We start from the raw sequence: 72,089 nt of genomic DNA, 5'->3' as shown, positions 1-72,089 counted from the left end.
GGGAAATTCAAACTCAAGTCCTCATGATTACAAATAGGATAAAAGGCATATATAAGTTACCTAGGAAGCATAGAAAGTCCAGGTAGCACTGAGTATTGAAATTGAGGATCAAGTAAATTTGGCACTTGTGAGATTTGGTTGAGTTGTTGTAGATGATTAGAGGACTGTTGGGGCCTGAGTTAGAAGCATATATCGATCTATCAGTAATTAATATTCTTGTAAAAAGAAAATGAGTACATGGGGATGAGTGATCGAGGGTGTTTGATAAGCAATTACATATAGAGTACGTACCTTAAAAGTGCATAAGCTTGAGGTAGCATGAAGTTGAGACATTGTGGGTCAAATACATTAGTTGTCACGAATTCATTTGGCTGCGAACTGTATACAAAGAGATGACATGTTAGATAAAAACAAGCATGTCAACATGATAGGCATACATGGACATTCAAATACCAACAGTACTTTTAAGAACGTAAATGAAGAAGATGAGATGTCATGTACCCCAATGGAGTCAAGATTCTGTATGCAGCATTCAGCTGGTTGTGGGGGAGTAAAGTTGCCCGGTGTTGGTTGATTGGCAGTTGCCTTTGATTTATTACTCCAACCCCTATCTGCTCATGATGAATAATTATGATTACCAAACTAACATGAACATTATAAATGAAGCCTAATTGAATATAAATTCATGCAGGAGTTAAGAGTACTTACTGTGTTTTGAGGGAATAATGTAGGGCAGAGGGATGGTTGCTGACGGATGCTGTTGAAATTATTGCTTGTAATGCTTTGTAGTATTGTCTGATTGTTTGGGATAAATTCATTGAGTGGACCCAGATTGTAAGGCCTATCATGATAAAGGATATTGAACATGATTCAATCAGAAAAGACGGAAAAAGAAGAGAAGAAAGAGTGATAATATTCCATGGAAAAAGAGAGTTATTGGCATACAGAGGCATATGCTCATTTGGGGGAACATTTTCCAACCGAGTATTCATCATCGGCTGATTGGGATAGATCATATTGGCCTCATATTCAGCTTGAAGTGACTGAATTGCTCCATCATTCCCGTTCAATCCCATCTGATCATGATCATAGTCAGTGGCAATCTTTTGCTTTACAGATAAAACTAACGATCGTGACTTTGAACCAACTAACAAAAAGAAAAAAAAAGGTTATACAGTTGCTTGGGGATATGGTGAATGTAGTAATATCCTTGGGAGGGGAGGATTGATGAAGGATGAACTTTGTTTGGCTCACATTTCAAGAGGTCAAGTGGAGTGTTACAGCATTGAAAACTTAAAGCATGAATTGTTTGAGGTTCTGGTTGGAGTTTGCATTGTTTATAGAAAGAGTTAAATGAACATAAAGTGGCATATCATGATAAAACTAGTTATATTAGTTAGTTAATAAAGACTAAAAGAATATCATACCATTGTTGGAGGATAAGGTTGCAGTGCTCCCATAGATGTAGCATTCAAGGAGGATGGCAAGTTTGGAGTACTAAAAACTTGAGGGATCATCACTTGGTTTTCAGAAGTATTAATATAGGCCTGTTGCTGATAGTTCCAGTTAGAATCCCCAAGATTAAGTTGATCAGGTTGACAATGTCCATCTGGTGATTCACTTTCCTTGTATTCCTGCTGATCAATTAATGAAAAGTTAATGATTTTTGAAGCAACGGGTGATTATAAAGTCATATTGTATCATACACTTTCTCATGAAGCTCAAAAAGTTTTCAATTAATATTCATAATTTATGTATATCAAAATTGAATGACGTCTATGCATATATATATAGAAAGAGTTATATACTTCTATCAATCTACTTTGATTCCCTTGAAGTTTTTTCTTAAAAAAAATAAAAGAGATTAGCTGATTCAAGAGTTATAGATAATGGAACATAAATGCATCAACATACTGTTGTTGGAAGGCAGCAGCTTTGTGGTGTCTCGATTATTAATGGAGGATTGAAAGCTGTAGCTGGGTGTGCTAAATCTTGGGCATTTTCAAGTACTGGTGGGTTCGAAAGGTCGCTAGTACTGGTCAATGTTGATGGTGTGCGCTGGTTCTGCTTCAAGTCTGTTTGGTGAATCAGCGGCTGATGATGATCGTTGCTTCCGGATGATGAACCAAGCTGATCTACATTTTCTTGCTGAGACATCATTGAAAATAAACATTGAATATTACATGTAAAATATCATGCATGCTCATAGAAGATCATGCATGCTGATCTAGTAATTCATGTATTCATGCAATTAAACTCATATTAATAATAGATATTCATAGCTAGAGATCTCTCTTTCGATTCTCTCTGCTCAAATTGGATTGTCCGAATCAGAGTTAAATAAACACAATATTTAATACGCTCCACACAAGATCATCTTATTAAACGGGGAATGTAAAAATTAATATCTTAATTCAAAACTAACAGATCAATGTGTGCTAGTAATCGTATTGATCATCATCATGTAAACTCCTATATATATGAATTAACATATATATCATCTTTATTTCTCTATTCAAAGTACTAGATGATCAGAGTTCAAAGTGAATATCAATAAAGCAAAATATGCAATTCCGACAACATTTGACAATACGAGATCAGTTACCCACACTACAAGAAAAATAGACTTTTGTGGCTATTTAATTGTGACGAAAAGGTTATTTGTGATCAAAACAGATTCATTTTAACTATAAATAGTCGTTTCGCTGAAATTAAATGACCACGTATAAGCAGTTTTCTTATAGTGTTATATCATTAGATTTATATCATGTGGTAGATCACCCTGCATATATAGACATTTAATATAGTACTTTTCACTTTTTGAACTAGATCGTCGAAAATTTAAGAATATCTTATTACGAAACTCATGTAATATGAACCAGATCGAAATTGTATTCATGCGAAAGTCCTACGTACTAATTAATTATAGATAGATTATTCAAACTAGATTTTCCAAATTGAAAAAAAAAATGCATCATGTGAATCATACTACATTTAATAATACTATTCATTTAGGACCCTATAATATAGATATGTGATATTGTATCTTTTGGAATTAGATAATCTAATTTGAAATAAAAAAAAGAGTTAGAATATTTTAATTTCTAGTAGCTAGTTTAACATACAGTAGAGATATTTCCCGCCGTTTCATTCTGCACCTCGTGCGGGTCATGATTTGAAGGCATCTGCGTATTGGGATTCTCCATCAAATTCTCATCATCGAAGTCGAAGTCAAACTCTAAAGAGACTCCTACTTGACCAGCTGAGTCCTCCATCTGGATCTGAATTTCATTAACCTGAATTTCAATATTCAGTAACATGACATCAATTATATATATAATACCTATATGTATATATATATATATATGCTTGATCTTACAGAATACTGCATAGAAAAGATATACATGTGTGTGTGTATATATTAATGTGATGAAGGCTAGCTTAACAAATCATTTGAAGAAAAGGCCTGAAAAGTTGATCAAACATGGCTATAAGCCTGTAATGAGTAAAGAGTTCTTCTACTCAGCAATCCTATACCACACGCTGGTCTATTGAGGGAAAAAATTAAAGTAGGCGTGTGATATTGTAAGACTGCTTAATAGAATTTTTTATGAGTAAAAGGTAATTATTAAAATAGCCAATTCCTATTCCTTCTTATCCACATATATTACCTAAAAAGAGAGCCTTTTAAGCTGTCTCTCAGATTGCCAATTATAAACTTGTATGATGGCAACAATGTGGTGGGAAAATTTATTAATGAATAATATGTATATTAACATGAATTTGTTGATTTTTTTAAAATTATTATATTCACAAGGCGCGCGGCTTATTTACATATCAAACATATTAATTATTGTTATAAAAACCTATCGTATTATGACCGCGAAATAAATGATAAACACATACGTTTATGATTGTAAAAAGAAGTTTTTATCGTTTAATATTCATCATGTATATATAGTTTACGAGTTGAAGGCCGAGTAGTTTATTGTTAATTTATGGTTTAATATATCATGATTTATATCGTTTATCATTTGAAAAGTGAGATGATATGAGAATTTTGTGAATATATAGTAGTAAGATAGTCTGTGAATATATAGTAAATTATATTTAGTATAAGTTAAGTATTTTTTGGGTTTTGGAAAAAGACAGAGAAAAAGTTGAATAAAAAATATTATAAAATTAAAATATTATTAGAATATATTTTTATAATATTATTTTTGTTTGAAGATTTGAAAATGTTGATTTTTTTTTTATTTTTTGTTTGAAAGTTTAGAAAAATTATAATGATTAGCTTGTAAATATTTATATTTAAATTATGTTTGGAAAAGAGATGAGATGAGAATTTTATAATGAGATCTATTTTCAATACACCGTGGCTAATTTTCGAAGGAGGGAATAATTCGACAGGTCCAGCATGGCTTTCCATGGGAGACAACCTATGCGGATATGCCTATAATGTACATGAAAAACGAGAGGTATTAACTACATATTTATGGCATTTTCTAAGAATGAATGGGCGGATGCATGATAGCCATATATCAGGCAGGGAGGACTCCAACGTACTTAAAAGCTTTGACAATAGCTAATCATAGCTAAGGAAAATTGTTGTATAAAGTAGTAGTACTGAACACTCAGTAACGTAAGCAAAATGAGTATAAAAAAGGTAGCTATGGACTGAAAAAGGTCAACCATCTTGCTCATGCATGGCTGACCAGATCAAACCCATCATCCATATGTCTCCTTCATGTGCTGCTTTTGAAATTCTAGTAATATCCGGTCAGGTGGGAGACAAAAAAAAAAGGTGCTTGAAATGGGTGTTTGTGTTTGTCTAACCAAGAATATGCATGGTTACCAAATAAACTTTAGAAAATGGATTTTTGGAGGTACGATCGCGCTTCATATTATGATATTCTTCTCAAGATCAAATACTATCATCATGGCTTATAAGAAAATCACTCGATCTTATTGCAAAATAAGCAATAAGATCTACTCTTTTTTCTTCTTTTTTTTCAATCGATCGATTTTATTCGTTTATTTGCGTAATGTAAGCCAAACTCAAAAACAAATTGACGGCAAAAAAGAGAGAGAGAGAGAGAGAGAGATCCGGCCAAGACTTGCACAACCAAGAACCGCGCAAAACGCTCTTTGTTAAGAGGCGGCCGGCCATGATCATTTACCTGTAAATCCTTCATTCCGGTCGCTTATACACAAGCATGTACGATTGTAGATGATCACCTGTACATCAAAAGCAAAACAAGGATATATTGTATTATCTGAACAGCTAGCTAGCTAATTAATGTACGTGCAGATCGATATGAACAGCTCGCGAGCTCCAAGAGAAAGTGGCTGGATTGATGATCTTGAAATTAAAATAATGAACAATAAAATAATCAAATATTAAAACTTATCCCCGGACATGCAAGAATATTGGCCGTAGCTTTCTAGGTTTGATAATCTGAAAAAGGCTGGATTAACACAAAAGAGATGCAACGATCGAGCAAGATCAAAGTAGAGATCGAGGTTGAGATATGATCATGGGGTGCAAAGAAAGAAGTGAAGAGATCATCAGTACTACTACAAGCTAGTACTGATAATATTAACTGCTACAGAATTAGGGAGATCGAAGCTGTGCTGTGAACATGAAGAAAACTAGCTAGCTGCTCTTAATGCCTCCCTAAAAAAAATGAAGCCCTGGAGAGCTTATTTTATAGGCAAAACCAGGATTATGTGTCATACAGCTATAGGTTTATTCATTGATTGATCAGTTTTTTCATTATCACCATATATAGCCATTAAGACTCTTTTTTTTTTTATATTTTTTTATTAATATTTTTCTCCTCTCAATTGTGTGTGTGTATATATATATATATATTTGGTTGGAAGATACATATTAGGTTATACAGTTGTAAACATGCAAGGAGCTCACTTATTACTAATTAATTAAAAATATGTCCAAACTTGTATATATTTTGAATGTGTTCATGTATCTGTCATAACATTAATATTAATTAATTATTACCAGCGCCCTAATCATATCAGACCTTCTATATAATAATATATATATAACCTTATATACTATATTACTATATATATATATATATATATTCCACTAATATTTCTTAATTTCCGTACGTACGTACGTACGTACCACAATTACAAAACTATTAATAAATTAAATGAAAAGATAAGATTATACAATGATCTTAACTATTAATTAATATAACAAGCTTAATGATATTATTATAACTAAACAAAAGTATACTACTGCAATGAAAAGAGAATATTAATTTAACATGATTTATTATTTTTCTCTTTCCTTTTCTTTTATTGATCTTTTTCTCTCCTCTATATATATATATAGAAAAATGATTTACACAACACTTTACACAACTATGTTTTAAATGAGGGGTATATATATATATATATATATATATATATATATATATATATATATAACGTTAAATTTCTGGTCTATTCATTAATTGTGAAAGATAGTATATGAGTTAAACAAAGCTGTTCTCAAGATCATGCCATTCAAAACAAAGCTAGCTGTTTCAAAACCTTTTTTTTGTTTTTTTCGAATTGTTTGCAAGGCTTGACCCCGCATGAATGTTTGTTAATCTGAAATGTGTTGACTCTTAGACAATAGATCGTTGCATGCATGCATGGCTAGCTATAGACAAAGATGTGAAACAGTTACATTTTGACCTTGGCAAATTGTGTCAGATCAGTGGAAAAAGCTAGTGGATAGACTCAAAGACCTCCTTATTCTGGAAAATAGTCTGCTTTGTAACTGAAAGCAGTCTCCTTTGCTGGCCTACCAATTGGCTCACTATTTTACAGATCATAACCATTACTCCCATCATTGCATGATGCCTGCCCTGGATTTCATGTATTTGTCAGCTAATTATTACCTTAAATATGCCTTTCTGCATGCACAGTTGACTAGCTATATATATATATATATATATATATATATATATATTAGAAGCTGATCCTGGCCGGAGATCAGAGCAAAGAACTGCTTGCTGTGGATATGTTTTGTTCAACAGATCAGATTTTCTAAAATTAATGTTGGAGGGAGAGTACTACACGTGATGCCTGCAATATTTGATTTAATGTTATTTCTGTAAAGTTTTTAAATGATATACACTTCTTAAAAATATTTAATATTGTATCTGTCTCTTTCTCTATTAGACTATAATTTTAGTTAAGCAATTTTGAAAAGTTTCATTAATTGTTGCTTGAGAGCTAAGATTTTAAAAGAACAAAAAATAAACGGCCACGAAGAAAATAAAGTGAACATCTTAAAACGGTGCGAATAGAATAGAGATTCTCATCACACCCTTGTGATAAGAATATGCGGTTAACTGGAGGGACAAATATTTTCTCCTAGCAAATGGGCCAAGCCCCGTATTCTAAAGGTCCATAAAACCTAGATCACAAGCCCACCTAACGAATAGTCAAGATCACAATTAATAGGCGTGCCAACATAAGATTCTGGCCCGGCCATCATTAATAACAAGTTAGTGAGGTAATGGAAAAGATTACTGAGAACCATCCCCAACGACATAACAGCCCGGATTGCTTGTCTAGGATATTAATCCCTTGTGATACGGTAGTAAATTCAAAGTGCTAACAACCTGCAATCCAACCTGGGTAGGAGGAAACCAAGCCATTAAGCAAGCCATATCAATTAAAATATGCTCGCTCTCTCTCTCTCTCTCTCTATATATATATATATATATGGGTGGCAGCACACACTAGAGATAACTTCAAACCCATTTTTCCTAAGAATTGAAACTCCTTACATACTTTACCCTAACTTAGGCATCCCATACCACCCCAAGCCCTTTTCTGATTTTCTTGATACAGGTCAATGAACTTTGTTGACAAGAGTGAGAAACATGTCCGTAATAGTTAGCGCTGTCTATGGGAGCAACTACAGATAATTCAATGTGCTTTTCGTATGTCTACAACAATGCACTCACAAGGGTGAGACTAGGAGGCCGCCTTGGTAAATATGGAAGGGAGGTTCATGGAAATGGAGGAAAGATTAAGGAATATGACTTTGGAGATGGAGGCTCTCCAATGCCAAAACAAAGCCCTAAAATGAAGGAATGTCGATGCTGGAGAAGACACGCTCCAAGCCATAATGAACAAGCCGAAGTGGAGTCGCAGAGCACAAGAAACCCCCTTCCGCGGGACAATAAAGAGAAGAAGAAGATGCACCATGATTTACATTGTCTTATGGACAAATACGAGGAGATGATTAGAAGAATAGGCGCATCCTCATACGTCGACCAGCTGCTCACCAACACAAATCTATCTTATAATGCCCGAACGGGAAACTCTCAATGGTTGGCTTCACTCAACGGGAATTCCTAGCCACTACCTAAAATGAAAAAAAAAACTTCCTAAGCCCCTCCCAGGCATGGGAATACCGACTTTCTAAACACACTATGTAACAATCCAGCTCATTGGCCCAAGCCCAACTACCTCACAAAAAACCTAATTTTTTTTTTCTTCTCTTCCCCCTTCTTTTCATACCTCCTGCGCAGCCCCACCCCCTCCCGCACGTCCCAACTCTCCCTTCCTCTCTGTGATTGCCAAACTGTTGTCGCCAAACTGTGGTGATGGCTGCCACCTCCCTCTCTCAATTGTCATGCCGGTAAGCCCTATGTCTGTCACTCTTGTGTTCTCTCTATCTCTCTTTCTCCCTTGCCCAAGCCTTCTCTCCCTTGTGTTCTCTCTCTCTAACTCTCTCTCTCCCTACATCATCGCCTCGCAGTGGCCACCTCCAGAAGGCCTATACGTTACCCAGTCTTGCCGCACTGAGCCCCTATGTTGAGCACCACTCCCCATCTATGTCTTTGTTTCTTTCTTTCCCCTCACGGACACCAACACTCTCTCTCTCTCTCTCTCTCTCTCTCTCTCTCTCTCTCTCTCTCTCTCTCTCTCTCTCTCTCTCATTTTTGGGTAGCGAATAATAGAGGCCACTGGAGTCAGCGTGTGCCTTTTGTTGCCTATGTATTTTATCTCTTCCGATTAGACCGATTTCAATTTCATCCGCAGTGTATTATTTCACCATTTGAACTCGATTTTGGCATTTTCCTTGTGTCAAAGGGCATCGCAAATGCTCTTACTTGGTGCCCCTCACTTTCGACTCTGAAATACCACTGCGACATGATTTGGGTAAGGTACCCGAATGTGAGTCTCGTAAATCGTACTGTTATTTTTCTTGACTTGTATGCTTAGTCCTATTAGGAGTTAAGTTGTACCTATTGTATGTTAGAACTCGTAAATTATGTGATTTCATGGTTGGTTGATGTTTTGGTAGGTCTCTTGGGAGTTGAGTTGTCTATTGTATTTTAGAACCCACAAATTGTGATTGGTTAATGTTTTAGTGGGTCTCTTATTTGAAAAGTCGTGAACGGAGGAGTGGACAAACGTAAAATGTGGGTTGGACAAACGTAGCGGCATTGGGCCTGGTCATTATGAACCTAAGGCACTATGTTGGGTTGTTTTGGTTGATGGGCTATTTATGGGCTCATATTGAGTTATAGTCGAGCATTAGAATTTTAGTAGTTAGAATGATGTTGTGTTGGTATGAGTTTCTAATATTAGTGGTATTTTGGATTAGGTCGTGACACTAGTACCAATCTATTTCAAAGCTTAGATGGTATACTGCAAAAGTCATGTAAACAGTACTCCTATTTTAGACTTTGCTTAAAATCGACTAAGGTTGATTTATTGAAAAGCCGCATTTTGTTACGAAAACAATCTCAGCTATTTTTGTGCACTAGTCTTTGTTCTGAACTTTGCACTAGATATGAACAATTTTTATTTTATGTTTCTCTACTGCATGAAACATGAATATGAATATGAAGTCTGAAATATTTATTTTATTATATGATATTTATCCGCTCAGTACTTTGTTATGATATGATAATGCATATGAAAATCCTAAGGCATAAGTTTTTGTTTTGCTCTGATATATTTTAGGTGATTTGGTTGTTTTAGCTAGGAATCTAGAATAGAAAGTATGGGCGAGATTAGTTGAGAGTAGTAGAATAAGTGCCAAAAGTTACAAGAGTTTATAAGGTGATTTTTTTCAAGAAACTAGTCATTTTTTAGTGTTATTTTATGATATTGATGTTGTTATTGAGACTTTATGGTGCTCTTAGTTAATTATGTTGGAATAGTTCATTAATGTTCTTGTAGAGGAATATATATTTTGGATTGAGTTTTATGTGTTATAGAGACTTTGGAGTTTATACCTATATTGTGGAATGTGATTTTAAGTGACAAGAACTAACTCTCTAACCCTCTGAATATGAGGCATTACACACTACCCTATAGATGGTCTGAGACCGAAAACTACACAGGTTTCTATCTAGGCATCTGACACCATGCGTATAGAGGAACTCCCGAGCAGTAAGGTCAGGATATTCCTTACTAGCGAGCTTCAAAACCTGGCGCCACGCCATCAGAATCCTCCAAGCATTAGACGAGTTGCGATGGAGCCAAGCCCAACAAATCCAACTCGTCGCAAACAGGGCGATAGAAGGGAAGATGAAGTCCTATAAAAAACATGCTCGTATATAGAGCAACTCGCACAACGAACCCTTTCTTGTCAACAACTCCACGACGGGTTTTAGGTAAGTCAAGAACCATTAAATCTAGAACCCCGTAATGGTTCTATACCAGATCTAGGTTAGCTTGAGAGGTAGTTGCCGACCAACAATGCCTAGGGGTGTAATCGGTTAGGTTCAGTCCGTCATTTTTTGGACCATTAGTTATCGATCTATTTGGTTCGATCCAGTTCATGAATATTTTTTCCTCTTTTTTTTTTTTTGATAGAAGAATTAATATAAAAATTTAATAAAATTAAAATTAAGTGATATATTTAATAATTTATATATGATTAATGAATATTAAATAATTTTATTATATATATGGTCAATAGTGATACATCGGATGAAAATTACATAATTAACATATACAACTACTATATAAAATAATATTATATATACACACCTTCGGTCGGTCTCGATCCAGTCCAGTCTAAATAAACCACACCCCGAGACCGACCAATAATACTATCGGTCTAGTCCGGTCAATTTTTCTGGTCCAAACCAATAGTCTTACAATCTTAAGGATGCCCCTCGAAGTAAGTGGGACAACACGAACCAACACCCCAGACTAGCTGGGAGAATCATGAGGATGAGAGGAATGGGAGCCATGAGCACCGAAGCGAGAAGCATCGCGGGGAGCCATTGTGAGGAAGGAACTAGAAGTTGGGAGAAGAATCAAAGAGCGAAGAGTTAAGGTTTGGAGGCGGGTACAAAAGCAGAATGCAATCAAAGTTCGAGAGGGAATGAAATGGCAAGAATTAAGATGTAAAAAGAGGAGGAGATATAACGGAACAACCGATGGTTGATTGGTTGCCAATAAGGAAATGACAAGTGTCGCATAGGCAGGGAGCGATACAAACAAATCCTGTGATCCGCGCTACACAAGGAGACGTGGAAGGTAAAACAACGGGCCACCCAGACATGGGAATATGTGTTGTCAGGAAATGGCTGCGAAGAAAATAGAGTAAACATCCTAAAACGGTGCAAATAGAATGGAGATTCTCATCACACCCTTGTGATAAGAATCTGCAAGATAACATGACAAGTATTCTCTCCTAGAAAATGGGCCGAGCCCCCATTTTTCCATAGAATTGAAGCTCCCTACATATTTTACCCTAACTAATTAGGCATCCTATACCACCGCAAGCCCTTTTCTGGGACATTTCTTGATACAGGTCATGAACAATGTTGATATGAGTGTGAAACACGTCAATCATGATATGTTCTTTTAGAACCATCAAACGATGTTCGAAACAATTTAAAAATGACAGTACTGAATAATACAAGTTTAGAACATGTAAGTTTAGTGCAGTTCTCTTAAAAAAAATTGATATATGCGACCAACAATATTGACATGTTCTTAAGACATTATTTTACCTGCAATTTGTAAAGTTTTGAGCCCAAGGTCAGACCAGATCGAGTCTTGTAATTTGGACTGGCCGTTATCCTGATCAAAACAAATTAAGCCTATCTAGCTGAATTCTAAAGAGCCCAAAAGTGGACGGAATTGGGCCAGTCAAGCCTAGAATTCCACGTTAACTATTCATACTTTTTAAAAAAAAACCAGAAAGAGAATTGATTAATGGATTTGATTTTGGTCCACGTGAGTTATTCCAGTACTGGTTATAGTTGGCCACAAAAGATCGCCAACACAATAAGGACAATTATCGATAAAATGTGTAAACTTTCTTTGAATCCGGCCATCGTAACATATATATATATATATATATATATATGCAATATTTTGATCATATATAACTTTAGACGTTACGTATATTAGAATCTTGTATAAATCCTTTTTGACATATATGGTCATCACTGATCGATGCATGTCTGGTGAGAGCCGTTTTAACCCCTCAATCAGTGATCCGTTTTCCATCAATAAGTAATTCAAGGTATCAGCTTTATTTATCTTTTAGAAAGTAGTTCTAGTTTTTCCTTTTGGAATATGGTGATCTATGAGTAGTTGGTAGCTTCCCGTACGTATATTGCACCTGGGAATATTATTATCAACACCATGCAATATTAATCTTGAATCTTGATGAAAAAGGTCAATTGCACTAGGACGACATAAATCTATACTCCTATACTATTGATCGAGCTCATGACAAGACATGATGATGAGCAACCCACATGCACCATGTCCCATTCAGAACATATATAGATCAAGCTCATGATGTTCTTCACCACAAAAACCTCGCAAAGAAAATTCACAAATAAAAAAAAAAAAAAAACGAAGAAAACAATACATGATCAATGGCCGCAATATGTATATACGGATTTTCTTTACAGTGACCATCGATGTGGCTTTTTCTTGAAGATTTTTGACAGAGTAACTCTACATGATGGTGCAGGAATTTGGGTTCTCATCGCTGAACATAAGGGTGTAGCTGTCGTTCATCGTAGTCTCTTTAATGGTGGCTGTGTCGGGAATGCCCCTCACCATATTAGGAGGTGCCTTCTTGTCATATGCCTGAGAAACATAAGGATGAGCCACCAGTGTGTATGGAACATAAGGCCATAGCTCCACCTTTTTCTTCGTTGACTGAGCTGCCTTCAACACCTTCTTTGCCTCCACATATCCTGTCACCGTCGCCTTCTGCTGTTTCAAGTCCACGTCCACAGATTTTGCCCCTGCAAACAATTAATTCAAAAACGTCAACACCATGAACAATGAAAATGCATGCCATGTTTTAATTTCTCTGGCTAGCTCACGATCTGCATGAAACTGCATGCAAAAAAAAAATGATGAGAAATATAAATATTTATATATAATACCTTTTACACCAGAGAGAACTTTCTTGACCTTACGCTCACACCCTTCACAGTCCATTCTGATTTTGAGCGCCACAGTTTGTATTTGCTTCTTCTTCTTCTTGCCCTTTTTGACACTGCGTAGCAGATCGGACAAGTATTCCAAAGTACCTTCAACTCCCATCTTCCGTCTCTTCAAAACACTTGATTCAGGGTGTTGCTGTCTTGGATAAGCTTCTGTAAAATAAATAATAGAGCAGATTGAGATGCAAAAGATTAGAGAAAAGCTAGCTGGGTACGTTGAGAGATGATCAAAAGGTCGAAGTATAAGCAACAAAAGGGAAAGGGGAATAGTCTAGCTACTACTCCAAGTGGCCATGAACTAAACGCAGGAGATCAATAGAAATGGAAGAGTAGTGAAAAGAGACGACACGTACTACGACAGTTCACAGCTTCTTAGCGTCGAAAGATCAGAACACACAAGTCCAAGAGAAAATTGTTTCAAACGTTGCTCTTTCACCCTCACCACTTTAGGCTTTTGCTCTTATAATAATGAATAAGCCTTTGCTACGTACTGCCTCCTTATATAGGCATTTCATGACCATTTCCTTAAAATTAAACGTACAGCTTAATTTTAGGTAGACTTGAGAATTGCCTAAAAGACCATATTTTCTAGTCTTAGAAACAAAGTTTCATGCTTTGGGGACACGAAAGGTTAAAGTAATTAAACAACAGTTAAGTTTTGTGGACTATGCCTGAGGAAAGAGATCACTTTGTCAAATTAAACTTTGAAGAAATAAATTAAAACACCCAACTAATAATTATTAAACTTTGATACTTAAATCCATGTTGATGGGGACGACATGGATATGGATGGCATCGATATCATCAGATACCATGTTGCAAGTAATCCACATGACACGTGGATAGGAAAAACATCTCGATCATGAATGGCTGATCAAACCATTATAGGCACGTGGCAACAAATACGTACTTTAACGAAGACGGTGATTGTTTCAACCTAGCTAGCCTGTTAAAAGGGGAGTGGTACTCTTCTATAATCTCTAGCAATGTGTCCACTTGGGAACTTGTGATTGGTGTATATATGATCGATGCTACGTACTTTCAAAGGAAACAGAAAAGGTATAACGGGACGGTGGGACTGTAGAGAAAAAAGAGGAAGATGAAAGTGGCCAAAAATAAAAGAAGAATAGACAAAGCCATAAATGGGGTTGGCTGCTGTGCCAGGTGGCTGATCAAAGCAGCTAGAAGATTCACCACCTTTGAGGGGAAAAACAATTAGGTCTCTTGGGCTTTTAGCGAATGGATTTCTTCGTTTCCATGAAAACGAAGTTTCCCTTCGTTATTATCTTTATCATAGGAAAAAATATATTTATAATTATAAATTATATAATCGTCATGTAATTATTTAAAAAATAAATAAATATAATATAATATCTATATAAAAAGAATTAATTTTTTAATAATAAACTCTATTTTTTTTTAAAATAATTATGCGACATTTACGCATTTTACGATTATATGTAGAATTATTTTTATTATAGGTGAGACTAGTGAACAATATATATATATATATATATACACACATGCATATATACATATATCATCAATAAATTATATTGTGATACGTCCGTCAATTTAAAAGTAAAATAAAATGAAAAATTATGTATCGATTAACATGAGTGTCAAGTTAGTTTGTATCTCTATCTTTATAATAATAATTAATGTAGATAAGAATTTAGAGAAGTTGAAAAAAAAAAAAACATATTTTGCAATATTGGAATTAACTTCGTAGTATCTAAATCATATTACAAACTTGTGTGATCTACAAGCTGCTAGCTAGCTGCTCATCCATGCATATATGATCCTTAATTGGATCATTTAATTAATTTATTTCTCTGCAATTTGACTTTGATTCTATATTATATCATGATATATCATCCACTCCGCCCATATATAATTTTATCCAAATCATCAGTACTTTTAGGTGGATCGGAGCACGCAACCACAAATTAGAGGGATAGATTAATGGTCTCTCTCATATACATGACCATTGTGAAGGAAGAAAATATATTTATAATTATAAATTGTACAACTGTCGTGTAATTATTTTGAAAAAATAAATAAAACATAGGTCGATTCACATAAAAATAAGAAATTAATTTTTTAATAATAAATTTTATTCTTTTTCAAAACAATTACACAATGTTTATATCTGTGCAGCTCTCCTTAATTAATTTGTGGATCTTAATTACTTGAAGATTAAGTCAATGTGATTACTATTCACATGGTCTCATTAACTGCATGCTGCCTAATTTAATTGGATCATCATCGTCTGAATAAGCTGTAATATTTTTTGCGTCCAAAGTCAATGTTGTCCCATGCATTCCGTTTAATTGGGAACTATACATACAAATTATATACATATATATATTCAGACATCATATGTATGAGCATATGCATGCATTTGAAATGTGCTGTACCTTTAATCCTAATTGCTACGAACCATCCCTCCTCGGGAACCCTTAATTTTATAAAAGAATAATAGTATATATTATATTCTCATCTTATTTTTATTTTATTATGTAAAATATGATATATTATTAAATAATAAAAAATTATCTAATAATAAAAGTGATACATCTTATATAATAGAATGATAATATAATGTATATAATTTTTTTTTCTGAAATGCGTGCCACCTTTAAATTAGTTCACAACCAACAAATACTCATGTAATGCTAGGTACAAATATACAAATTTTATAAGAATTTTATAAAAATCATGTTGATCCATAAAGAATAAGTTTTTTATATTTTTTTATGGTAAAATTTATTTTATTTTTTATTTTTTATAAAAAGCTTAGCTCGAGATTTATGCATTTAAATTTGTATATATTATTTTCAAATATATTTTCTGTTGACAACATGCATTAAATGAAATGTCATAACTCGATGTTAGTCACGTGTCATATACCGTCCATCGCCATCGCCAAATCAAAATTCTGGATTTTTCTTAGACCCCATAGATATAACCCGATTTCATGACATGCATCCTTATCTACATATGTACTGAAATACTTTAAAAAATATATATATATACCATATCATATTGTATGCATATTATATTACACTATATCGTACTAGTTGGTCAAAACTGAACAGACTGCAACTCCAGATTCAATGGCTATAATTTAACAAATAATTGACCACGTCTGATCGAATGGTCTTTTCGTTCCTCCTCCTTTTATAAAAAAAATATATACATGTAAAAGTATGGTTTTTAAACCATTTATAGAGGCATGGAGAGGGGTGGTGATCGTAGATTTGTAGGAGAAAAGGAAAGGCCCCCTACTCCCAACCTACAACTGCTCTGCTCCCAGCAGGCGCAGAAAAAGAGGACTCTAGTCTGCAACGCAAGGTGCACGTACGGGGCCATATATAAGTGGAAAATAAATATTCCCGGATTCGACCTTTTAAGAACGGGGCCAGATTTATTATACAACTTTCATCATATTTTACATTTTATATTTTTTTTGAGTTTATTTTTTTAAAATTATTTCAAATTTTTTATTTATTAATATTTAATAAAAAAAATAAAAATAATGTGAAATGTAAAGTGTTAGGAGATTGTGAAAATTTTTTGTATAAAATAAGGGTTCGTTTGTCTTCGTAGATAAAATAAAATGAATTAAAATTAAAATTAAAAAATAAAATAATATATTAATAATATATATTTTTTAATATTATTTTTTTTAGAATTTAAAAAAATTGAATTGTTTATTAATTTAAAAAATTATAATAATTAGATGAGATGAGATGAATGAGAGGTTTAGATTCAAAACCCACCTCAACTCATCTCATCATTACAATTTTTTCAAATTCTCACACAAAATATAATAAACAATTCAATTTAATTTTAAAATAATTTTTTCAAAATCTCACACAAAATATAATAAATAATTCAATTTTTATTCTACTATTCACAAATCATCTCAACTTATCTCTGAATCCAAACCTCTCCGAAATGAGATGAAATGAGTTGATAAATTTCTTGAAAATAAATGAGGTGTAAAACACACTTCACTTTTTATAGTATTTTATATAATAATATTTTTTAAAAAATGGTATTTTGTAAAATATTTTATAAAAATAACATCATGTTATAAAAGAGTAATACTATATTATATACTTTCATCTAATTTTTATCTCACTATGTAAAATATGACATATTTTATTAAATGATAAAGAATAATCTAATAAAAGATCATCTAATAGTGATAACTATATTACATCTTATATAATAGGATGAGAGTGAAATAACAATATGATGTATACAATTTTCTTTTATAAAAATATTCTTATTTTGTAATACATATTATGAAATATATTATAAAATATATTATGTGGATATTATCAGGATGAATGTTGCACCTCTTCCTCTACGTGCCAAAAGTTTCTAGCCTAAACGACATAAATGGTTTTTTATAAGAGGATTACTATTACTAACGAAAAAATTTCATAAGAACTTTATAAACTGATATAACTTCATGCATAATCTTACGTACCACACCAATATATATCAATTTATAAATTTATTTTTATAAAATAATTTTGCAACTAATGCAGACAAATACCCAAGACGGCAAGACCTAGCCTCTTTGAATTTATTTATTTTTTTCACTGAAAATAGGAACGGTCGTATTGTCCAGTTAAAATAGAAATAAATATGTAGGAAGCTTCTTGTACTAAATAAATGAAGTTACCACCACCGCACACTAATATTGTCAGTAGATCGACATGGTCGTTTAAGTTAAGTCCTTCGCCAATCAATGATAATTGATAAGGTCCAATTAAATAACACGTAACCACCGACCAATTCCTTTAAAAAATAAAGGAAAAGAAAAAAAGGTAGTCAGTCTCCGCCATGTCCCCGAGTGGCCGGTAATTCAACAATCCATATCTTGATTCAACATGTTCTTCAATACAATCCTGGAACCATGTCTCTGCCGCCCCTCTTGAATGTTTATCCTTTTTTGAATTTTGTGACATTCAACTTTGTTCATATACCTGTCTTTGTTTTCTCCCAGCATTATAATTACAATAATACACCGACCTCTTCACAGACACAAACTAGGTGGTTGAATCTCCCTTAGATTTGCTAGAATACAAGGTTTCACTAAAATATTTCAATAAACAGACAATAATTTAAGCGTTCAGAGCATAGATGAACCAGATCTGAGGTCATTTAAATAAACAAGACACATATATAGACCAAAAGTAGATACCAAAACTCCCCCCAATCAATGCAATAACCGTGTCCGGGAGAGTCGGATAAGAATATATATAGAATTTACAAGTCAAAGGTAGAGAAAATTAGGTGACCAGCACACAGACATACCAGATGTGCTAATGAACTAATCAAACCAAGCCATAAGGGAATTTGGCAAGGGGTAGCTTCTGAGGAATGTGACGAAGCCTTACCCGCAGGGGCAGGTGGAATCACTTGTGTGTTCGGGATGCTCTGTTGCTCATTAGTTGGCAATGGGTTCGGCGATCCATCATCATTTGGAGGTGTGAGATGCACTTGCTTGCCATTTATATCTTGACCTGTACAGTCAAGGTGGTCTACTAGTAAGAAACTTAGAATTACAAACATTTTTCCCAGATTAGAAAGCTATGCAGCATTATGACAGATCAAAATTCGTTTTACCTACAGTTTAGAGGACCAAATAGTGAAGCAAATAAATGAATTCAAAAATTAACCACAGGACAAATGATAACAAACTACACAAAAGTATAATCAACAACTCACTATTAAAGTTCTAAAATGTAATGTAAATGAGGAGAATATTGAAGTCAGTACTCAACGAAATGCTACAAGATTTGGGGAGTTCATAAAGCTGTGATATCGAGAGATGAAGGAAGGAGAGTTGGGGGGATATTTGGGATGCGGTTTCGGATTTCCCACATGGAGTTTGTTGGAGCTTATGTGGCACATGCAATCCCTACATGTCAACAGAAAATTTGCTAATCACTGAAGTACATGCGGATATTCTTCTAAGTAAGATAGAAAGTCTTTTTTTTTTTTCCCTTCTCTATTGAATGAGTAATCTCCAGTGCTAGAAAACTTTCTTCTTCAAACTTTTTTTTTCAAAATCTTAATGTCAAAAATCGAGTGGGTTAGTTGTGGTAACAAAGGCAATACAATAAAAGGTATTTTTAGTGTGCGAAGAGTAGGGATAGGTCAACAAAATAAAATGAAATCATGAGGTGGCTCAATAGAATACAAGGAAAATGATTCAGAAATTATATAGTCAATAGATTTGCATAGAGTCTGTAATTAAAAGTATTATCAAAAGAACTTCTGCTAGTTCCCTGTTTTAATTTTGAGAGGTCTGTTTATAATTCCACAATATGATATAGCTAAAAAACTCTGACATGTAGTTACAAATTCTGGTTAAATTTGTAGGATGAGCAGAAATGATTAGAAAAATCAATTCTTGAAAGGAACAGAATCAAAGAAATCTTCTGTACTTACAATTGGATTTTGACCAAGCCAACTTCATATGTTCCCTATCAAAAACTATGCGATAACCCATCATATAGTTCTCTGCACCAAATGTGTTAATCAGAGTCATCGATAATTTGCATGTGCAAATTAGTATGTGTGCAAGTGACGCATCAAACACAAAAAAACATGCATTAGTATATCATGAGGACTTTTTGCAATAGATCAAAATTAACAGCAAATAGTATGGGAATGCAACAAGTAGGGAGGTATACTCACGTCCAATTATACCATAGTCATAATCCAACGGCAGTAAAGTTAAGCAGAATGTTGTAAATCCCTGCACCGCAGCTCAGAAAATTGATATTTAACATTACAACCACATTCCATTATACGAGCAGTCCCCACATCAAATCACTGAAGAATATTTTCTAGAAAAATAACAAAAATATATTTTCAGGCTTCCCAGCTTCTAACAACAATAATATTTCAAGGTTCAAGGAAACCTAAACCATAGAGGTGAAGACTTCTAGAATTAATTTATAAATTAGTACTGCCACTTCAAACAGCCACATTACACCACTGATGTGACAGGCAAGTATTGGAAGTTATGCTTTGATTTTTGAATTTCAAATTTTTTTTGTGGCTAGTGCATTCTTGGACACATCAGTGGTGTTACGGTGGAAGTATTGCAAGTAGCATTATTCTCTATAAATACAGACTTCATTGACAGGTAAATTCCAACACGTATTTCCTGATGCAATGTGCAAAAAATTATTTAAAACTGTCAATAGTTCCAAGTCAAGAGATAAAGGTGTCTGAATGTCTCGACTCACAACAACCAATGTCATACTCGTTCCTCAGTGAAGTATCAGAAATTTGCTTGGACTTTCTTGCAAACCAATGGCTTTTGGAATAATATTTGCATGAGCTTATGTTCAAATGGGAACAAGTTAGAATGTAGATTCACTTACCGGATTCTCAGGGTCAGAATATATGGGACTATGGATTAAAAAGCTTTGGTTCATTATGAACACGAGTCTCATGGTAGGAATGTTATGCAACTCCTGTGAACTGATGCACAAAAGAATGGACAACTATGAGTCCCATAGAAATAGGTAAAAGAATTTCAAAAGCTCTTCTCATCTACCATCCAACCTGGCATTATAGCAGTACTTAAAGGTGCTTTTTGGGACGTTGATCCTGGTAGCATTCACTTGTTTATCAAACTGTAATTAAAAGAAATAATATTTCAGGCCATAGAAGAGAAAAGTTTGCACTTCATAGATTAGGAACAGGAATCACCTCAGAAACAATTTTTTCACATATTTTAGTGGGAAAATATGTGAAGGATGAGCCACTGTCCACTAGAGCTTGGAATTGGGTTAGTTTGAGACATAAACTCCCGACACAATAATGCTCAAGTCCAACAAAATAGGCATCACTGAAATAATGAACAAACAAGTTTTACAAAGGCATACCAATAGTACTATAGCATCTCTGGAAGTAAGGCATGCAAAGCAAATTAGCTCGGCTACTAGAATTAACATGTCAAAAAGGTATTTAGATGGCATACTATTTTCCTGCAATAGGTAAGAATGAAGTAGATTGTTGTGTGGCCAACCCTTCATCCCCAAAAAGAATTCTCCCAGAATCCTTCTCATCGAAACAAAGTGAAAATGAATTTCGAACCAATCCTGCTTTTGCAAGTAAACTGGGAACCGAAATGTTTCCAGGTCCCAATCCCATAACACCATCAGGAGCAGCTCCATCCAGATAACCACCACTTTGTTTTCTACCACAGCTGAATTGATAAAATGTATATGAAAAAAGGTAATTCGATGAGTTCAAATATCGGTAAGAAAAGTGCTATACATGTTAGGTCCAAAAGATAACAGGAATCACAACAACAGAAAAAAGACAAACAATATAAACACACCCCAAAATGACTGAAGCTTGCACATGATTTTGTGTTGCATGATTGCTAACCAATGCCAAATGTAGTTTTTCCTCCACCAAAAAGCCAGAACTTGTGGTATTTTCAGAGTCATATTCAGCAATATATGGACAGGGCTCCTTCAAACCTTTACAATTGGCACTCAATTCGCACAAATGATCACTGCAAGGTAGGTGCTTGCTGGTGTTTGAGAAAGATGGGCTATACTCACTCAGATCCCTATCCTGCATAATAGATGCCCCAAAAACGAGGGAGCACCTGCCAATCAATCATTGGAATCAACTGCTAAATCTGTATCAGCTTTTAGCCGAACCAAAGAACAAGTGCAAGGCAATTACATTAAGACCCTTTCTTTATTTTTTGGAAATTGGAATGCAGAATCAAGTTCAGCGAGGAGCAAAAGGAAAGTGAAAGAATTAATTTGAAAAAAATAGCACTAATAAATATCAAGTCGAAGTCTTAACACTTTAAGAGCAAAAGAGTATTTCACATTCTACGTCATTTACAAATTACACATTCATTCATCTTATCGGTGATTAAAAATAGAAGATCACCGAGAATCAAACGCATCCTACTTTCCACTGAAATGTACAAGCAACTAGTCTGAATAGAGGGAACCTGAGAAAAATATATATTATTTGATAAAGCAAAGATCATAAAATACACTTCGGCAGGTGCTTGTATAGCCTTGTTAAGGATATATTTTCAATAATTAAACCTAACTCTTCTTATCAGCTTAAGATTTTGAGACAAGTGGTGGTTTCACAATCACATGCCTTTGCTAAAAACTGAGATTTATCACCAACACTTGCACCCTGCAGTGTTTCATCTTTTTTTTTCCCCCCATACTTTTTTGGATTTCTAGTATTTGAATCAACCAGAGATTTAGTTTTTGACATCTCTATCCATCAAAAAACTGCAATTATTGCAATTTTCATGCTTGGCTTAATGACAGTAACAAGAGTACAAAATTCCAAGTGAAGCAAAAAACGCTAAATAATAGCTAGTAAAGGCAAACCTACCAACATACTGTAGTAACCGGCAGACAACGGAGCACATTGAATGCAATCACATGGGACCCAAAGCAGATCGCTTCCAGCATCCAATGCAACAAGAAATGAAACCTTCGGTGTCCCTATATCAATCCATGTATAGTGCAGCCTGAAAAGATAGACGAGGTAGTTGAGCAGACAATATGTTCTTTACAATGCCCAATTTTTCGATGAGATAACGAATTATACCCTTTTTTCGTGTCTCTATTAATTTTAGAAACCGTGAACATTCAACCCTACTGAGATCTTCATCGCTAATTCAAAAGCTCGAATTAAAACAAACCCAAAATTAACTATATGATACTGTTCCAAGTGGTGTTCCAAAATTTAGAGACATGCCACGAAACCATAGAGCCCAAGACTACAGTCTGAGGTCTCTATGTTCAGCAAGAATCACATTTAGAGAGTGAATTCTCTCTCTTTCACTACGTTTTGTCGGGCACCAAACAAACTGAAGGTGACTCACCAATAAAGGGCATTCCCGAAGAACAAGGTCTCGCTCCCCTCGGAAGGAAACAGAAAGTCGTACTGCGAGCCGAGCTTCAACCTCTGCCTCTTCAAGTCATTTCTCAGCAGCAACTCGAAGTACTCAACGCTTTTCCTCTTCGGCCACGATCTCCCGTGCGCATTACCATCCCTCGAGACCCAAAGCGCCTTGGCCTCGTCGGAGAAACGATGTATGAGCTTCGATGAAAACGTGAGCGCCGCCGAGCAGCCATCCACGGAGAGGTAAGCCAGCAACACCAAAAGAACCGCACGATTCACCATAAGGACTCCAAAACAAACCATAAAGTACAAAATGTAGAGAGAGAGGGAGGGAGATTATGAGTATAGATCGGACGTTAAATGATCTCTGAAGTTGCAGAGTGAGCTGCTCTGCAGTGTGAGGACTCTCAGGAAGCAAGAAGACAATGCTAAACTGCGCGACGGGGGGTGTGGTGCGCACCGATTCCAACAATAATGAGCCCGTGAACGTGGCAGACTAGCAACAGGGATTTTGCTAAAAAGCTATATCATAGGGTAAGAATCTCGAGACATGTGAGCAATGTGCACCAAGCGTCGTGTAGTGGTAGGATGATTCAATTTGTTATGATAGGTGTTTATGATGTGATTAAGGAGAGACGCAGCGAGGGAGCGCCACGCAAAAGGGTTCGATGATTACATGACATCAAATCACCTTTTGAATTTTCGATTTTTTTTTTATTAAAAAGTAAATAAAATATTATATATCAATTATTATTTATTTTTATATTTTTAATTTTTTTTATAACTGTGCAAACTTTAATTTTAATTTAAAAAAATACTTAAATAATTTTAAAAAAATAAATTTATAAATTATCTTAATTTAAGATAATACGTGATATTATAAAATTATTTATATTTTAAAATAAATATTATATTATATAAAGTCAAATTAATTTATAAATTTATTTTTATATAAAAAAAATTTAATTATAATAATACGCCTCTTAATTTGATATATTTAAATTAAAAAAATAATCATTTTATTATAAAACTAGTAAAATAGTTGCATATTAATTATTATTATTATATCACTACTATAATTTGTATGCCATATAAAATTAAACATTTAAATAGTAATTGTAAAATCAATATTTGGTTTTCACATTTTAACTATTACAAAATTAATGATTGAAGTTTAATAAATTCTCAACTAGGATAATGGGAGATCACATATTAGTCTTTGATTGGTCGACATATGATATTAATATGCCTCACCAACTAATTGAAGGCTAACCCATAGCATACTAATATCACGTGACAATTTTTCCGTTAATTTTCTATCGTAAGATTATCGAATGTTTATTAAAATTTATGTAATAAAGAGGAAAACTATTAACAATATTCACTCAATCAATCGAAATCAAGATGCAACGACTAGAGACTCGCATATGGAAAAAAATCATTCAGCAATGGCTACACGCACATTTTCCATATCATTCATGTGGAAACTTCTTCCTAAGCACCGAATTCTCTTGTATTGTATTTATAATTTTGAGAAATGATATTTGCAATCATGAGTGTGCAAGTACCGCACAATCACTTTGAAAGAAGTGAATAAATATAGAATCCATATGAAAAGAAATTAATTTTTTAATAGCAGATTCCACTCTTTTTCAAAATGACTATATGACGTTTACGCATTTCACGACTGTATGTAACATTACTCTATAATTTTATATCCCGTAAATCATTCTCTTTGTAACGTTCACTACTTTATATACATAGACTACATATTGTATATATATTAGACGACTCTCAATAGACTCTCACGTTGAGTGAGATATTTCCACAAACAACTTGTTGATAATCTTCTTTAGAAACAAATGTCATAAAAGCATGTTGGCCATGAAAGTCACCAAGGCTACTTACCCTTAAAACACAGGCACCAAGGCGTATAATATTTGCCATCATGCTTAAGCTAGTGAAGGCATGTGTTGAGCATGAGATTGATGTTATCTTATTTTTCGTGTTGGGTTCGAAATAAATGACTGACATTTTCTTTTTTAAGAAACTAGGTGGGTTACGGGTACAATACCCATCCATTTGCCCACCCACCCGAGTTTTTATCTCACCTAATCAACATGCGAAAAAACACCTCACGTTCTTACTAACGATGCTACAAACAAGTAATAAGCAAACACAACATAAAATTTACATGATTCGACAATGTATCTAAATCTACGAAGATGCAGAAGATGTTATTCAAAAGAAAGTAGAAACATTACAGAGCAATACAATGTCTCTCCCTCTCACCCAAGGGTTATTTCTCTCTTTTCTCCTTATTTCACACAATTCACAAATGCCTCAAGATCACTTTCAAAACATATATAATTACATATATATAGTCATGTGACGGAAATCTTAAAAAAAAAAAAAAAACAGATTTTTGATTATTCATTCGAGTGGAGTGTCGAGCACGTTTCGAGAGAACTCTGTTCAATATTTGCTTGAGCATATTGTTGCACGAACTTTGAGTTAACTCTCTATCTGAATATCGCTCGAGCGACCCATCACACGCCTATCGAATGAACTTTTTGTCTAATATTTTTCCAGATAATAAATCAGGCTCCACAAACCCAACACAACATAGATATAATAAGAAAGAAATTCTAAAATATTTTCATTCAAGCCTTGTTTCCTCTTATTCTCTCATTAATGCGTAGAGACGTCATGAGTCTCTAGAGTACAACTAAAGCACATCCATTTTGATGGTATACTGCCGTTCTCTAATGCTCAAATTATGAGTTCCATTCTGTCTTTAATGTGTTGGTTATGTTTGTTGGTTTGGTTGAACGGATCTTTGAGCGAGTTTACGATGGGTTGGGCATCCCGCTTATGGATATAGATAGAGAAAGAAATGGCGGCATAGAAGGGGGAGAATGTTATGAAATTGCAGGCCGAGGTTGGGCCAGGAAGGCATAAATGAGAGCATTGGGCTTATGTTATAATCCCTTCTTAATAGTTAATAATAGCCTGGTTGGGCTTTGTGATTAGGCTCAAAAGTAAAAAGGATTTGGGCCGAGACACTTTTGTCTTATTATTCTATTAAACCCTAGACCACACTCATTTCTCTTCCTCTCTTCTTCTGTCGGCAAACATCGCCTCCTGTCTTCCCTGCAGACGCTCTACGCCGACCGCACTTGGGCTCTCTGATTCGTACTTGAACACCGAACGCAGGAAAAATGGTTGCGGCGAAGAAGACGGTGCCTCTCTGTTTCTATCGGAAATATACTTTTTACGTTTTGATTTGGCTTTAGGGGTCTTAACCAAATATTATGTGTAACTATGCAGAAGAAGACCCATGAGAGCATCAACAACAGGCTTGCCCTCGTCATGAAGAGCGGCAAGTATACTCTCGGTTACAAGACCGTCCTACGTTCTCTCCGCAGCTCCAAAGGTTCTTTTTTTTTTCTCTCTTATTTATTTTTTTGCTTGTAAAATTTGCCGCTTTGTAAAGTTGATTTTTTATTCTATATTTTGGGATTTCTTGGGTTTGGAAATGCAGGGAAGCTGATTATACTCTCCAACAATTGCCCCCCTCTGCGCAAGTCCGAGATTGAATACTACGCGATGCTTGCCAAGGTTGGCGTCCACCATTACAATGGAAGTAAGTATTAGCCTGTTTCGCGTTGCTTTTTCTAGTTGTGTGCTTTGTGGATCCTTTTTGTGTGCTTGATTTTATAAAGCTTAGAGTCATGGTGCAAGTTTCTTGGGCGTGAAATTATGGCAACATGGTGGATCTGTATTAGATCTCGTCTGAGGTTAAGAATGTTTAGCTTACATTAATAACATGCAGGTGCAGGCAGTGGGCATAAGGATCTTATCTCTTCTACGTTGTTCACTATTTTGCTTATGTTTTCCCTTTGTACGGGGTGTTTGTTAAACCATAGAATTGGTCATTTCTGGTTCAGAACTACTTATCAAAAAAATGGTTGGGTATTGTTCTGAACCAATTCTAAAATGTAACTTAGTTCAACTTTAACCAGGTTTGGCAAATATGCTTTGTCTGTATGGTTTATATTCGCCCAGTTGTATTTTATTGTAACCAAATTGAAAATGATGTCTATATTTTTCAAAATTCGACTAATACGGAGACAAAACATTGCCTTATTATTTATTGGTGATTTGTCAAATAACCTCTAAGAATGCTTGCTAAAATGGGGTTCATAGGCGTATGATAGGAGAATGAAGAAGACTATGGGAATGACATACTGACAAACTATCTTGTCTAAAAGTTTATGCAAGGTGGGTAGGCCACTTTAACTCTAGAGGGCAAGGTTTGCGGGTTAGTTTCAAATGAATGTGGAAGATTGCCATTTAAGCTTTACTTAACAAAAGTAAGAGCTTATTTACAAGCTTAGTAATTTATTTTGTTTAAACTCAAAAACTATTGAAAACTATACAGGTTGTTTATCTGGACCAGAAGAATATCCTGATGTTTTAGTCCATGATGGTTGGTCAAGGACTCTATTGGTTGGGTAGTATTATTCTTGTTATTATTTAGTAGCCTTTTCTTAACAAAAGTAAGAGCTTATTAGAGGCTTCGTAATATACTTTGTTTAACTCAAAAACTAGTGAAAACTTAACAGGTTGTTTATTTGGACCAGAATAATACCCTGATGTTGTTTAAGTCCATAAGGTTTGTTCAAGGACTCGATTGGTCGGGAACAATTCATGTCACTAGTTAGGCGAGGACATGGTGACCACTGACCCGTTGTCTTAGGAAATTAATTGTGTAATCTTTACAGTTTACAATACATGTGAGGCCCCCTTAGCGAGGGGAATTAGGCTCTCAATATATGTTATCCTCGATAAAACGCACTAAACATAGAATATCTTGCCGCTTGTATTTTGCTTTGAGTAGTGTTAGTTTCTTGATATCAACTTATGTCCATTGCCCTGCCCCTGCATGTTATTTTCTTTTGCATGGCAGGAAGTCATGTACTGTTGAATTTCAGTTATTGTAAAATTTGATTAGTTTGTGTATACATAATTTAATATGGTGTATGATACTAAATTGCCCTTTTCCATTGCGACTTTTCTGTGCTTCCAGACAATGTTGATCTGGGGACAGCTTGTGGAAAGTATTTCCGTGTGTCATGCCTCAGTATTGTTGATCCAGGTAAGTCGACTTCTGTACTCAGTTGTGAGAAGGTTTCATGTTCGTGACAGATTTGGTTTACTCATATATCCCTTTTGTTACACGTTCCTCAGGTGATTCAGATATTATCAAGTCACTCGCCGGTGATCAGTGAGAGATCCTTTTGGTTACAACTTTTGCTAGAGTTTATTAAGTCAAACTAGTATTAAGTTTGTCTTCTAAGACCTTTGATAGAGTTTCCAACTTTTGCTGTTACGGAAATGCACATCAGTTTATGTTAACGAGGTTGGGGGAGACCCTAATATTTTGATTTGCGCAAAGATGTTTGTCAATTGTTTTGATGCATGTTTAATGAAATGATTTTCATTTTTTTAACCTCATTCATATCAATCGAGTATTGTTTAAATACTTAATGAAATGATTAATCAATCAAACACTACTTGAAAATGAAAGCGGCCCTTTTGTTCAAAAATGAAATGTTTCAAATGTTTATTGTACCCTTTGGACCATTTGTTTCTATTTGTTTTAGGATCTCGATTCATAATTCTCTCTCTCAGTACGAGGATTGAACCATTTCTTCTGGCTCTTTTTCATACGGCTAGGTGGCTTTCACTATAGAGCTATACTGATACCAAGGCACTCTTGCCCCGGGATTCGGCTTAGTAACCGTCTCCAGATATGTTTTTGGTTCAGGTTTACAGTTTACTCGGTCAACAGGCGAGTTGGATTTGCATATTTGGGCCGTACTAGTTCACAAACCAATATACTGAACAAAACTGCTGCGGGACGGTCAAACTAATAAACATATAAGAGCAAACCTCCAATCACTGCTTGCCACGTAAGAAAATACTCCATAAGAGAAATAGGTTCCACCACACAGAAACACTTCTAACCAAAAGCAGCCTTACTGATTTTGCCTAACCCAACCCAAACGAAGATCTCGATTGAAAAAATAATCCCCGATGGCAACTCGAACGGCTGGCACGGATTGTGATGGAATTCAACAGATAATAAAAACTTCAAAATATTGCTTTCGGTGAAGAGATATGATGTTTGTAAATCTCTACATAAAACTCTATTTCTTTCCCTTTTCGACCGTATTCAAAGAAATTTTCCAATTTTTTGGCATTGTTTTTCAGACAAATAAAAAAAATGGTTTTCTATTGGAAAAAATCTGATCTATATTTTCTTGGGTTTGACTGTAAATCAATTGGGTTTACAAAATTCAATTTGCATAAGTCTTCGGCAGTTTCTGGAGAGAAGAATCATATGACGTTCAAACTCCTACAAAAGCAAGTAAATAAATTTCATATCCAATTTCTAAAAGCACATGAGTAAAGTAAATAGAACAATGGAATTGGATTAGATTAACAAAAGGAAAAAGAAAAAAATGATGATGGTCTCCCGAAAAATTTCTCAATTTCTCTGTTTCTATTTTGATGGATTGAAGTATTAGGGTTTATGTTGGAGGCATGAAATCAAAACTAAATGGTTCAAGTTTAGACAAAATATTTTCTCTCCATACAACCAAAACTCTAATGAAGAAAAGTCTTCTCTTTTCCTTCTGGTGCATGTAGTGGTGAGTTATGTTTGATTTTAGTGAGTTATGGGTACTGCGAAGCAAGTAGTTATTGAATCTAACGTTTTTGAGGTAGTAAGGGATGGTAGGTTTGTATTCTTGATTGAGAAAGGATGGAAGGTGGTGAAAGAGATTAGGCTGGAGCTAGGCACGACAAGGTGGTTCATCAAAGCCTTGGAGGATTGCTTGAAGGCTGCAAGGAAGGAGTTATATTCTACACATAGGGAAGGAGATAGGGGAAAATGAATAAAGATTAAACTCCAGGTTCGGATGGTTTCACTATGGCGAGGGAAGATGTAATGCTAGTTTTTCAGGAATTTCTCACTAATGAAAAATTTGAGAAAAGCTTAAATGCTACTTTTATTGCTCTAGTCCCTAAAAAGGCTGGTGCAATAGAGGTACAAGATTACATGCCGATTAGTTTTGTGGGCAGTGTGTATAAGATGTAGGGGTGAGAATCGGGCAGTCCGGACCGGAAAAATTGACCGGGAGTGGTTTCTGTCCGAAATTCAAAGGACCGAATGAATTCGGTTCGGTGGTTTTCCTGACCAGACCGGACCGAATTAAATATATATATATATAATTTAATAATTTATATATATTAAGTATATAATTTTCATTTGACCAATTAACCTAATCCTATCACTAACTCACCATTAAGTAATTATTAACTAATACTAATATTTATAATTTGATACTAATAGTAATATTTATAATTTTATAGTAATACTAATATTTATACTAATACAAGTATTATATTAATAGTCTAGACTCTACTTCTAGACTCTAATATGGTATTAAAAAAAAATACTAATAGTAATAGTCTAATATAGACTAAGACTATAGTTAATAGTTATAGTTATAGTAATATAGTTATAACTTATACTAAATCACTATAACTAATATTAGTATATTACTAACATATAGCTATACTATATTACTAATAGTCTAATACTAATACTATTAGACAATTATATAGTTATAAGTTATATTAATCATGTTCATAATAACTAATCACTATAAGTCTATAGTATTAATATATTATTATATAATATATAGTATCACTATATCATTATAATATATATATATATATATTATATACACACACTATAAGTCTATATGCAGTAGTAACAGTAACATTATAATAGCATAATATATAGTATTAGTATATAATTCAGTGACTCACTATTAAGTAATTATTAACTAATACTAATATTTATAATTTTATACTAATAGTAATATTTATAATTTTATAGTAATACTAATATTTATACTAATACAAGTATTATATTAATAGTCTATACTCTACTTCTAGACTCTAATATGGTATTAAAAAAAAATATACTAATCACTTATATTAATCATGATTGATAATAACTAATCACTATAAGTCTATAGTATTAAATTTTTAATGTATTATTAAAATTAATATATAAGTCTATAGTATTAAATTAGTGTTATTAATATTAATGTATTAAATTATTAATGAGGGGGAGATACCTCATCTGCCAAGAAGCCAAAATGGTGCCGTTTAGTATAAAATAGGAGCTAAACGGCGCCGTTTAAGTCCAGGAAGGGCAGAATTTTGAAATTGAGTTGCATGAAACGGCGTCGTTTCACGCAACGCAGTTTTTTTTTAATAAACCGTCTGTTGAAACGGCGCCGTTTGGGTCCAATTTCAATCCAAACGGCACCATTTCAATATTAGTTCCCCTCCCCACCCCCTCACTTCCTCAGTTCGACTTGGCTCCCCTCTCCCCCGAAACTCGAAAGGCAATTTTGCAAAACGATAAACCCTAGCCCAATAACCCCTTTCCATCACATCCCCCCCTCCTCCAACCCCTCGGTTGCGTATTTTGGTACTCTCTCTCTCTCTCTCTCTCTCTCTCTGGTATTTAATCTTTTCAATTTTAATGGTGTTGACTCTCGTTGGGTGTTGATTTTGGTTTTTATCGCCGGACGCCGATTGTCAATTTGTCAGTGACTCAATTTGTGGTTACTAACTTAGTTACTTACTGGTTTCTGATGTATTTTGGAATTGGGATGTGGCCCAGTGTAATTCGGTGACCTTGTTGTGACTCTTGTTGTGAACTTGTGTGGCAAAATATAAATTTACAGAAGTAGTTTTTTTTATAAGTAATTTATAGAAGTAGTATTAGAAATTAAGCATAATGGAAGACCAACAACATCCCTGCTAGGGGTGAGTTCGGTCCGGTCCGGTCCGGTCCGGTCCGGTCTTGGGCCATTTTATGGACCGGACCGGACCTATTCGGTCCAAGAATTGTCCACCCTAGACCGGACCGAGTCACATATAGGACCGGTCCGGTCCGGTCCATTTCGGTCCGGTCCGATCTAGGGTCGGTCCAGTCGGTCTGTACATGTCTAAAATGGGCCATTCAGCCCATCTAAATCTGATTTTTTTTTTTGCCCAATTTCAATTTTTTTCGGCCCACTTCAAATTTTGTACATTTTTTTTAGCTAAAATTACTAAAAAAAGCTTGATCTTGAAAAATACAATGATAAAAAAAAAAACTATTCTATATAAAAAACTAAAAAAACCCAAATATTATGCTATTAGCCTAGTAGGTATATATAGTTATAACTTATAACTTTAGTGATATTAATACTATACTATTATACAAATATTATGCTATAATACTATAACTTTTATAATATGCTATTAAATTATTAATACTATTATACTATAACTCTTATATGAGTAAAGTTATTATAACTTATAATAGTTATATAGTTGGTACTTACTACTTAGTATAATATATTATATAATACTTATATTATACTAAATAACTATTGACTATATCAATACTAAATTACTAATAGTAATAGTAATATATATTATAATGATATAGTGATACTAATACTATATATTATATAATACTATATTAATACTATAGACTTATAGTGATTAGTTATTATGAATCATGAATCCATGATTACTTGATTAGTATAAGTTATAACTATATAATATTATTAGTATTAGACTATTAGTAAATAGTAATATACTAATATTAGTTATAGTGATTTAGTAATTAGTACAAGTTATAACTATATTATAATATTTATATTATAATGATATAGTAATACTAATACTAGATATTATATAATAATACATTAATACTATAGGCTTATAGTGATTAGTTATTATGAATCATGAATCCATGATTAGTATAAGTTATAACTATATTATAATATTAGTATAACTATAACTATAGTCATAGACTCTTACTCTATATTAGACTATTAGTATTTTTTTTTATATACCATATTAGAGAATAGAAGACTAGAAGTAAAGTCTAGACTATTAGTATAAATATTAATATTAGTATAAAATTATAAATATTAGTATTAGACTATTAGTTAATAATTATTTAATGGTGAGTTAGTGATATGTTAAATGAGAATTATATAATTAATATATTTTTTTTTCAATTTTAATTCGGTCCGGTCCGGTCCGAAAAACCCATAGACCGTGGACCGGACCGAATTAAGTCGGTCCTATAAAATTCGGACCGAGACCGACCGGTACCATTCTCGGTCCGGTTCGGTCCAGACCGAATTGGTCGGTCCGGTCGGTTTTTTCGGTCCGGACCGACCGAATATCACCCATAATCCCTGCAGAAAACTTACAAGTCAGGGACTTAGGGTCACTTACATTTTTTTTTTTGTTGGTTGAAGCACAATTTTTTTTTTTTGGTCGAAATACAATGGAAGTAGTGGGAGATTTTTGGCACTCTGCCACCCACTCACACAATATATTTTTTACACACACAGAAAATATAACTCATATATATATGTACATACATATATATGCTCATATATTATATATATATATATATATATATAGTTGAGATGCATTAATTTGTAGAAAAATAAAAAAATCCAGATTAATTTGTCTAGTCATTAATTATTATGGTCTTGCTACGAATTTACAAGGCTTTAACACTATATATTAATGCTTGTTTTCTAATTCTTTTGTTCTTTTGTCTTTTTGTCTTGTTTGTCCTGACTCCTTTTTATAGATAAAGTCTTCTACAAATGATGTGTAAGAATCAACACCAAACATGCCTCCACCCCCACCCAATGCAAGTGATCAATCAGTTTGTGGGTCACAAAAAGGTAGAGTTAGGTCTTTTGTTTGGGATCACTTTACAAAAATTTCAAAAAGTGATCCAAGTAAACCTAGGGCTACATGTAATTATTGTGGTGTTCCAAATGCATGTGATACAAAGACCAATGGTACGAAAAACATGAAGTATCACATTGAACACCAATGTAAGAAATGTCCGTTTAAGAAGACGGATAAATCTCAGACGACTCTAGGTTGAAACGTGGAGGGACAAAGTGATAGTAGTAGTGGGGGACTTGTGCCTATTGCATTTAGTGTTGAGGCTTGCCGACAAGCCTTAGCAGAGATGATTATTCTTGATGAGTTGCCCTTTAGGCATACTGAATGGGAGGGTTTCAGTAAGTTTATGCTTGTGGTTTGCCCTAAGTGGGTAGGGATTCCATCCCGTATGACAGTTGCCAATGATTGCTTTAATTTGTTTTTAAAAGAGAAACAAAAGTTGAGAAATGCTCTTCGAGGGCAGCGAGTTTCTCTCACCATGGATACATGGACATCCGAGCAAAATCTAAACTATATGTGTCTCACAGCACACTTTATTGATGATGGTTGGAAGTTACACAAAAGGATTATTTCCTTTTGTTTGATTGAAAATCACAAGGGTGATACCCTTAGTAAGGGAATAGAGATGTGTTTGCATGATTGGGGGCGACCAAAAATACTTGCACTCACACTTGATAATGCAAGTTCTAATAATGAGACTGTTTCTTATTTGAAAAAAAAATAAAGTATAGGAGAGACACGAACTTGGAACATGAATTATTGCATGTTCGATGTTGTGCCCACATTTTAAACTTAATTGTTCGTGAGGGGTTAAAAGAATATGATGAGTCTATTGTGAAGGTGAGGGGTGTTGTGAAGTATGTTAAATCCTCCCCTCAAAGGTGGAGTACATTTCAGAAATGTGTGAGGTTAGAAGATATTCAATCTAAAAGCTAAGTTTGCCTAGATGTACCAACTAGGTGGAACTCCACCTATCTTATGTTGGAGAGGGCTTCAAAATTTAAAAGGGCTTTTGATCGGTTGGAGGAAGAAGATCCGTGCTTCCTTAGTAGTATTAGAGATGATGACGACGACGATGTCGATGATGAAAATGTAGACCATGTGGTGAATACTAGAAAGTCAAAGAAGTTAGGGCCTCCCAATGCATCCGATTGGGCGAAGGTATAGTTGTTTGTGAGGTTCCTTGCATTATTTCATTATGCAACTTTAAAATTCTCGGGGGGTGAATATGTAACTTGTAATGTTTTTTTTTTCAAAATTGGTTATTATTAAAGATGTAATTAATATGAAGTGTGAAGAAAGAAATCCCGTGTTGGGATTAATGGCCACAAATATGAAGATAAAGTTTGACAAGTATTGGGAGAACTTGGAAAATCAGAATATGTTGCTCTATGTTGGTGTTCTTCTTGATCCTCGCTACAAGATGCGATATCTTGATTTTGGGTTAGAAAAAATGTATGCACATGATCATGCAAAAAAACTTGATTTCAGTTGGAAGGTGAAAAATGTATTTATCCGCATATATGATGCATACATGGAAAATGAAGAAAGACATTCTCCTCAGCGCACAAGTTCCCAACATGAAGAAAGGCAAAAATGATGGCTGAATTTAAGCAACAGTTGCAGTCAGAAGATAGTTTGGAAAGTAAGTCAGAGGTTGATATATATCTAGCTGAAAGATGTGAGGATGAAGATGATAGTTTTGACCTTCTAATTTGGTGGAAGGTGAATTCAGTTAGATATCGCGTACTTTCAAAGGTTGCACGTGATGTTCTTGCAATACCGGTATCTACTGTGGTCTCTGAATATACATTTAGCACTGCGGGTCGTGTACTTGACCCTTTGCGAAGTAGTTTAAATCCAATGAGTGTTGATGGTCTCATATGTGCACAAAACTGACTTTGTTCTTCTTCTACTCCAATAAGCCTTAGGGCTTTAATGGATGAAGTGGAGGAATTTGAGAAGCAGCTGGATATGGGTATGTAATAAAATTACCTTTGATATCTTTTGTGATTTATTTTGTTTTATCTTCTATGTTATGTAACTTTATTTAACTTGTTTTGTTTTAAATTTTTATGGATAGAACTTGTTGGGGATCCGAACTTTGCTGATTCTGTTGAGGGGTTAAATTCAATGTCTACTGGCCCTACACCTAATGATGATTAAAGACTAAAGAGGTGAGAAGATTATAATCTCTAAATTCTACCGACGTTATTGATTATGTTAGTTTGGGTTTAGTAGCTAGAATTTTGGTCCCTACTTGATACTTTTTTTTTCTTTTTTTGTCGCAGCCCTACTTGATATACTACAGTGTCTTAATTTCAGACAGAAATATGGGCCAGTCCTGAGTAACTGAGTTGAAGATTAGTAAGTTGGATGTAGCAGCTAGAATTCTGGTCTCGTTATATGTTAAGTATTTAAGCTGTTAAGTTTTGGATTATAATTTGTAATTTGTAATTTGTAATAACTTTTGTATTATTATTATTTTTGGTTTTTTTTTTTATATAGATTAGGTTTTTTTTTATTATTGTATTTTTCAAGATCAAGTTTTTATAGTAGTTTTAGCTAAAAAAATATACAAAATTTGAAATGGACCGAAAATAATTGAAATTGGGCAAAAGAAAAAAATCAGATTTAGATGGGCTGAATGGCCCATCTTAGGCATGTCCAGACTGATTGGACCGACCCTGGACCGGACCAGACCGAAATGGACCAGACCGGACCGGACCTATATGTGACTCGGTCCGGTCCAGGGTGGAGAATTCTTAAACCGAATAGGTTCGGTCCGGTCCACAAAATGGCCCAAGACCAGACCGGACTGGACCGAGGTCACCCCTAATAAGATGCTTTCAAAAGTCCTTGCTAATAGGATGAGCTCGGTCATGATGAATATCATTTCTAAGTCACAAAATACCTTTGTGAGAGGGAGACAAATTTTGAACTCAATCCTCATAGCTAATGAATGCTTGGATAGCTGGATCAAGTCAGGAGTTCCAGGTATTATATGCAAATTAGATATGGAGAAGGCATGGATCATGTTAATTGAGATTTCCTGTTATATATGCTGGGTTGATGTGGTTTTGAGGAAAGATGGAGAAAATGGATGAGCCATTGTGTGTCAACGGCTTGCTTCTCAATTTTGGTAAATGGTGATCCTGTGAGTTTCTTTAATAGTTCGAGGGAACTACGTCAAGGTGATCCATTATTACCCCTCTTGTTTGTTCTAGTAATAGAGGCGCTAAGTAGAATGGTGTCGGCTGTAGTAGATGGAGGTTTTTTCTCTGGCTTCTCAGTGGGAGATATCCACGGCTCTACCATTATTTCTCAGCTTTTGTTTGCAGATGACACCTTGTTGTTTTGTGAGGCAAATGCAGGGTATATTCAATCTTTGAAGGCCATCTTACTTTGTTTCGAAGCGGTATCCGAGTTGAAGATTAATCTTGCTAAGACAGAGATGGTCGCGGTTGGCTGACATCTTGGGTTGTGTGGTTTCTTCATTGCCATTGAAGTACCTTGGACTTCCATTGGGGGCTTCCTTCAAAGCTAAGACAATCTGGGAGGTTGTGCTGAAAAAATTTGAGCGGAGGTTGGTCGGGTGGAAAATGTTGTATTTATCTAAAAGGGACGAATCACTCTTATCAAGAGTACTTTATCCAACCTTCCCACATACTACTTATCCTTATTTCCCCTCCCTGCTAACATTGCAACTAGAATGGAAAAAATTCAACATGATTTTTTATGGAGTGGAATAGGAGATGAATTTGAATTCCACTTAGTGTGGTGGGATAAGGTATGTTCTCCTTTGAGGGATGGTGGCTTGGGGGTTCGGAATGTGATGGATTTTAATAAGACTTTATTAGGTAAATGGTTATGGCGTTATAACAATGAGAGTGGAGTCTATATGGAAATGGGTGATCAACACGAAGTATGGTAGTGAACGAGGGGGTTGGTGTTCTAAAAAAGGTAGGGGGTCTTATGGAGTGGGGCTATGGAAGTATATACGGAAAGGTTGGTACTCATTTGCTAATAATACTCAGCTGTGTTTGGGGGATGGTAGTAGGATCAGCTTTTGGAATGATGTGTGGGTGGGAGACACAGCCTTGAAGGATGTTTATCCCACGATTTTTAGTATTACAAGGGAGAAGGAAGCTATGGTGGCGGACTTGGTGGTAGTCAATCAAGGTTTACAAGAGTGGAATATTAGCCTTACTTGGGATGCACATGATTGGGAAGTGATTGTTTTGATGGAGTTTCTGAACTTGTTGTACAACACTCCTATTGTGGCTACAACTGAAGATTCGCTAGAATGGAGACCCTCTAGGAAAGCAAAGTTCTCGGTACGCTCCTTCTATGTCTCTATTACCATGCAACAAATGCACAACTTCCCTTGAAAGAAGATATGGAGGAGTAAAGCACAACCAAGGCCGCATTCTTTGTTTGGACAACAGCTCTAGGGAAGATTATGACCATAGATAATTTTAGACGACGTGGCCTTATAATCACGGATTGGTGCTGTTTGTGCGGAAATAATGGTGAAATTAACGGCGGACCATATACTTTTGCATTGCGATTTTACTCGAGATATTTGGAATTACTTTTTTAGCAAAATGGGAATAGCTTGGGTAATGCTGGGTAGGGTGGTTGAACTGTTAGCAAGTTGGAGAGGGATCACTGGGACACCACAGATTGCGGTCGTGTGGAAGATAGCTCTCATATGTATTTTTTGGTGTGAAAAAAACGATAGGGTTTTTTAGGATCATGAGCACTCCTTGGAAGAGTTTAGAAGTTTTTTCTAGAGGACTTTGTTTTTGTGGGCCATTGCTTTAGATTTGAATGGCCTCAGCTTCCATGATTTCCTTGTAATTGTTTCTAGTTCTTAAATAGGTGTATGCACATGTATATTTTCAGTGTACCTGGGCTATGTCTATCTTCGTATCAATGAAATAATTTATTACTTATAAAAGAAAATGCTGGAGGTATGAAGGTTGGCTATTTGTATCATGGAAAATGATGATGGAAATGTAGAAGACTTGCTGAGATGGAGAACATAGTGTGCATACAAGGTGTATGCTAAAATGTAGAAGAGAAAATCACAAGTGTATTGTATTGCTACGAGATATGAAAATGCCATTGATTATCTTCCCCTTCCAATATCACAAGTGTAGAAGCAAGATTTGGTTGTTCTCTTCTCCTTCCAATATCAGTCTCATCGATTATCTTTTTCTTTTGTAGATGATGTAAATGCAATTTACAAAGAAGAAAATGAAGCAGAAACAAAACATAGTTAGTGATGGGCACCAAGATGGATATAGTCTTTTAAGAGATTTAATTCTCATGGGTTCATATCAGTTAGCCTCGGTGTCGCTAAAGAAGATGAAGGCGTGTGGGTTTCAACTGTGCGAGAGGGGGTGCGAGTTGCTGTGCTACGGGGTAAAGAGGGGGTGCAAGAGGGTGGGTGCGAAGGGTGTGAAGGGTTTATACTAATCTACAATAATCAGATGTAGTGCAACACATGATAGCTTAGATGGAAAGCCTAGGTGTCAGCTAATTAGTGGTGGGCTGCTCTTCTATGTTTATTAGCCCGACCACTCCCCAGGTTTTCTCTATACTAAATTGAACTATTTTGACTTCGACCTATGCTTCCTCGGAGGTCCTGTGCAATTTAAAAGAGAAATGATATTTGCAATCGTGAAATGCGTAAACATCATCTAATCATTTTGAAAAAAGTATTTATGCACAATCATTCTGGAAAAAAAAAAAGAGTAAATATAAGATTTACATGAAAAAATATTAATTTTTTATAGTAAAATTTATTATTTTTCAAAATAGTTGTGCGGTATTTACGTATTCCACGATCGTAAGTAGTATTACTCAATTTAAAAAGACAGACTTGGCATACCTTGCTTCTTAAAATTAAGAAATTTTATTAAAACAAAAATTGGAGTGCACGAAATTTATATATTATAAAATTATAAGTATTATTTATCTTTAAAAGAAATGTGTAGTACTCACGCAACGACAAATATAGCTCATTTTTCATATTTTCAACTCGTTATTTTTGGACGAGATAGGACACCCTTGTAAATCCAGATCCTAATTTACACGGTAAGAAAGAAAAGTCCTAAATAGCTGCATGGGCTCCATTTCAAAAGACGAGACGCAAGTAAAATGATGCCCGTCGAAATGAGGTGTCAAGTCCTAGGCCTTGACATTTATTTCCGACAAGAAATACAAAATGTGGGAATAGACAATTTTCTTTTGTTTTATTTGGAAGATTGAATTTATAGTACAAGGAAGGTCACAAAAGAGAAGATGAAATCGAATTTTCATGCCCACCACCAATAATAATGTTTTTGTCTTTACTGGTGCATGAATCATGTGTGGAATAAATGTTTGTCCTTTTTTTTTTATCCTTAGATATTGTATAATTTTTTAAGAAATAATAATTATAATTATAAGTGTATAAGTATTATATAATTGTTTTTTAAAAAATAAATATATATAAAATTTATATGAAAAAAATTAATATTTTAATAATAAATTTTATTATTTTTAAGATAATTATACATTCCACGACTATAAATAACATTAATCTAATTTGTTTTATCATTGGACTCAAAAACCATAACAATCGTTTCAGTACTTTAGTTAGAACTATTTCTTGCATGTGCTGATCAGTAATGGAAATCGATCCAACGTGATTCAGCACATAAATAATCTTTTTTTTTTTTTTTTTTTTTTTTCTGCACCGTTCCCATGCACTCGGTTATCCACCGCTTAATCCCTGAAACTCCGCCCCAAATTAATTATTAATAAATACTGCATGCATGCGTTCATGATTACTAAGGACAAAGCAACATGATGAGCTAGATCAGCTAGCTAGGGAAGTTCGGAAACGAGACGACCATATATACATTCATTTTACAGTACTCGATCGTTCGTACATATATATATATACACATTAGCGGTTGGGTAATGTGCGAGGCACATTTGTCCGGTTGAAAAATAACTTATTTTATAAAATATAAATATATTTTGAATTAAAAAAAAAAAACGTAATCATAAATAAAATAAGTAATATATAGAAAATTTTTTATGAACTCAATTTCTGTACCTAACAAGTGAAAAGAGATGTGGAGAATTTTTATGATAGTGATAGTATTTCACTGCATAAATTGAAGCAATCCAACCGAAGAAAAAAAAAATGAGAAGTGGTAAAATGAAGAGTTGGATTTAAATCTTAAAAATTTTAATGTACCAGCAGCAGCCTCGTCCTTCAAAAAACAACACACATAGACATCATATCTTTTGATATGATTTGGATCGATGTATTAATAGTAGTGATATGGTTTGTGAATAGTAATATATAAAATTATTTGGATTAAGATATTTTATTTGATTTTAGAAAATGAGAGAAAAAAAGTTAAAATAAAAATATTTTAAAAGTTAAAATATTATTGGAATATAATTTTTTAATGTAGTTTTTGTTTTAAAATTTAAAAAATTTATATTTAAGAAAATTGTAATGATTAGATTAACAAATTAAAAAATATTTTATATTTAAATAATATTTTAAAAAATATATAAAAGTTTCTGAAAACTTAAGAATCTATTAATCTCTTCCTCGAACTCAATAATTTTTTTTGGGAAGAAATAGATTGTCAATTCCCTCCTGACCCAATGATGTTGTAAATTTTTTATTTTTTTAAAAATGTTTATGATGATTAAAAAAATACATGAAAAAAAGAAAAGAAAAATAAAAAAATGAAATACACATTCATGACATATTTTCAGGTTACTTTTTTATCAGTTGAAGCAGTTCTCTTTAGTTAATTAAGAATATTATCATATTTAAATTATGTTAAAACTCCAATTATTTATATAGTTATAATTTTTTAAAAATATTTAACAAAATTTCATTATTTATTTAATGATGAAATATTAGTATTTTATAAATGACTTGGTTATTTTGAAATTAGTGGTACTTGTGTAAAATCTTGTATGGCGTAAGATTTTCTAATTAATAAAAAAAAGCACGTTTGCCACATTTGTCAAATTGAAGAAAAAAATAAAGTATAATTTCAAATATTAAAATAGTCTAATGTATAAGAATAAAATTATTATTTATTTATGTTCATCATTTATTATGAAATTTAAATTATATTAAAAATTCAAATTAATTAGATAGTTTTTTTCCTCTTAAAAATATACAGTAAAACTTCATTATTTATTTAATGATAAAAAATTAGTATTTTATAAATTAAAGTTGATTTTAAGTGTATGATATAATAAACAGTAATAGGATATGCGAAAAAAACATGCGAAGAAAAAAAAAATAGCTTCTCTATTGATCATTTAAAACTCAAAAATTAATATTTTTTTCACTTTTTCTTTCTTCCTCTCTCTCATTTCCTACGCACGATTGCGGTATTACGTCGCATATTGGCATTCACACGAATAAAAAAAAAATTAAAAAAAAACTGTTGATTACTGTTCATCATATTGTCGATGAACAGTAATAAGATATTGAAAAAAAAAACGGCTGATTTAGATTTACTGTTCACGATGAACAGTAATGAACAATAACAGTTATAGGCTCTTTTAAGTATAGGCAGTGATATATAAACTAGTAAAGGGCAAACACGTGCATCGCACGTGTGCCCAGTTGCAAACATGTAAAAAATATTTTTAAAAATAAAAATTTCCTATAAAAATATGTAATAATAAAAAATATATTAATATACAATTATGAAATGTAATAGTTTTGTCTATATTTTAAGATTTTTTCATTTATAATAAAAAAATATCATATATATTATCTGCAAAATATCCATGATTATAATATAGGAATTTCCACAAACACATTTATAACTACACAATTTTTTATTACAGATCCAAAAGCAACTATTGGAGTCGATGCGTTATCATTATACGTTTCTAAATAAACTTAATATTTAAAAATAGTATATAAATGATTATTTATTATTTTTTTCATATTCAGTTATTTTATTGCAATTTTTACGACATGTAATAAAATGGTTGATGTAATAAAATTTAAGTATATGCACAGTCTAAAATCTAAAATACAAACATAGGATTTATCAAAATATTATTCAAAAGTAAGTATGACAAATGTCTTAAGTTTTGAGCTTCATTCTTTTCTCTAGATTCCAATTTTTATCTCAATTGTGACGACATTTGAAATCCTCTATATCGTCAAGTAATTCTGTGATAGCTAGGTCAATTGTCTCAAGGCGTTCCAAGATAAAGGGCTTGGGCGAGCTTATAACCATTTTAAGCACAATCCTTTCCGGAGGATTTATTGTCATTTTGTAATTTTTCATCGAGATTTTCTAATCTTGTTACAACTTTTACCATTCCGGATGAGAAATGGTAGTGAAAACTACCACAGTAAGATTTCGAAAAATCTTAATAAGTAAACAAATAATATACCACAGATATCATAGGGGCATATATAAGTAAACACAAATAAATGTATGGACATGTATGCATGACATAAAACTTTGAATGTATGCATCATGGACTTTTCTTATAAAAGTAATATTTCTCATCTTATTTTTAAACTACTTTTTTTTTTCTTTTTGCAACTATAATTATTGGCTTTTATTTTGATTTAATTATTATTATTGTTGGCATTTATTTTTAAGTGGATGGTTGTTTTATCTTATTTTAAGTAATTATATTCTAATTTTTTTCATCTCTATTCTTTTCATTTTTGAGTTTGGACTTTTTGTAATGGTTTTATAGTGATTAATTTTAGTTGGGCTTTGTGTGTGTGTGTGTGACACTAAGGGCCCAACCTGTATGAGATAAAAAAGGGACGCCCAGCCCCTGTGAAAACGGTGTCATTTTGGCGCTGCTGAAAAGGAACCCTAACACTTTCATCTCTTTCTCTTCGCCTCTCTGATGCGTCGTATGAGCTTTCTCCTCATTTCTCTGTAATTTTCCCATTTCTTGTTCTTTCTTATTCTTGTTCTTCTTCTTGCTGAACCTTGTGTCACCATACCCATCTCATCGAAGAATCACAGTGGAAACACCCCTGTTTTTGACCCCCGAAACAGAGGAAAAAATCTTTCCCCACCGCGAGCCACCCATCTGCCATCCCACGCCGCCATCCTCCTCCGCGCCACTACCACTTGCACAACGAGCAATCGCCGGGTGCTGCACTCCATTCAAGTCTATCACCTCTTGGTAAGCCACCCCGAACTCACCCACCCTCGTTTCCGTGTCTCTCTGTTTATCCCACCACGTCTTTTGTCTGCTTTTCTTCTTACTTCTACAACAACAAAACTTGATTTTCTGATGAGATTCTTTAGTCAATTTTGTGCATTAGCAAGTTAGTAATTTTTACGTTGTAGTTAGCCTACTGAATAATTTTTAACTACATTAACTTCCAAGTGAAATTTTGTTGTGCTCACATTTTTCTGCAACTTTGCATCGGAGTGGATGAAAGTGTTGTTGGCACATGTGCCGAACTAATATTTGCTCCCATTGACGCATCTTTTTTGATGATGCACCTGTTAAACCCTGTGGTTTCTACGTTATTCCTTTTGAGTCTAGAATTGTAGGTGTTTATTGATGATATAACCTCTTCGTTTTTCCTAGCTTTATTTGTTTTCGTGGCTTTATTTGTTGTTCATTATTCACATATCATTAGCCGATTTCAATCCATAATTTATGAAACCCAACCCAGACCCAACCCAAGGTAGCCAGTAAATTTTTCGTGTTTTTTTCATAAACGACACATATGTGAAGACCAACAGAGACCCAAAACGACACCGTCTTCATAAAAAAACCCCTAACTCTACAACCAATCGTATAAATACATCCTTACGAATTCGCCTTTCTCATTCACCTCCTTCCAGAGTCTTCTTCCTTCTCTCTCTCTCCCCCTCTTTCTTTTTGTCACCTTTCTTCCTCTCCTTCTCTCTTCTCTTCCCTTTCCGTCTGCACTATCTCCCTTCTCCAATCTTGTTCTCAACAAAGAAGCAAGATTCATCAAGTGTTATATGCTTAATCTCTGTCTTTGTTTTATTTCCTCGCACATTTTATTTTGAAACCCTACGAATTCGAGGTTTTATTTTTTAGATATGAAGGAAAAAATTTTACTTTCTTCCGTCTGATATGTAATGGTTTGGTATTTTTCATTTGTTTCATCTATTTCTGTTGCTATTGATTTATTTGTTGCACTTTACTTCTTAGCATTTTTTCCCGACTCCTCCTTCCCATTTTATGTCTTGCATTTGTAGCTAAATGAATACACGTTATTCATTTCCTACACGCCTGAGTTGATTTACATTTCTTTCTTCTATTGTTTTTATTTCCCTAAAGATCCGAACATATCTTCACACTTGAAGAGACCATGTTCAGATATGTGTTCTCAGTTTTTCTTTTTTTCGATTTATGTTTATTTCTTGTTTTTGTGGAATCGTCTAAAAGGAGTGCTCATAGAATGGTGGAAAACACTAAAAACAAAAATCACAATCTGATAAAAGTCAAACAGATGAAATTAGAGAAAACATAATAATTCTTATACAAAGTGGTGGAAGCGGTGGGAAGAGGGGAGGAAAAAAGTCCAAAATCTTATAGAAGCTTAGCACAAACACCCGCGCACGGAAAAAAAAAATAAAGCAATTATAAAAATGGAAACGAAAGATATAGACGGCCAAAAAGGAAAAAGAAGGATAAAACTGTAAAAATGAGGACATAAGGAAACAGAAATCAAAGATAGAATGGAAAAATAAATATAAAAGCAGGGGTAATTCTAGGAAAAAAGGTATTGCACGACAAAAAGAGTATAGCAACGGAAAATAAACAGAAAAGGAGGGGCAAAATGGAAAAAATTAATGGACGACAGCTGCCTGCTTATTGACACTTATTATATATATATACTAGCGGTTGGGCAATGTGCGAGGCACATTTGCAAAGAGGGACGAAGGGGAAATGGTGATTTTGCTGTGAGGTAGAGAGAGACGTGATTTGTGTGGTTATTTTGTGGTGAATTTGCAGAGAGGGACGAAGGGGAAATGGTGATTTCTGTGAGGTAGAGAGGGACGCGAGGGGAGGAAGAAATCATAAATTAAGTTACTGTTCATTACTTTTGATCTCACTGTTCACGGGACGATAGACTCTTTTAAGTATAAGGAGATATATGTATGCCATATAACTCACAAGGAATTATAGAGATTAAAAATCTCAATTCCTCTCTCTCTTCACGATCGAGTTGTCTTTATCTTAATTAGTATATATATCCACCCTCTGATCTAGTTATAGTAACTGCGCCCGTCGGAGACAAAGAGGACGCCCTGGCCAACCAAGAAGAGATTATCCCCATGCACCCAGCTGGTAAGTTTATCAATCTGCCGATATATATATATATATTCTTTTTTCTTTCTTTGTAGAGATAAACACACCCGCATACTTACAATATTGTTCGTTCTCATAATAATTGATTGATTAAATGTACCGTTGTCTGATCATTTATTTCGTAAACTATACCTGGTTTGATCATTTGCTCTGATTAATGTTTTAGCTGGTGTAATATTTTCCTCTCTCTCTCGCTCTCTCTCTCTCTCTCAGATTATTTTCGTACGTGATTAAAATGAAAAATAAAAATAAAACTTTGTTTTTTTTTAATCTAATATCAAAACATTTTTTTTACACGAAAGATTAAAAGCAAAATTTTCATAATTATTTATTGTCTTGTACGTATATATATATATGATAACTTGTTAAAAAAAAAAAACTTATCGTTCATAAAAAAGATCAAATATAAAAGATGTATATATGAATATTCAGATCCATTCCTGGCTTCTAGTTTGCATGCTAGATCTTTTTTTTTTTTTTAAAAAAAAAAGAGGATGATACTCCAATTTATTGATTACCCTTATTTGTAGAGGAGGAAAATCGTGGTTACAAATACGACACCTGAGGGGTGCATATAAGTTATGAAATTCAGAACCCAGGTATCAAAACCAATATATTCATATACTCCAACTACACGGCCAAAAGAAAAACACTTAACCTAAATTAGAACAAACCAAAAATATGGTAACCTACAAGAAAACAAGCACACATGAAAAAACAAGCAAACCAAGCGAAACTTACTAAGCAGTACAAACCTTACGAGACTCTCAGGTAGGGCATACCCAGTTTATCTATATGAAGAAGATCCTTCAACGGACTAGACAAATTATGATGTTCATACCAGTCAGAGTTCAAACCCTTAGCCCCACACTTAGCTAGAAAATCAACCACTGTATTTCCTTCACAAAAAATATGATTCATAGTGTACTCTAGTCTATTAAGATATTCATGTAAATCATCTCAAAAATCTTCTAAATATCAGATAGGATAATTATCTTTAATAATCCAATTAACCATCAGTTGAGAATCAATCTCTATTTGAACGTTATAAAAGCCGAGAGCGTGACACCTTCGAACGCCTATTTGCATGCTAGATCTGTTCTACTCTCTGCTGCCAATGGTTTTGGACGTAGCTATATACACGTTTCGTTAATTTATTAGTTAGTTTGTATCTTCTGCTTATTTAATAGTTTATATAATTAATTACGTGTTATTCTTTCCATTCAAGTATTATAAACAAAATTTATTCACAGGTTCGTATAATTTGTTATTCTTTTCTTTCTATTATAAACAAGAAATCATAATTAGAATGAAATTAAATATTTAAAAAATAAATCAATTAATTTCTTTTCTCAAGTATAATCGATGCATAGTATTCGTATTTAAAATTTTATATATAATCACTTATATATATATTTTATATATTTTATTAATATAATTGACTGTATTATTTTTTTTAATATAAAATAATTATTTTAATGCAGTACATCAATAAAATATAAAATAAATACGTAAAATAACTGCAGAACTTCCGATGGTGATTATGATCCGAATCGGTACAGATGGTGATTAGTCTATCATCGTTTCGAGGGTGACGAGCAATCATTTAGATTTTAGGGCCTGCGCCGCCAGATGAGCAACGTACAGCTAGCTTGGATCAACTACTCTTTGAGGTTACCAACACGTTGTGTCATCGTATGTCAGCGCACGTGTACCGCGTATGGTTTCATTAAGCAAAAAACTTTAAATTTTGAACGTGTAAACTTAACACTAAATATATATACCTTATACCTTGTATATTGGATCAACTTTTAAAAAAATTAAAAATATATTATAAGTTATTATTATTTAACTATCAAAAAATAATATTTATAATCTTATAACGTGTAAATCTACTAGAATTCACATAAAAAAAAAAATTTAATAAATTCTATTTTAAAAAAAAAAAAGTATTCGCAACTTATACATGCATGCTCTAAAATTGTATTTCTTTTTGTTTTTGAAGGCGGAATCACCGCATTAATTTACAGCCAGCAGGCTGCAGCCCAATACAGGTTTGCATCCATGCAGCACTTCTTCTTCTAGATATCCACAATTGATACCCATACCTTTCCTTTATAATTATGCAGTCACTCGAACTCTCTACCGAAGAAGAAGACCGACATCGTTATAATAGTTCTACAAGCTAGCTGCTTTAACATGTTGTCCTCCATAGAGGCGGCGGAGTCCTATGTTATTGGGGACTACATCGGTGTGGAGAGCTGCCTTGATCTCAAAGATCATGACAACAAGGAGGTGGTAAGCAGCGCATTAATGGAGATCAGTACCATTGCGCGGGGGGATGAGTTGGACCATAATATTGACGAGTCTCGTGATGATTATGATGACGAGGGTAATTACTACAGCAAGTACTGTCGTGGGAAGCGAGAACAGAGGCTGGTGGCATGGAAGAAGAAAGAGTTTCCACCGCCGATACCGTCGCTGGCACGCACGGGGAATCTGCCTTCTCATATGCCGTGGGTGCTGAAGCGGCAATACACCAGCGATGGAAGGTTGGTTCTCACAGAGGAGAAGGTGAGGCACCACGAGTACTTCCGCGCCCACAGGGCTAATGGGCGTCTCACGTTACAGCTTGTGCCTCTCGACAATTACGACGCTTGGCTTTCTCGATCTCCCTCTGATGATGACGAGCACGACGATTATGGCGCGAATGAAGAGCCATTGATGATGAGCGATTTTAGATCAAGATCATCAGGAAAATGATCAACACGTCCATGATAACGAGGATGAAGATATTGTTGATGGTGATCATGATCACCTCGTGAGTGGGGACGGTGACGATCAGGTAATTGAGAAGGAAATCTTCGAAAAGGATTGGAGATCATCAGTGGTTGAAGATTCAGCGTCGATGAATGGGAGTTCTGGAATACTGGGTGTTAATGGGGGCCAGGAAAGTGCTTAAACTACAACAATATGAGTACTTCTCGATCATCTTCCTGCATTTTTGGGGTGCCAGTGATCGGTGCAATCAGCACAGTTCGTAGCTAGTAGCATCAATCTAAATTTCTATTTTTTTTTTTTTAATTTTAGTGATCAAATGCTATTTAATTTTTCCTTGGAAATCTTGTTATGTTTAGTCGATACATTTTGAGATGTATTATTTAATAATTTACGATAACGACAAATTTAAATTGTTCTTCCTAACTTTTCTATCTTTAATTATATATATATATATATATATATATCACTACAACAATTAATAGTACTACTGCTTTTTCCTGTGAGTGATCTTGTTGCAATTAATATGTATTTGTGTCGAATTGACTTTTTTCCGCCACATATTGCCGTAGTTGACTCCCCAGAAACACGTCGCAACATATAGTACTTAAAGCCGGCTGCGAGCATACTTCTCGCCAGAATTACTATTATTTCTGGCAGTAAGTGATCGTGAGAAATATATATGTTCTCCGTAGGAAAAAGATTACCCCAAGGCACCATTATTGGCTCACAGAAAAAGTTTTTTCTAATTACAGTATTCGCCATCAATAGTTATTTCTGACGAGAATAGTTGGTAGGTAATTCTCTTTTCTAAGGTACTGCAAACTTTTTCTTGCCAACTATTTCAGTGGGTACAAGTTTTTTCTCGGATATTGTATATTCACAGGAATTCATTACTTGCTATATATATATATATTCCGCCAGAAATATGCAATTGCAACTAACATAGTTGTTGGAAAAAGGTCTTTTGTTACATTTAGGAGTGGTTTGGATTCAGAGATGAGTTGAGATGGGTTGAGATTGTTTGTAAATAGTAAAATAAAAGTTGAATTATTTATTATATTTTGTGTAGAAATTTAAGAAAGTTGTTTTGAAATTTGAAAAAATTGAATTGTTTATTATATTTTATGTGAGAATTTGAGAAAGTTGTAATGATGAGATGAGATGAGTTGATGTGGGTTGAGATGTGTTACGAATACAAACGAGGCCTTATTATGGCGGGAAGTATTTTTTTGTCATGTACATACATGGTTAGTAAAAGTATTTTTTTCCTACATACTAACGCTGCCAAAAAAAAGTATTTCTGGGAACACCCAATGCTGCCGAGAAATATAGTTGTTAGCTGTGTATAAATATTACAGGAAAAAAAGTATTTCTTGTGAATTTTTATATCACTAATATTAATTTTTTACTACTCAATCAATCATATTTTCTTCTGGCTTTGTTGCAGATTAGTGGGTAAAATGCATACATATTTGCTTCTGCTTTATTGCAGTTTAGTGGGTAAAATGCTTGGCTGAGCATGAACCAATTTGACCCACTAATTATAAGGTCTTCATGCTTTGCCACAAACTAATTTTCAAGTATTACTTTGGTCAAATGTACAAATAATCATAATCATTATTTTTCTTATGAGACCTATATGCCAATTTCTAATTATGCCATATAATTCAACAACTTCTATATAAAAGTACTTCTCAACTCTTACAGCTGCAATCATCTAATATCCCCAAAGTCCAAACCAAGTCTACTTCAACCAACATACATATATATTGATATTAATGATGTCAATATAGTCACCAACATGTATATACTTACATAAAGTTCATATTCCAAGTTGTAGAGCATTTACATGGACAACAAGAGTTCCCTTGATTAATTAAAACAACTTGTAAGCAAATTCAACTAGTTTAGTAATTCTAAAGCACCTTCCTGGATGAAGCATTCTTTTTATAAAAGCTACATGCATGCATGGAGACTTGATAACCATGTTTGTAGTTGTGTAGTTAGATCCTATCTTCACCAATTGTAACTTTTGATCAAAACTATTCTAATTAACTCAGCTGCAAATTAAGGAATACACAAATGGCAAAGATTAGCATATGGTCAATCTCTATCAACCTAATCAAGAAATTCCAAACTTGAAATCCATCATCTACTGCTATTGGCCTTGTTCTAAATATAATAAAGAATGTGATACATGTCTAAAATGATCCATGTATTTTCTGCATTTTTGCCTATGTATATTACACCTACATAGCGGAATACCTGTAGGTTTGGCCGAGTTTTCTTTGAGTTTGATTAGTACTGCAGTTGGCCCTAGTTTTGTTTTCTACAAGAAAATAACAATTGAGCATCAATTACAATAGATTATTTATAAACTACTACACCCATCTCAAAGATTTCTAACAGAACTATCATTGAATAAATGGGATACCTTTATGTTACTCATAATCCACCCATAACTTTGCATAGACAACAAATAGTGTTATATTGACATTAAGGAACAACAGTAAGCTCCCAATTGATATACTAGCATTTTTTTTGCAATTTCTTGCATAGACACAAATATAATATTTTTGTTTGCAAAAAAAAAATATATCCAAGCCTTGTAAGTCTATGATTTCCTATAAGAAGGATATACCATCACTTAAGTCACACAGGGAAAATATACCATAAGTTGAGAGGGAAGAAAAAAAAAAGAGTAAAGTATACCTATACATAAAGCAGCTTATCTTTCTCCCACCTGCATTTTACGTTATCAAAAGTTTTGCCTCAACCTATACAACTGTATAAACACCATGCTAGCCTTAACTAGTAAACTTTGATGGTTATTTTCTTTTATAGACCAAGTCCCCACATCACCAAATTAACAAATATTTTGATCAACAAAAGGACACATACAACTTGTTGGAAGGATTTTACCTTTTACATATAAAAAAGTAGTCTAAAAATTTCAAAAAACTGGTACCCCCATATATAGTGATGCCTATGCATCTCCCAGATCAGTCTCACTACGAGACTGACTCTGGGACTCCAATTCTATCATATGGGAAACTAGCTTCTTCTCAACATCTAAAAAATGGGACCTCATAGCATCCATGTCTCCCTTGAAAGCATCAAGTTCGCTCTTTAAGCACTCCACTTCATTTTTGTTCTTCTCATTCTCCTCGCTAATATGTTACTCCATATTCTTCAACAATGATGGAGATGGTTTTGGTATTACTTAGTGGCCTAAATCTCTTGCATAGCCGGATTGATGTCCTATCACCTCCTTAAACATAGCATTTGCTACATCATCCATGTTAGCTTCTGGTTCCATCTCATTCAACCATTCAACCTTCATATTCTACATTATATAAAGTATTTCAGTATTAGCCATTCACCAATCTGTTCTATATAATGTCAGAACGCAGAGAAACAAATATTTACTCATATAGTTATGCTCAGTAGTTTCGTTAATGAATCTACTATTTTTTGTACACCAATGCAACTCTTTATAAAAACCAACCAAATTCATAGTTGTCTCCCGCTTTGGAGTGTTAAGAAAACAGATTTTGATAAGAGTATTTTCCATCAGTTACTTTTCCAGCACACATTCCAAGTATAAGCTTAAGAGTTGAAATTTCTATGGAACATTTGGTATTGAAGAGTGTTTTATGACGTATTGTGTATAAATTCAGGTTGAAAAGAAAAATGACATAAAAATAACAACTAAGTTCTTCAGCCTGAAAATGCATGTGTTTGACTGATGCAAGTACTTTCAAATTTTTGTGAGCCTACCATACCCATCCCAAGATGGTATTTTGGTTGAGGGAGAGGACATTGACTTGCTTTCTTCCATTTTCTCTAAAATTGGTCCAATTCATGAGAACAATGGTGGAGCAACTAAATTCATAAGAACTTAAAATATTTTTAAATGAAAGGGTATATAACAATACATTGATAAAGAGTTGTACTCTTTCAGTACGATATCATGACAAAAATAACTTGTGCAGTTTAATTTAGGAAATTCTTTCTAAATTTGCACCTAAAAGATTATGAAGAACCTTTATATAGTCTTTCTAAACTTGCACCTACTCAAAAAATAAATTGTAACCATTAACCAAAAAAAAGAAAAAAATGTATTGTTGCTGTAAACTTTTAGAACATAAAGTAGTCTCAACCTTTTTTTAAAAAAAATAATGATTTTCATTGTTGACGTTGGAAAAATAAAGATGAAAAAGAAGATGGTTTTAATACGTGTTTTATTTTTTACTTGTTACTTTTAATATCTTAACTCCATTTATGTATGAGAGCAAAAAAATTAGTTGAAAGGGCATCCAACATGTCAAAGTAGCTTTTTTTTACACTTCAGTAGATTATTTATTTTTCATTTTCCTGTAGTAGAAAGGAGCAATTTCATATTTCAAAGTCATGTAAGATATATGGGGCTTAAGGCAATGGAGCAAAGCCACTGGAAAGTTCTCATTCAACTCAACTTTTTAATAAAATAAAAAAACAATAAGAGCCTTAGGCTAACCCAACCATATCATTGTAGAAACGTAAGATCAGTCTCACTCAAATTGGAAGTATTAGACTTTTTTGTTGTGTTTGAAATCGACAACCCAATGTGATACATGTTTCTCTGTTCTACTTTCTTTTAACAGCTAGGAATAGATGTCTAAAAATTCCCGACCTAAGGGAAAGATGCACAAAATTGTATTGAAATTAAGTCACACCTAGATGACAATTCTCAAAGATTTCTAAAGATCTCATTTAACCAATAAACCTCTGAAACACAACAAAAGTTCCCATAGCAATTAAACCAATAGAGATTAGAAGAAATCTCATCGACAACCCAATTTGCCCAAAAGTTCTTTGTTCCTCTTTCTTGGTATTTAACCCTCTCACAAATTCATTTAGTCAAATTGGAAACTGTGCAACAGAGGAGGAGAAGGGTTTTAGGGCTTGAAATTTGTAAAAATTATGTCAAGAATCAACCAATTCCGTGAAAATTGAAAGCAAACCCAAATCAAAAGTAAAACTAAATTTCTTTAAATCGTTCAAAGAACAAATTGCACGAACTATCTGTAAAGGAAAACAAAGAAAGTATAAATTTAGGAAAATCACCTTCTGATTCTATCGGACAACAACTTGGGCGGGATTAGTTCGAAGAGTTTAGCACCAATTGGAACGATGTAATTCAAAATATATATCAATGCCTATATGGAGTAGAAAGCAGCAATTGTTCGATCTCGATTTGGTATAAGGTCTCCTTGTCGGGAGGTCACAAATCGGTCACATTCCTCTTGCAAAGGTGCCGATGGGTATGGACTGCTTGAAATTAATTTGCCAGCGTTGAAGGTCTGACCTTGGATCATTTTCACAGATGACCATGGCCTTGGCTCATGGCCTTTGAGCCTTAAGTCGTGGGTCAGATTAGTTGAGAAAGGGAGTGACTAGAGGTGGGAGAAGCATATTGTAGTTGGTCGTCGAGAGTGAGAGTGAGATGAAGGTAATTTCCATGTTAGCAGATCACCATTAACGAGCATTTGGGGAAGACAATTTCCTAAATGAGCATAGGCTACCATAAATCTGATTTGCATCGGGATGAAAATAAAAATTATCGCATTTCCTGTACAAATTTCGGTCGCGGGTAATGTAACTTTGTTGTCATCAACCAATTTCGTTACGAATGGATGCATATGTTATCGTAAAACAATATTATCTGTGGCTATTTTTTTTTTATCTAAATTTTGCGGAAAAAAGTCTTTAATTCTCACAAATTGTAACGCGCAAGAAATAAATTGGTCCAATATAAATATTTGTGACGAGAATTTTATGACAATGTGAATTTGATAGCAAAATGTAATTATTTGTTACAAATATATAGTATTCGCAAGTAATGTAACTTTGTTGTTACCAATTATTTCGTCACGAATAGATGCATATGTCACCGTAAAAGAATATTATCTACAGCTATTTTCTGATGATCTAAATTTTGCGGGAAAATGTCTTTAATTCTCATAAATTGTAACGCACAAGAAATAAATTGGTCTAATATAAATATTTGTGGCGAGAATTTTCTAACGACATGAATTTGGTAACAAAACGTAATTATTTGTTACCAAATAGTATTCGCAAATAATGTAACTTTGTTGTTACCAATTATTTTCGTCACGAAGGGATGCTTATGTCACAATTATATATATATATATATATATAAATCCTCTCTTAATTAATTAATTAATGCATACCGTTGGCATTTCGAAAATAATTTTTATGGCGTTTCTGTAAGTAGACGGTTGGCCATGTAATTTAACCCAATCAAATTAATATATTCTACGCCTTTTTTATTTTTTATTTTTTTAAAAAAAAGAGGAAAAAGTAGTGACTTTTAGTAGATCATGTATGTATTCCTTCAGTAGTACTGCAAAGGATTGAATACAAGAGGGGCTTAATGGTACTATGCTATGCTATCCAAAAAATATTTACGTAATAATTAAGTAAGTATTTTTAAATAATATATATTGTAAGTTCTTTAAAAGTTACAATTAAAAAGACAATTTAAAAGTTATAATTAATTAAGTAAGTATTTTTAAATAATATAGCTAAAATTTGGCAGGCAATATATGCCATATTCTTTCCAAAAGATAATTTAGAGGGCAGCTTCAGTAATTATGATCACAATAATGCAGGATCATCATGATCAAAATCCCTCCAGGATTTTCTAGTTTTCAACCTAATCGACTAATTAATTATCACAAGAAAATGCAGGGAGCTAGGTAGCTGTGATAAATGCTCACAACTACAATCAAATTAAGATCGATATATATATATATATATATATATATATATAATATTGACCAAATATACCACCCTAAAAATCCAGGCTAACTTTACCTTTTTTAGGTACTACAGACGTATATGGAGAAAGTTATGACACTTGACATAAAAAGAATATGCAGACGAAGGTTATACGTGTCCGTTAAGGTGGTCAGTGAAAGGAGCTTTAAGGAACAGACCTGGCATATAACATGGCTGCCAGAGCTACAGAACCAAACAAAATCAGTTGATAGATGTTTCATTGTGTGATCCTCTGTTCACATCTCCTCTTGTTTTATCTTGGCTTCAGCTTCTATCTTACGGTTATAACTGGCAATGGGGTTTGATTTTGATCTGCGACTGTGGCTTCAAGTCGCAGGAATAATTACAAGGGTTCTTGTTTGCTTGACAACCAGGTCCTAAAACGAGGAGTACTCGTTTCTAGTAGCAAGTGAAAGCACCTAGTCCTAAAGCCTCGAGCAATATGTGGGGGCCGGCGAGGATGGTCGTCTAAGTTCATCAAGGGCAACTAAGGTAACGCCAGCAGTACTTGTTACCCAAAGTTTTCTGATCTTATAAATGGGCTTCTTGGTTTTGGAGAATTGTAGAGATGGTCATGTGGATTTGTTTGTCTGAGTTGAGTTATGTTGAGGAGAAGAGAAGAGATCATCAGCTCGTGCTTCTCTCTTGTTTGGTGGGAGAAAAAAATGGCAGATATGGAGTAAGAAATCTCATGTCTAGTCCTGCCAATGTCACCAACTCCTAATTCATGATCATCTCAGTTTTCAGGTCATTGACTCTCTTCTTTCTTGATGACATTTTTTTTTTCTTGCTTGTTTTTCACTCTGTAAGTTGTTCCTCATTTGCAAAATTATCACTGTTAATTCGAGAGTCAATGTTTTCATTTGAAAATGTCATATATTTTGTCGGGTAGGGGTTAATTCCCTTTCAATATTTACTGAAAGCCGGAATTCTCAAGGTCATGTTCTTGCCTCTTCATCAAACAATTGCTCAATGATGAAGATTCCATTGCCAAACATGCAATAGCAGCTTAAGGTTATATATGTGTATATATGTATAGATAGAGAATGGATTACTTGGGTGATCAAGGCTTAATCTGCAAGGTTAAGTCCATACTTTCGTCCCTTTGTGGAATTTTGCTATGGGTATCAAGGTTACATGAGCCATCTCCCGTACACTCCCCAAAAGATTTTCCAACCCATAATTGTGATCTCCAACTCGGTTTCAAAACCCTAATTTATCTGGAAGCAAGGAGCCCTCGAGATCCAAATCATTTTGTTGACATTGTTCATTCCTACATGATATCGTCGGCGTCGTCATCATATTCATCAGGATTACCGTCTCTTTCGCCATCGTTGCTCCTGTCGACCTCCACTAGTACTTCTTCGTCTAATTTGTCTGCGATAATGTTGGGCGATTTGATTGGAACAGAGAGTGGAGTTTACCTGAGCTCTAATGAAGATGAAATAAAAGGATTGGAGAAATCGGATGGGCGTACACATGATCATAAGCCGAATCAACGGTACCGTGCTCATCATGCAGGGACAAGATCAAATCATTACCCGCCTCCAATACCTCTGCTTGCACAGACAGGTAATTTGCCCGGTCGGATGCCTTGGGTGTTTACCAGACATTATGGAGATGGAAAGCTCATCCTTAAAGTTGAGAGAGTGAAGCATCATGAGTACTTGGAAGCACATAGGGAAAATGGCCGGCTCATCTTAAACCTCGTACCCCTCGATGAGTACGTCGAAAGCGAGGAGGAGATCAATCCCGATGATCAGGAGCTAGAACTGGAAGATCTCCATGACCATTTTGAAGACGAAGAGGTAGATCACGAAAAGATACATGATGATCATCAGGAAGTCGAAATCCAATATCAAGAACCTGAAGTTGTTTACGACGACAATTATACACATGTGGATCATGATGAGATCGTCGCGGAGGAGGATTTGATGATGACTTCATTAGCAGCTTCTTCCATTCCTGTCAAAATATGGTTGGAGAATGGGATCATGATCAGTAGTAAAAGATATGATGATGAAAGTCGCAGCTTACCTAAAAGTAGTAGTACTACTACTACTACAGAAAGAAGCGAAAATCTGCGCAAGTGCTTCACCAATAATGCGGATGTTTTCATTAATCCAAACGCAATGCTAATATCCACGAATGCTTTCGCGCATGCTTAGCCCGCCGGCCGGCCAGGGTTCAGCTCATCGATCGGCCTGATCATCATCCGATGAGTAATAGATATTGTGTGTATATATATATACGTACGTACTTGGTTATTTTTCTTCGATTTATTATAGCTCATCAGAGGCTTAATTTATATATATATATATATTGAGGTTGCAAATTGTATTTATTTTTTAAGTTAATTGAATATTGTATTTTCAAAAGGACATGATGCTACTTTAGTGACATTTTGATTCTCATTTTGTTAGAAAATTTTCAATCAAGACCTCCCATGTTATCAAGGAATAAGAAAGAATGGCCAACGTCCCTAAATACTCACTGAAAAAAAAAAAAAAAAAAAAAAACCTAGCCCACGTCACCTTAAAAAGTTAGCAAAGTTTTCACCTTTCCACATTATTTAAGGCTACAAGGAAATGAATCCCAAAGCCAACACTTTTAAGGAAAACAAAAAACATATTAAAATGTTGGGATTGTCGGTATGGAGTGGCTTGGTTTATTCTTTGCGCGCTACAAGAAAAACGAGCATTTATGATCAATTTATTGTAATAAAAAAATTATTTATAATTAATTTTAATTATAAATAATTATTTTATTAGAATTAACTGGTTGTAAATAAGTAATTTTCTTGTAATACGCGGTGACTCGATTTGATGACCTGACTTGATAAGGGTTTTATTGCAATTTTATTATGGATTTTCAATGAAACTTGAGCCGATAGACCTAAGCTGAAGCCGACATGAATAAGCCTCATGGTGTACAAGGAAAAAATTTGACCCAATTTTAGAGGGTAAATCGGTCCGACCAAACCCCTAATTAGGGTTTTCGCTTAAACAAACATAGTAATACAATTACTAGTAGTAGTAGTAGTTCTGTACATTTTCACAAAATTTCTAAGAAAATAAAAACAAACAATAATTTTTTCACTAATATTGTCTTAAAACTAGGGAGTAGTCCAAGAAGATCCAATTAATGTAGCTATATGCACCACTAATCTGCAAAGGAAAATGATCATATGGATAGAAATCGAATTAAGTTAGATATATATTCCATATCAAAATCCCCTTGCCTTGCCTTAGTTCCCAGAAAATCAGCTAGCATGATGCTGAAGTGAAACATACAAGCTAGCTGTACGATTTCATGCTGAAGTGAAAAAAAGTATGAAAAATTTACTTTTTTTTTTTTTTTTTTATGGGATCTACATTTTTACAAAAGACTTGTGCAAGGCTTTATATAATTTGGGAGTTGTACATAGCATTACTAAAAAAATATTCATATTAAAAATAAATACATGTACTTTTCACATAATTATATATATATATATATATATATATCAATCGATCGCACTACTAAAAAATTGTTTATTTATGACTATCTATTTCCTATGAAAAATTATTATTTCTTGTGTAAAATGAATCTATTTTCGTCGCAACTAATCAATCACAAATGTTTTTTTTTTTTTTTAAGTACATAAATTTTTAAAAAAAGATTCGTCTAATCTAAATTGGAGCAAAACTATTGCAGGTAGGCAATTGTTAACACGAATTGCGAATTTGACATGAATCAAACACAAGATTAGTGAGTTAAGATTGATTGGTTTAGCCCCGGTTTGGATTGAAAACTCATTTTAATTCAATTCATCTCATCTCATCATTACAACTTTCTCAAATTCTCATATAAAATATAATAAATAATTCAAATTTTTTAAATCTCAAAATAATAATAATATTAAAAAATAATATCCTAACAATATTTTATTAAACTCATCTAAAACATTCTCAACTCAATTCCGAATCTAAACGGGGCCAATTAAATGGGGTTGGATTATTGTTGAATTGTGTGTAATCCAAACTCGACTTTGACTTGACTCAAACCTAGAGTTTTGACACTCATCTATTTTAACAAGATTCGAGAACCCAACACAAAATTAGAGAGTTTATAAATAAATCAGAAAAATTATTCTCATCAAGTACTATTTGTCACTTTACACTTTATGAAAAACATCCATACACTCTATAAAAAAGTTATAGATATAGATTATAAAAATAAATAGTAATTGATACATAAAATTAATCATTAAAAAGAGCTCCCATATGATAAGATTTTTATTTTTTAAAAGAAATAAAAATAATAATAAAAGGGGACAATCGATCAAAAACGAGTGGACGTTACATAATCCTAAGGGAAGGGAAACCACGTTACACAAACGAACGAACTCAACGTGCCGCACGTCATGCATATATAAACCACTGATTCATTCATGCGTACGGGAATCCTAGCAGCCCAAGGCCGTCAAAATTGACACGTCCTTCTAAACCCCCAAAACGGTCATTAAAATATAAATAAATAAAAAATCTACCAGGATGCTACAACAACACGTGGGATGATTTTGCGGGTCCACGTGTCATTAGCCAATAAAAACTTCCGTAGTGGTTAGTGGACAAAAGCTTCGATAACTCGTAAACGAGAAGTACATAATACAGATCAAGCTTTCAATACAAGAGATCAAAAGGGAGCATGAATCTGCCAGGCGTTTCGAATTTCTATTCCAAATCTGGGCTTTTGCATTTCACTGGATCCTGCTCTTAGGTATATACGATGACGAATTTCTGTATTAGTATTTTATGATCCACGTGATCTGTAGTTAGAATTGCGAATTCCGTATTCGAAACTTCAAATTATAATTGCAAGTACGGTTAGTAATTTTATAATCATCATCATTATTGTTTTTGGGTTCGGTTGGTTAGTGGGCATTAGGGTTAGGGTGTCAGCTTGTTTGTTTTCATGGGTATTTCTTTTACTTTGTGTTTGTTCGTGCTATTTGTTTGAATTTAATTTGATCGCGTTTGTGAAATTTTGCAGCTTTGTTTTCACTTTGTGTGTGAGTGTTTCACTGAGTTTGAGAAGGATCCAATGTCTGATTGTTATATGGGTTTAGTGAGTAATTTGGGGGAAAGGAGACTATTAATACTGTTGTGATTATGATTTTATGATGGGTTTTTGCGTGATGCCCATGTGGATGAGGCATTGGCCGTTATTCTAATTTTTTGGCTCAAAAGATTAGGTGAAAATGGGGGAAACCAATTTAATTCAGTTTGCAGAAGTATAGTACTACTAAATTATTCTCTCTACTTCGCAGCGGTGTGAATTTTTCTGGAGATATATATGGGGTGTTCAATTTTAGTTGGCGCAAAAGTATGAACGGTTTGGTTTGTGGGACACTTGTATTTGTTGAAGGTTCTACTTTTTGAATAAGAATAAATACTAGTGTTCCTTCTTCTCAGTCATTTCATACAACTCGAAAGCATGCTTTTGAAGATCTTTAGCATACATTGGCTTTGTGGCTAGTGTAAGGGTCATGAAAATTTCATAAATATCATCCTAGTCCCCCGGTAAAAGGCTTCTTGCATGATATTGACGGTTCTCTCTCTCTCTCTCTCTCTCTCTCTCTCTCTCTCATTGTCTGTTTAGGTTTTGCTTTGATGAAGGGAAAGTCACTGGCATTAGTTGGCTGTGCTTGGACTAAAGTCAAAGTTAGGAATTTCTTCAAACATTGATCTTGCAAGTTACTTAATGGGGCAATTTTTGAGTTTGGCTGGTCCGAAGTGTAGGACGAGTGAACACAACAAGGTCTCTCAAAATGAGACTTGTAAGAGGCAAAGAATGTCATCAAACTTTAATGAGGAGAGCGCAAGGCTGATTCCAAGTCTTCCTGATGAGTTGTCAATACAGATTATTGCAAGACTTCCTAGAATTTTCTATTTCAATGTGCGATTGGTGTCACGGAAGTGGATGACAACTATTATGAGCCCCGAACTATTCAAATTAAGGAAGGAGCTTGGGACGACTGAAGAGTGGCTATATTTGTTGACTAAGGTTGACGAGGATAAGCTTTTTTGGCATGCTTTAGACCCTTTTTCAAGAAAATGGCATAGGCTTCCTATGATGCCCAGTGTTGTCTATGAAGACGACTCTAGGAAGGGTTTCTCTGGGCTTTGGATGTGGAACATGGCTGGTGCAAGTATTAACATTGCAGAAGTTATTAGAGGCTGGCTTGGGCGAAAGGACTCGTTGGATCAAATGCCATTTTGTGGTTGTGCTATTGGAGCTGTTGATGGATGCCTCTATGTTCTTGGTGGATTCTCTAGAGCTTTGACCATGAAATGTGTTTGGAGATTTGATCCAATTCGGAATGAGTGGAGGGAAATGACTTCTATGTCTGCACGCAGAGCTTATTGTAAGACTGGAATTTTAAATAACAAGCTTTATGTGGTTGGAGGCGTTAGTCAAGGGCGAGGTGGATTGACTCCTCTTCAGTCTGCTGAAGTTTTTGACCCTTCGACTGGGACATGGTCCCAAGTACCAAGCATGCCATTCTCAAAAGCGCAAGTGTTACCCACTGCCTTTTTGGCTGACATGCTAAAGCCTATTGCCACTGGGTTGACTTCATACATGGGAAGGTTATGTGTGCCTCAAAGCTTATATTCATGGCCATTCTTTGTTGATGTTGGAGGAGAGATTTATGACCCTGAAACAAACTCATGGGTTGAAATGCCAAATGGTATGGGAGAGGGTTGGCCTGCACGACTGGCCGGTACAAAATTGAGCGTTGTTGTAGATGGTGAATTGTATGCATTTGATCCTTCTAGTACCCTGGATAGTGGTAAAATTAAGGTATATGATCAAAGAGAAGATGCTTGGAAAGTTGTTATTGGAAAAGTCCCTATTTATGATTATGCAGATTCAGAATCTCCATATTTACTTGCTGGTTTTCATGGAAAGCTTCATGTCATCACAAAAGATGCTGATCATCACATTGCAGTTCTGCAGGCTGATTTGTGTTCTTCGCCATCAAGCTCCACTTCTCTTTTTTCTGGCTCCTTAAATGAACATTCTGACTCAGTGGCAGAATCTGATGCTGTTGTTTGGAAGGTCATTGCTACTAGGGATTTTGGGTCTGCTGAGCTGGTCAGTTGTCAAGTACTTGAAATTTAGCATTATATTAAGTTTTATGGGTGATCTTGATGCTGAATGGAAATTGGATACTAAAGCATTGAAAAGTGTTTTATAATCTGTTTTTCATATATATATATATATATAAGCAAATGTTGTATGATTTATATAACTGTCTGATGAGGCAGTAATACATATGTTTGCAAATGCTATTATAATAGCCGGAAGATAATTGGCAAGTTTTTCCTTCTGTCACATGCCATCCCCTCCTATCTTGACACTGTTGCTTTTGGAAATCTGGTAAGCAACTGAGTATGGTTTTATGATTTTATGATTTTTTCTAATTAGGACACAATTATCATTTTAATTTCTTTAAAGAGAAGTGTGTTTACTTAATTCTTTATCTTTTGGTGCATGTAAATATGTTACTGCAAAAGTTATCGTAGAAAAAAGGGAGAAATATAGAGAAATGAGAGCATACTGTCATTTGTTTGCGTCACTTTCTGAACATCATTTAGTCTCTAACTACTGTTGCTTCTGCTCCTATGCTAGAACATAGTGTGTGTATATTGTGTCATATATCCTTCACATTTGTCTGACTTAAGAACATACAGTATCAACATGACAGTATCAATGAATTTGACTTCAAATGATGCCTCCTTCCCTTAATTATGGGTGGAAGGTGAGATTGTGGTTTAAATAAACACTTAAATGCATTAATAGTGCCAATTAAAAAAATTACTCCAGATTATATTAGTGCATGAAGTACCTGATGATATGCATGTTTGCTGAACAACTTATCTTCTAAGCAAGATAGTATTACATCATCTGTCCATTATTATACTGTTAATTGCTTCTTAGTGATAAATATTTACCTAAAGTCATCTGCTTAGGTTTTAACTTAAAATGTTCGGAGGAGGTAGTGACATGAATTTAGTTTCTCCGCTGATCTGCTCAGCTCTTTCAAAGGACTTTTTCTTTTTCTCCCTCATCCCCCTCCCTTGTGGGAGGGCTGTTAAAGCATTTTTTTTGAGATGTATTACTGCTAATTACGCCAAATGCTATGGGGACACTATCCTTTTGATGGCTTGTGACTTTTTTGAAACTCACATGATCACATCTGACACATCTAAGGGGATATTTGGAAACAATTTCCATCCCATCCCCTATCCTTCACAAACGGATTCAAAGTTCAAACACAAACACTTTGAAGCTAATCATTGCAACTTTTCAAACTAATCATTACAACTTTTCCAAAATTTCAAACAAAAAACAAAAAACAATTCAACATTTTCAAATTTCAAAACAAAAATAATATTAAAAAATAATATTCTATAATATTTTAACTTTATAATATTTTTTATTCAACTTTTTCTCTCTCCTTTCCCAAAACCCAATAAATAGTTAATTCAAACTATCTCACTACTATTCACAAACTATCTTACTACTATTCACAAAATTCTCATCTCATCTCATTCCCCAAGCATCCCCTAAACATTTTAGGTGATTGCATTTAAAACTGTTGTATTTTATCTGATTTTATGAGTGGTTCTAAAGTTTTACAATAACAATCTTGACAGTAATAGTAAATTGAGCTTGAAAAGCTTTATTATAAACCTCAGCTAGTTCTGATGATATTTTGTGAGTTTTATGATTTTAATTGATTGATAGGAGTTCAACTATAAAGCCAAAACATGGATTACTTGTAGAAAATATGCTAAATTTCATCACTCAGACAGTTGATATAATTTGTGGATTCATATAAAAAAATTGAAACTGTGCATGATAAATAACTCGAAATTGATTGACCTTTAAAAGATCTAGCACAGGTATATCACATATCTGGATTTCCACATTACATCTGCTTTCACAATGTACCTTTTTAGTAGAGAAATGAGTAACTATTAATGCTCCAACTACATATACAATAGAATAGCCCTATTAATGTCTACAAATACTATGTTAGTAAGCCTAAAACCCAGAAGCCTCCCTGAGTGTCTCTTCCCTTGCCTCTCTAGTGAGTGTCTTTACCTCCTTGCCAGTGCTCAAGAAGGACATCTGTAACGCCCCAATGGAAAGCCCAAACCACATGGCCTATACTCCAAAAGGACTAGTCAATAATATAATTGGAGCCTCATTAGAATCTTATAAAGAGCAAGAACTTCTACTTTCCAAGCAATATGGGATCCCATACACCACCTATCATTATCATATGGGGTATCACAAGATCCCCACCCTTCTTTCCTTTTTGGCGCCAACTTCCTGTTCCCCTCTCCCTTTTCTTTTGTCTATTTTTTCTTTTGGTTTTGAGAGTCAGATCTGCCACCCTCTGTCCACTACCCTTTTAGACGCACCACCACTGCCCTTCACTGTCCAGATTTGCAGCCCCATACAATCTTCTCTACCACCGTCTTCTCGTATGCCTGCCCATTAAAGGTGTCCTCTCTTTTGCCTATGAAGAATGCCCAATTTGATGTCCGTTGGTTACCACTCTTTCCAGACATCATGGAGCTCCTCTCAGGCAGCCCAAGCACTGTTGCTCGTGGCAACATCTTCCCTGTTGCTCCATGCAAGCATCTCTGCTGTAAATGCAAGAGCTTGTTAAAGCAGCCCAACGCTAGGACTGTTTCACAAACCACCACTTCTGGAAGTCCTATTCTTGGCCGCTGAATCAAGAAGACGATGGATCATATGAAGTTATTGGTTCATTTCCAAAACCTCTATGCTTATTGTTGTTATTATTTCGATGCTGTGTGCTGCATCTGCAGGGTGATGCAAAAGAGGAATTTCTTTTCCACCTTTTGACCCAACATCGGGAACACAAGGTAAAAAAAAACACAAGAAAACAGTAAATAAATATATGGTTTAGGCCTAAGTAGAAGCCTAACCCATGTTTTGGATGATAAATGTGGGCTTTTCTGTGTTTCAGCCCTTCCGATTTCTGACCTGGTGGTCAAAGGTCAGTTCAGCTCGGTATTACCAACCCTACAGGTCAACTTCGGTATAGGCATCTGACTTCCGTTGGGTCGGAAGGAGAAAGAGTGACTTCTGTCCCAATCAGGTTGGAAGAACGCCCTTTGTTCACAGAATGTAAGCAGTTTTCAGGCAAAGTTAGACTCACCCAAAAGCCACAGAGAATTTTTCTGTGATTAGAGAGAGCATAACAGTTGTTCAGAAATGGCACTCCTAAAAGTGATTTTTGCACAATCTACATATTGAGTGGTGCTGTGAATCAAATATGTCATAATGAGAGGTTGATAGTGAATGCTGAGCTATAACTTCTCTTTTACTTGTTTGATGTCTTTGATACTGTTGGTGGTGTGAGACTATATAGGCCTCTAAATTGCTGTCAAATCAGTAGAAACTGAGCCTTTTACTGCTAAACAATTGCCAGATTAGACTGTCGGATTGGGAAGAATCTTAACAATAAGTTTGAGGTTAGAGTAATCTTAATGGGAGGACTTTACAAAGTCAAATTCATTTGAACTTTGCTGTTAGAGCTTTTCATATGGAATCCCTTACACTTGGTGCCCTAAAATTATGTTAAAACAATTTCATGGTGAAGATGATGGCTGAAGCTCAATGTATCAACACAATATTTATTTGGCTGCATCATAATCATCAGAAGTTGACTACAGAAGCATGGTGCTGCAATTCATGTCTCCAATCTCTATTTTCAACAATTTAGCGGTAATTCTTTCTTTTCTGATAAGAATTAATCCCTTATTATCTTAGTTGTTTGAACCACTCATGGATATCAGATAACCGTTGTACGGACACTGTTAGTAGGCTTAAGGAAGAATGTTGACAACAAATATATGAGAAAAAATACCAGAGAAGTTGGTCCAATGGTAACATAGAGACTAACACACTTACTTCTATGTTTGTGGGAGTGTTGTGGAGCTGTTCTTTCTGCTCCCTTCATCCTTGGTTCTTTAATTTTGGTTGACTTGATGAATTAGGTTTTTTCATTTGATTATAAGTTTCTTTACGAAGAACAATGACGGGCTGAGTTCCTCATTATGCTACTTTGTGCTTGGTAATTTCTCTTTTTCCTTCTCAAGTTTTTGTATTAATCTAAGGCCAGATCAGATTCTCTAATTTTGGTCTCATATTTATCATTTCAATAAATACCATTGTTCTTATTCTCTTTATTCCACTTAACTCCCTCTTTTTTCAGTGGTGGGCCATTTTGTTTGGATGCTAACAGTATAAAGATATGCCTGATGTTGTTTAGCATATTTTGTAATGTCAACTATTTATATCAGAATGATGTATGTGACACTGCTTTAAGTCTTTATCCATGCGAAAACTCTTACAAATTCTGAGACACTGCTTTAAATCTTTATCCATGCGAATACTCTTGCAAAATTTGAGTTGAATTTTTTTATGAGTTCCGAGTATTATACTATTATTCTTCAAATGGTTTTTATTATGCTTATAAGGCACTTCTGTTTAATTATCTAAATCACTGGAGTTACAGAGGATGTCTAAGCTGATTCTTAAAAAGATGGGTTCTTATTTTGCATCTGCATTATTGGTTTCTACTTGTAATGCTTTGTTAGTGCCCCTAAGAGGGAATCTCTTGGCGCTTGATCGGCAGATGGGTTGTCCATATACGAAAAACTTTCAAAGAAGAAAGCATTATATATAAAATAAAAAAAATAAAAAAAAAAAGAAAAAAGAAAAGGAAAACAAATGATGGTGGTGGAGGTTGGAGATAATGGGAATTGATGGAGAAAGCTACCATTTTGGATTCTGTGTCAAACAGTTATGTAAAGATGTGAGATCTGGCAACTTCAACCACTGAAAAGGGCAACATTTTTCTGCTGTTGGGACTTGGGGTGGGGAGAATACCTTTTCTTGTCAAATCTCTCCTGAGAGGAGACTACAAACGACTTCTCTGAAAACCTTCAGGACTATTCCTCCAACTAGTAAATGCCAAGTCATGTGGTCACGAGGGTTCCCCACTTTCTGGCCTTTTCCATTCGTCCAAGTCCTGAAAACTGTGGGTCTAGTTAATTTCCTAGAAGTCTGATGAGTTGTGATTTAGAAGTAAGGGGCCTCATCATTTATTTTCACCGAATACTTGAACTGCTCTTTGTTTTTTGCATTTGTTTTGTTTTGTTTTGTTTTTTGTTCTCCTCTGGCAGCATTCTTACAGATGTTAGCTAATGTCATATGGTCCTTTTTAGTTGTCATATGCTTTTCTGTGTTGTTTTTACTTAATTAATATGGTTGGCCTTCCATGTCAGTGTGATTCAAGAGTTGTAGGTGTAGCCACCCATTGACTGAGTACAAAAAATCTCTCAATTGTCATCTAAGCATTAGATTATATCTTATCTTAACAATACTTCAAATTACACTTAATGGTTGTATTGTCAAATTCATGTCTTAATGATGAGTGTATGTTAATTTTCTCCATAATAAATATTGTTTCAGAATCCATTCACCTCATACCAACTGAAACTCTAATCATACAGAATCAATTCAAGATCCCTCCATCCACTTCATTTTGTTGTGTTATTTGTGGTCCTTTCTCATAAGCAAGTAATATAGACAAAAGTTTGGTCAAGAATAACTGATATGTTCAAATGTCACCATCAAACAGCTAGTTTGTCCTTTTCTGATTTGGACTGATTTTCTACAATATGGGTAAACATTATGAGGCTCTCTGTATGGAATACAGAAATTCGGTAGAAGTGTTTATTGTCAAATAAATTCCTTTTTATCTTTTTGTTTTCCCTCTCTGTTATCTTGATGTGGTAAATTCATTCAACAATCCTATCATCTTTCATGGATATCTGAAGTTACAGGGAGAGTATACATGCTTCTGGTTTTGCCGACAAAATTAGACTAAACCATCTCAATGTACTAATCATGAGAGAGTATGATGTATTAATTATAGAGCAAACGAGAAGTTCCAACCAAACCAACCTCTCTCTCTCTCTCTCTCTCTCTCTCTCTCTCATGTTTGTGCTTATGCCACTAATTCAACTTGCTGATATACAGCTAATGATCAATGGAGAATCTATTATAGATTAGGATATATGATTAGTATTAAGTAATCGAACGTGCCTTCCATTTCTGACCTAGTCTTTAAACCTTCTTATTTGAGGTTCACTTCCTGAGTATACTCTTTCAGATTAATATTTTATTTTCCTTCTTTCAGCTCTAATATGATTCAACAATACTACTTGCCATGGTTGGATTTTTCTGAAATGGACTTTACTCTGATCAGAATCCAACGGTGGTTTGCACCATATTTTATAAAATAATAGATGTGTGGAGTGGACTATACTTGTCTTGTCTCAATATTAATTGAGATGAAATCCCATACAATTTCATTAAACAAAAAATATATATATTCATAACATTTTAAGCGTAACGTCGTTGAAATGGTAGACACGGCCAAATCAATATATATCCAATATAATTAAGAGTCCAAGTAGCAAAAGTCTAAATACAATTGCGACTCTTTCAATTATCAATCATCTTAAATGATATTTTTCTATCTTTCACAAATAATGTTAAAAAAAAAGTGTTATAGTCACAAAAAAATTTTATAAAAATAAATTTACAAACAGACATGAATTTATGTGATATTTAATCTATTTTATAATAAAAATAATTTTATAATCTAACGTATTATCCTTTACTAAAAAATTTCCTTTATAACCAAAACAATTCTCATTAAAAAAATAATAATAAAGAGAGCACTGATACCCGCAACACTTATTAAAAGGAAAAGAAAAAACATAACGACCATGCCATCGCTACTTTTGCATCTTATGTATTGTTATTATAGCCGATAGAATATTATATTTGTCTTTAAATTGAGTAACATGACACAGTAACGTACGCAATCACATCAATATAATGTTTAAAAATTATAATGAGAGTTGTAATCTCTTTTCTTTTTATTGTTTCAATTAATTTATTTACTGTAGAAGTGGGGAGGAAACGTCGGCCAGCTAGCTGTTACTGGGTAGGATCTTGGGCTAATTGGTGGGCCAATTTTTCGAAATCTCAAATCATGAAGAAAAATGAAAATTATTAGTGGCATGAATGATGAAACTCATTGATTATCCAATGAATATAATAAAATAATATGGGCAACTATGTGAAAAATTGTCACTTTCTGCAATACTAAATGGTTGGATTTTTCAGTTAGATTCGGGTAAAAAGATGTCCCTTGTGAAAGTTTCTATTTAGGTAGTTCCTTCCTTTCTTCTTTTACCACATTCTTGTCTTTGTTCTCTATTTCATAGAGTTTCTGTTCCGTTACTGTTCTTTGGTTGACATTTTAGAGATTGGATCTGGTATTTCTGTATATCATCAATTACTGTGCTTCTTTAGTGGGTGCCTTTCTGTCCTTGTGGAGGATTTAAGGTCATTTATTTTCGTAAAATCCTATGAGATTTGATCTGGGTTTTCAATATCTTCTTATTCAGTGTCGATTTTCAGACCGTAGAACAGAGTAATAGCGATTTTCTAGTTTCTCGACCCAAAATCTCTCTAAATAGAGAAAAGGGTTTGTATTAAAGAGGTATTGGATCTTTGTGGAATTGAATCTGATTCTGGATATGAGAATTTGAGGGTTGGTTTTTGGTGGGAGCTTCATCTATGGCAAGTGAAGATTTAATAGAGGTCAAATTCAGGCTAGCTGATGGCACCGACATAGGGCCGAGCAAGTACAGTCCAGCTACCTCTGTGGCATCTCTTAAAGGAAAAATACTTGCACAGTGGCCAAAAGGTTTGTAAATGTTTTTTTTTTTCCTACACCCATTAATTTCTGTGTTTTTGTGCAGTTCTAGATTAATTTGTGTCTTTTTGCACTTGTCAACAACTTGTGTGCTTTTTGTTATACTGTTTCTGAAACTAACGGTATATCTTATTCAAATTCTTCCATTCTTGAAAGTCTTTTAATAGATCGAGCTTCTCATTCTGCCTTAAAGAGAAAAGGCTTCTTTTTTTTGGTCCTTTTGATGGCATTCTTTTCTAAGTTGGTAGGTTTCTGCAAATTATATAACCAATACCAGATAGAGTTTTCTATTTTGAAAGCATTACAGACTCGCATAGATTGCAAAGCAGAATTCTTAAAACAAAGAACATGTTACTTGTCTTTGTGGTTGCTTTGCTTGAGATGCTGAAATGATGTTTGGAATTATTGTCTCTGCTACCATCGTTCTGTCTTATTGGTAGTTCGGCAATAGCTTGTCTTCTATGCAAAGAACAAACTGATAGACATAGGAAAAAGTATCTTGCCTAAACTGTTGAATTATTGTGTAGTTTAATGATCACAATATTGTGCTAGAATTTGCTATTGAATTGATTGATATTTACAATTTTCTCATCAATATCTTCTCCTATTTGACAGACAAAGAAAATGGCCCGAGAACAGTAAACGATGTGAAGCTTATCAATGCTGGAAAGATACTGGAAAATAACAGGACGCTGGCGGAGTCCAGGCTCCCAGTTGGTGAACTCTCAGAAGGTGTCATCACTATGCATGTTGTTGTGCGGCCTCCTCTTTCTGACAAGAGCAGTGGTAATCCATGATGCATATGGCACTTAATCGTCACTAGACATACATGCTCATCCATTTTGTTTTTGTATGTGCTTGTGTGTATGGCTGTCTTTACTATGGGTGTGCTAAGGAAT

At 34.2% G+C, this 72,089-nt stretch overlaps 7 protein-coding genes and 1 long non-coding RNA gene across 9 annotated transcripts in view; 4 read left to right on the top strand and 4 right to left on the bottom strand.

The window, feature by feature from the left end:
• Positions 1-3,320, bottom strand: part of LOC108997192 — a 6,155-nt gene extending 2,835 nt beyond the window's left edge. Inside the window, exons 1-8 of the mRNA XM_018973347.2 lie at positions 3,126-3,320; positions 1,915-2,148; positions 1,428-1,634; positions 946-1,076; positions 709-841; positions 502-611; positions 292-378; positions 61-174 (exon numbers count right to left, since the gene is read on the bottom strand). Of these exons, the coding sequence (XP_018828892.2) occupies positions 61-174; positions 292-378; positions 502-611; positions 709-841; positions 946-1,076; positions 1,428-1,634; positions 1,915-2,148; positions 3,126-3,320 (1,211 nt within the window). The remainder of the gene's footprint in view (positions 1-60; positions 175-291; positions 379-501; positions 612-708; positions 842-945; positions 1,077-1,427; positions 1,635-1,914; positions 2,149-3,125) is intronic.
• Positions 3,321-12,682: 9,362 nt separating this feature from the next.
• Positions 12,683-13,929, bottom strand: LOC108997230 (heavy metal-associated isoprenylated plant protein 24-like). The gene is made up of 3 exons (XM_018973410.2): positions 13,832-13,929; positions 13,419-13,631; positions 12,683-13,274 (listed from the first exon to the last, which is right to left on the bottom strand). Exons 2-3 carry the CDS (start codon positions 13,576-13,578, stop codon positions 12,979-12,981), a joined length of 456 nt encoding a protein of 151 aa, XP_018828955.2. The 5' UTR covers positions 13,579-13,631; positions 13,832-13,929; the 3' UTR covers positions 12,683-12,978.
• A 4,713-nt stretch (positions 13,930-18,642) lies between these two features.
• On the bottom strand, positions 18,643-23,924 carry LOC108997229 (aspartic proteinase-like protein 1). The gene is made up of 10 exons (XM_018973409.2): positions 23,401-23,924; positions 22,905-23,043; positions 21,865-22,106; positions 21,502-21,729; positions 21,231-21,369; positions 21,084-21,154; positions 20,900-20,999; positions 20,205-20,265; positions 19,956-20,027; positions 18,643-19,024 (listed from the first exon to the last, which is right to left on the bottom strand). The coding sequence occupies exons 1-10, from the start codon at positions 23,721-23,723 to the stop codon at positions 18,768-18,770; spliced, it is 1,632 nt and encodes a 543-aa protein (XP_018828954.1). The 5' UTR covers positions 23,724-23,924; the 3' UTR covers positions 18,643-18,767.
• A 2,576-nt stretch (positions 23,925-26,500) lies between these two features.
• On the top strand, positions 26,501-28,944 carry LOC108997235 (60S ribosomal protein L30). The gene is made up of 5 exons (XM_018973418.2): positions 26,501-26,662; positions 26,751-26,856; positions 26,965-27,066; positions 28,513-28,581; positions 28,674-28,944. The coding sequence occupies exons 1-5, from the start codon at positions 26,642-26,644 to the stop codon at positions 28,712-28,714; spliced, it is 339 nt and encodes a 112-aa protein (XP_018828963.2). The 5' UTR covers positions 26,501-26,641; the 3' UTR covers positions 28,715-28,944.
• An 8,589-nt stretch (positions 28,945-37,533) lies between these two features.
• Positions 37,534-49,849, top strand: LOC109012587. The gene is made up of 5 exons (XM_035684400.1): positions 37,534-37,749; positions 38,324-38,623; positions 39,636-39,759; positions 48,679-48,727; positions 48,803-49,849. Exons 1-5 carry the CDS (start codon positions 37,534-37,536, stop codon positions 49,434-49,436), a joined length of 1,323 nt encoding a protein of 440 aa, XP_035540293.1. The 3' UTR covers positions 49,437-49,849.
• A 1,301-nt stretch (positions 49,850-51,150) lies between these two features.
• LOC109012586 lies at positions 51,151-55,044 on the bottom strand. 2 transcript variants are annotated; one of them, XR_004797937.1, is made up of 3 exons: positions 54,564-55,044; positions 51,720-51,783; positions 51,151-51,514 (listed from the first exon to the last, which is right to left on the bottom strand). It is a non-coding gene; the product is annotated as an uncharacterized LOC109012586 (long non-coding RNA). The 2 variants fall into 2 exon arrangements; XR_001999476.2 differs by lacking the exons at positions 51,151-51,514; positions 51,720-51,783 and adding an exon at positions 52,164-52,800 and having other exon boundaries at positions 54,564-55,040.
• Positions 55,045-60,914: 5,870 nt separating this feature from the next.
• Positions 60,915-63,680, top strand: LOC109012584 (F-box/kelch-repeat protein At1g22040). The gene is made up of 2 exons (XM_018994296.2): positions 60,915-61,061; positions 61,944-63,680. The coding sequence occupies exon 2, from the start codon at positions 62,046-62,048 to the stop codon at positions 63,465-63,467; it is 1,422 nt and encodes a 473-aa protein (XP_018849841.1). The 5' UTR covers positions 60,915-61,061; positions 61,944-62,045; the 3' UTR covers positions 63,468-63,680.
• Positions 63,681-70,593: 6,913 nt separating this feature from the next.
• The window catches only part of LOC109012583 (membrane-anchored ubiquitin-fold protein 6), a 2,444-nt gene continuing 948 nt past the window's right edge, over positions 70,594-72,089 (top strand). The window contains exons 1-2 of the mRNA XM_018994295.2: positions 70,594-71,181; positions 71,806-71,976. Of these exons, the coding sequence (XP_018849840.1) occupies positions 71,052-71,181; positions 71,806-71,976 (301 nt within the window). The 5' untranslated portion in view covers positions 70,594-71,051. The remainder of the gene's footprint in view (positions 71,182-71,805; positions 71,977-72,089) is intronic.

Source organism: Juglans regia, chromosome 13 (assembly GCF_001411555.2).
Source record: "Juglans regia cultivar Chandler chromosome 13, Walnut 2.0, whole genome shotgun sequence".
Lineage (NCBI taxonomy): Eukaryota > Viridiplantae > Streptophyta > Magnoliopsida > Fagales > Juglandaceae > Juglans > Juglans regia.
The sequence above is the reverse complement of the archived record's forward strand: the minus strand, read 5'-3'. Positions and strand labels throughout refer to the sequence as shown.

What these genes read in the sequence shown, in the direction of transcription:
- LOC109012587 (XM_035684400.1), top strand. Translation starts at nt 37,534, where the DNA reads ATGGTGTCGGCTGTAGTAGATGGAGGTTTTTTCTCTGGCTTCTCAGTG. An exon ending in CTAGGAAAGCAAAGTTCTCG is followed by an intron (nt 38,624 to 39,635) that starts GTACGCTCCTTC and finishes GGTTCATATCAG; the next exon opens with TTAGCCTCGGTGTCGCTAAA. An exon ending in GGGTGCGAAGGGTGTGAAGG is followed by an intron (nt 39,760 to 48,678) that starts GTTTATACTAAT and finishes TTGTTTTTGAAG; the next exon opens with GCGGAATCACCGCATTAATT.
- LOC109012584 (XM_018994296.2), top strand. Translation starts at nt 62,046, where the DNA reads ATGGGGCAATTTTTGAGTTTGGCTGGTCCGAAGTGTAGGACGAGTGAA.
- LOC108997230 (XM_018973410.2), bottom strand. Translation starts at nt 13,578, where the DNA reads ATGGGAGTTGAAGGTACTTTGGAATACTTGTCCGATCTGCTACGCAGT. An exon ending in AGTTCTCTCTGGTGTAAAAG is followed by an intron (nt 13,275 to 13,418) that starts GTATTATATATA and finishes AATTGTTTGCAG; the next exon opens with GGGCAAAATCTGTGGACGTG.
- LOC108997235 (XM_018973418.2), top strand. Translation starts at nt 26,642, where the DNA reads ATGGTTGCGGCGAAGAAGACG. An exon ending in TGGTTGCGGCGAAGAAGACG is followed by an intron (nt 26,663 to 26,750) that starts GTGCCTCTCTGT and finishes GTAACTATGCAG; the next exon opens with AAGAAGACCCATGAGAGCAT. An exon ending in CCTCAGTATTGTTGATCCAG is followed by an intron (nt 28,582 to 28,673) that starts GTAAGTCGACTT and finishes CACGTTCCTCAG; the next exon opens with GTGATTCAGATATTATCAAG.
- LOC108997229 (XM_018973409.2), bottom strand. Translation starts at nt 23,723, where the DNA reads ATGGTTTGTTTTGGAGTCCTTATGGTGAATCGTGCGGTTCTTTTGGTG. An exon ending in TTCGGGAATGCCCTTTATTG is followed by an intron (nt 23,044 to 23,400) that starts GTGAGTCACCTT and finishes CTATCTTTTCAG; the next exon opens with GCTGCACTATACATGGATTG. An exon ending in TGACTATGGTATAATTGGAC is followed by an intron (nt 20,028 to 20,204) that starts GTGAGTATACCT and finishes CATTTGGTGCAG; the next exon opens with AGAACTATATGATGGGTTAT.